We start from the raw sequence: 72,089 nt of genomic DNA, 5'->3' as shown, positions 1-72,089 counted from the left end.
GAAAGCTTTGACAGGGTTCTACATCCTCATCTCAGACCTACAGTTGGGAACCTTCAAAGAAACAACTTGGAGAGTTGTCCATTTGTCCCCTGCAGTTACGGGGATAGAGGAGTGGCGCCAAGTTGCAGCGAGGAATCTAGCATAAGGTAGAGTTGTGGAGCTAGAGCGTTTGGCTGCAATTGCAGAAGTTGCAAGCAAGGGGTGAGTATGTGTTTTCCATTGCCCACATGCGGGACACATAGGAGAGGAAGAGTGAGCATCCTGGTCACCAAAGAACCCTAGAAACAAGAAGCTGGCGATGGACTAAGGGCTGAGGTAAGGAGGTGCAAATGAACCACCTGAAATGAAGCTGCATCAATGGAGGTTGAGAACAATGCGGTTGGAGGGTCCCAGGAGGGAACTGCTGAAGAAAGTTCCCCACCAGAGGAAGAGGCCAGTCTTAATGTCTTAGGACCAAAGAGTGAGAAGCCAGATTGCCAAGGAATTGCTTCACCAAAGACTTTCTCACTTTTTTCCCATCCTTCCCTTCCCATTTCCCAGTCCCAGAGGGAATGGAACCTCAAGAAGCCAGCTTGGGGAGGCAATGATGAGAAATACGGAAGCCAATAACAGTCACCTTTCCCACAACAAGCTTCCAACCTGAAACAGACCCCAGCTGAGAGAAGATTTTGATGCTATATCAACTTTGGAATTTTGAAAGAGATTAAGGAATTCACATTCTAATTACATAATTGAGATTATGTTTATGACTTAATACTGACCAATATCTCTCTGTTATCTGTAACTAACAAGAAAATTCAACAGTCTGTAGGAGCTTTCAATAAGGGACCAGAGAAGAGGACCCCCATTTAATACCTATTAAAGAGGTAATTAGAGACAAAAATAAAGTTGCATTTTGATTAAGTCATATTTGTCCAACAACTTGTTCTACCAAGGTCAACGTGCTACTTTTTGCAGATAGTGGAGTTACGGGCAGGGCTGAAGCCTCCACTCCCTCACTCCCATTTCTCTTTGGCTCTTGAGTTGTACCCACTAACTCCATCTTGATTTTCAGAGCACAGTTTGAATGTTAGTCTTCTGGATAGCTCCACCAATCCTCTCTTTTTCACCTTATACATATGCCTTCTAGGCATATGTCAAGTCAACTGACATTAATAGGTCTGTAAGTTCCAAATATCTCTGCCGTTCTCCTAAGTGTAGAAATCTATCCAACTGCATATTGCTAATCTTCCCATGGATAAACGATCGGCATCTGAGACTCATTATCTCCTCTTGAATTCCCTATTATAATTTGTGTCACATAGGTTCCTGTGAGTCATCCTAGAATGTAGAATATACCTTTTCCCTGAACTCTTCCTACCCAATCCAATCTAGCAGTAACTCTTATACATTTTTCTTTTCTAGATGTTTATGAAATCTACTATTTCTTTTCCAGGTCCATATCCACAGTTTATATTAGGTAATAACCATTCTTTCACAAACTTAAAATACCTCCAATATACCTTCTGCCTGGCTGCCAGGATGATATGTCTAAGATAATCTCTTATTTATTATGAAATAAGAGTGTGCCCTACAAGCTCCAGTTATAAAGAACTGTTTTAAGTTCTTGTAACAGTATTTCTCCATTTTTAATGTGTGCATTGGAATTACCTAGCATCTGGTTACAATGGCAGATTTCCAAGTTGGCTCCTAGTAATTTAGTTCTCAGAAGTCTGACGTGATGTCTGAAACTCTGCATGTTTAACATGTCACAGGTGACTCTGATACAAATGGTCTGTGAACCAACTATCCAAAACAATGTTTTAGATGCATATGAGTGTGTGTGTGTGTGTGTGTGTGTGTGTGTGTGTGTAACACATCCATACTCTTTATTACGTTGCTCTCCTGCATTCCTAAATGCCTTTCCTGTGTCTAACCTTAAGACTCAAAGGTCATTTGCTTCCCAAAGATGATACTAATTCCTTCTCAATCTGCCCTAGATGAATCTACCATCAGAATATGTTGTACACGTTTTCATTATGGCATTTATCCCTTGTATTATATTATTTACTTACATACTACTTCCAGCTAGACTCTGAACTTTCTGGAGACAGTAACTCTACTTTATTCATCTAAATGTCTCTAGGACCAAGCACAGTATAAATGGTATATGAGACACTAAAAACTGTTTATTCAGTGAACAAATTAGCAAATGACCTTTTCCTTCTTAAGGTCTTTGAGAGGTTCAGGACAAGGAAATTTACCTTCAATACTGTTTCTTCTAACTGAATATTCTCTTTTAGCATTTTCCCATTCTCTAATTCTCTTGGTCATCATGTTAGAATAAAGTATGAAGGTGAGAACATTGCCTGTGTGTCAGGAGACCATGGCAAACTCTTGAGATATGAGGAGGCCCTAATAAAATCAATCACACAGGAAAGAAAGAGAATATTAAATTGAGGATGCATCTGTAACATCTAGCTCACTCACACAGAAATAAACTCTAATAAGGTAACAGGCATGAAGCATGCTTTATTTCTTTGTCCATTCTGTGTACACCTGGAGCACAATATCTATTTTTAACCATATTTGTATTCATCCTCAGAATTTTATATGAATAAGAGAATGAGTTGAGAATGCCTGAAATAAGAATCATGGAGTAAACCTAAGCATCAATTATATAGAAGAATGACTACAGTATATAGTTCCAACATCTATCTACAATTCTTACTGAAGAGCAGGTTAATGACAGGAAGTAGGCATGCTCAAGAAATTATCATTTCTGTTTACTGTGTTCTGAATTGCTCTTATTTTAGTCTTACTGATTCTTCTCTGGTCCTTCACATACTTTCTTATTTCACATGGTTTTGTGCAGGGATAATTGCTTCCTTATGTCAAGCTCTTTATTACAGAAAATCCTTATTCTCTTTGCAATTGCCTGAAGTTAAGATTTTTGGTGCATGATTTTCATTAACTGTATTTTAAAGAGTTCCTCTACTATGCTGGCTGAGTACCTGCCACCATGTACTTTTAGCTCAGTCAGGATGTCTTTTTCCATTTGCTCTGTCCTGGAACTCAACTTCTTATCTATGTGCTTCTTGTCATAAACTTTTTCATTCTTACCCACGCAATAGAGACAAGAAGTCACTTTCTTTTGTCAGGAAACTTAAATTCCAGATTTATCAGAAATATGGACATCACGATGGTTCTTGTAAAAGTCTATTAAATGAGAATGTCATGCCCATTAGATATGCAAACTACATCAGACCAAGCAGATCTACTAATGTGATGTTTGCCTTTTGAGATTAACTGGTTGACTTAATTGGTCTGACACCATAATTTGAAAGCTGTTAACCAGTAAAAGGAATGTATATATAATTCACTATAAAACAGGGCACCAGCAACAGAATTTTGGGGACACTACATGACCAGAGCTACCCCTCTTAGAAATCATATCTGGCAGGGATGTATAGGCAAATTGAAAAATGAGAACACCCTAGAGGTCAGAAGACCAGTTTTAAAGGTCTGTAGCCAGAAAGGGTGGTGATGCTATGGTATCTGGGGAGGTGGAATTTGCCAGGCCTGTGAACCTCTGCCTTCTAACACTCCTTGGATAGAACAATTTACCATGGCGTGTTGAGTTCTCATAGTAGTTATAATGGTTATGACTTACAGAATTCAGAAAGCCTAACCAAGCACAGGCTTCATTTTCTTTCTTGCCATGCTTCCATGATCTCATTTGAGGCTTTTCTTTAGAAGACCACATTTACAATAATTCCAACTCGGCAGGAAATCCACATGTAAAATAAAACTTCTAAATCTGAGATGATTTCTTTTCTAAAAGGGCAAAAAGGAAAACTCCACAGTCCTGTCAGTCCTCTGTTAATGAGCACTGAATTCACAGCTCCAGGTTCTGTAAACCTCATTTAGATGTGTCAGCGAGAGCCAGAGCTATAGTAAAGGTCTGAACAGGAACAATAATTATGAAGGCTCAATGCCAATTCCTTTTCATCTTTTAACTGCTGCTTACAGTTAGTACACAACAAATACTAAAAGGTCATCAGAACTCACTTTATAATGAGTGCATATTTATATTTCCAAACTTTTTCCTTTATAACAAAGGTAGTGACAATGGGCTGAAAAGAACTGGATTTGGCCATGGGGAACAGAACTATCCCTGGATAGAAAGAAAGTGAAAGCCCCAATGCAGGCCATACAGTACAGCCTACTGTCTGAAAATCCCTTTAGATCCCTACAAGAGGCAGTTTACACATCATTAAGAGAAAATGCTCTTAGTATCAGGAATCAGGAGATAACGTTTATATCTAACTTCAGCGATGTGTTTCTAGCTACGGAAACTTGAAAAAGGACTTATCCTCTCAGAGCCTTGGTTTTCTCATCTATAAAGTGGGAAAACGATACCTAGTAATCTTTGCCATAGGATTTACCTCCTAGGGTTATTATGTTGATTATATGAATTAACTCATTAAAGTGTTTTAAAGAGTTAGGCACTGCACTAAAGGATAACGTGTTATTCTATTATTTAACCCTGCTCATTTTCACTGTCTTTCTCATAAAAAAAGATTTTTATCTTATCATTCCTTCTTTGGTAGAGAAGAGGACTTGGGCTGATTCATCCATGCCCCTCTTGTGATGAAAGAAAAATAGCTGTGAAATCATTAACGTGGACAGAGTTACTAGTAACTAGTCACAAATACTGAGTTATTAGTACAGTTACTAACCACAAAAAACAGGAAAGTTGCATTGCTATAACCACATCACCGAAATTAATGAACAGATGTACAGGTTTTGGCTATTCTGCAATCAGAATAGTCTTCTCTGAACTGAGTCCATCCTCTTCCAACCATCTACCATTTCTCATCTGGGCTACAGCTTCATCCTTGTGCTTGACATGGCATTCCCCAGCCAGCATCCAGAGGGGTGGTTTCAAAACCGACACAGCTGTGCCTCGCTCCACTCACCATCCTCCAGTAAAGCTCTTAGAAGCCCCAGATCATCATCCCTTGTCTCACCTCATTTCCTTCAGTGCTCCTCCTTTTTCACTTGGCATCGTGCCCAGTGACCCTGCTTTTCTTCGATGTGCTAAGCAAGCCTCAACATAAAGGCCTTTTCTCTTACTGTTCCTTCTTCCTGAAATCCTCTTTCCTGATCTCAATGCAAGAGTCAGCCCCTCAGAGATGATGGTTATAATTGTGTCTAAAGTAGTGCTTGCCGCCTGCTGCTCCCATCAATTCCCCGTGTATTCCCGTCACAGAAACTATCAAAATCAGCAAGTGTTGTATATATTTATGTATTTTCTTTCTCTCACACTGGAAAGTAAGTCTCCTGAGGGCAGGCACCTTGCCCATATTATTCACTACGGTCTAGGATTATGATCCACATGTAACAGACATGTTGTAACTATTTGTTGAAAGAGTTCTCAAATGAGAAGTGGGAAATTTTTTTTAACATTTTAACACGTATATTGGTGTTAATGGGAAAATACTTACTCCCTATAAAAGGAAGATCTGAGGAAAGATTAAGAGGGCTAAGTATTATGAAGTTATATTTCTGTGTTTTATATATAGATGTCTATATAAAATAAATATAACTGATTGAAATTAAAACATTGTTAAGTTAAATGATTCCTAATTTGAATTTGGAATAAGATTCTAAATCATACAACTACAGCCACCAGTACTGTTACAACTATGTAGAAAGAGCACTAATAACAGTTCTGGCATGTATAAATGTTAGCTATTACTACATCATCACCACCATTAGTAGTATTTCTACTCCTACAAGTAAATATTTACCAAATACTTAACATGTAGAAGGCATTCATTGCAAGTTTTACAGAAAAATCCTAGGAGGTAGGTGTTTTATGGAAAGAATGTAGGTGACTTTCTTTGGTAAGTGACAGCACCTGGACTCAGGTCGGGTTGCTATTAAAGACAGTCCTCTTAACCATGCTGAGAAATTCTCTGTGTGTAGAAAAGCACCAGTGTTATGCTGTAAAACTGTCTTTGATCCTCTCCTAACATAAAATGGAGACCGGGTTTTGACTCTCTGCACATGTATACAACGTAGTGAATTATACATGTAAGTTCTCTCAGCATCTGTGAATAACGATGCCTGGAAGTGGTCCCTTTAGGTAAAGAAATGGGCAGACCACAAATAAAATCATGCTCCATGCTTCCAAAGGACAGTTTCAGTTCCCCAAATATAATGTTTCTAGGTTAAAAGTAAGTTTTCATTTCACCTTGACAACAAAAATAGTATTGAATGAAAAATGCCTCCCAACAATGTTCTTACTATAATTACTTTATTTTAGGAAGGAATTGTATGTTTCCCCTGATATAGATGTGTATTTACCTACTTTGTAGTGTAAATCTTAAGAAAACATAAAATTCTGGCTTCAAAGAAAGGTGGTAAGATTTCCCAAATGGCCCCTAAACTTCCCTTGTGGCTGTTTTACTTGGTCCTGGATACTTTTGGATTTTCTGCTTCTCCTTTCTCTATTAACATGCACATTTGGCTTCCTCCTAATATAAAAAGATCCTAAACCTTTGGAAGGCAAGTATCTTTGGCATAATAAGGACTTGCGGTACATTTCAGTTACAGAGCTGTGTCACCACTGATATATTCTCACAGCCACTGGATTCACCATTGAAGTAGATCCTGATGCAATTACAGTATTACATAAGAATTTTACAGAACCTAGATTTTTAAAAACTGTTTCACTGCAGTATAACAAACACATGGAGATGCACATATCACAAATGTACTGCTTAATGGATATTTCATAAGGTGAACATACCTCTGTAAAATAAGCATCCAGATCTAGAAACAGAACTGTATCTGCACCCCCAGATGCTGTCCTTCTGCACCCCTACAGAATTCTCTAACCCTTAAGAGTAACCACTTTTCTAACATCTTGGATTAGTTTCCCCTTGCTTTTGAACTTCATGTGTAATACATATTCTTTTGTGTTGAGCTCTCACTATTGTGTGTGTGAGATTAATCCACAAATTGTTGCATATAGCTGCAGTTCAGAATCATAGATTCTTAAAAGCTTAAACTCTAACAATGAAAAATGAGGATTCTACAGATGACTCACTTCATTGTCATAAACTCAGTTGGTTATTTTTAGTCAAGAAAAATCTATACCATTTTCCCCTTCCATTATAGATTAGTAACTTCTCCTTGCTGACCTAAAACCTGAGTATTTTTTTCAATGTATGCTAGTATTTTTGACATTGTGTCCCTTCAAAATTCATATTTTGAAATCCTAACCCCCAATTTGTTGGTATTAGGAGGTGGCCTTTTGGAGGTGATTAGATCATGTGGGTGGAGCCCTCATGAATGAGATTAGTGCCCTCATAAAAGAAATTCTAGAGCCCCTTGCCCCTTCCACCATGTGAGAATGCATCATGTACGTGGACCTCTGTAAACCAGGAAGTGAGCCCTCATCAGAACCTGACCATGCTGGAACCCTCATCTCAAACTTCCAGCCTCTAGAACTGTGAAAAATAAATTTCTGTTGTTTATTAGCCACCCAGTCTCTAGCATTCTGTTAGAGCTGCCCAAACTGGCTAAGACAATGGTAAAATATGTATTGGGGTCTATATCCTTATCTTTTGCTCTTCTAGCAAACAGGTGACAAGAAAAATCATAGACCAAATCCTGGCATTTACTAGAGATGTCATTTACGTTTCTCTATATTCAAGGGTTGCTAAAAATGGAAATGTGTGCAATTTTCCCTTAAATGTCAAAAATCTTCATGCCACAGATGGAAATATTGTATTTTCTCTGTGCCTTACTGTAAATCATTTGCTGATGTGTAAATCTAAAGTCCTCTGAGGGTATCAGAAATGTACATGATGCCCCTCAGTGACCCATTTCTACATATGGATCTCTGAGCTGAAATGTCCCAGGGATCAGGGCAAGAGAAACACACTCAACCAGAGAATGTTGTAGTGATTTCACAGCTGCAGATGCTCAAGAGCACAAATTATTCCAGTTAAGGCTGGCATTAACCTAATCTCAAAATCCTTGCTTTGGTTCAGCTTATTTACAAAAGCATCACAATTCCAAGATCTGCTTTTAGCCAATTTGCCCCACTTAGTGAAAAACCATGTCCCCTTTTGGGGGATCTGTTCCACCTAAAATTCAGAATTCATGCTTGTCTAAAGACCATCATTTTGGAATGTTCTAAGCTTATCTGCAGCTTTGCAAATATATGCAGAGGATTTGGGCAACTCTTTCACCTAGGTATAAGAGGTATTTTGGAAATAAATATAGAAGCCTTCACAAATGATCACTGTCCCTTGATACAAACAAGTGAAAAATGATTGTTCTTTGAAGTCAAGTGATATTTTGATGTAGATTTTCACTCTGACTTGTAAGAAACAGACCTTGCAATACAAAAGAGGTTGCATTTACATACTGCTTCCAGAAAATTCTTGAGAATGAAAAATCACCACAAGAATACAAAACATGCAGACCATAGACTTATCATAAGCACTGCAATCAAACTGACTGTTCAGCAATCCATACAGAAGTAATACATGCAAAATGCGTCTCAGAGAAAGATCTTTGGTCATGCTTCCAAACGGGCAAATGAACCAAACTGCTTGACATTTACCATACACATTCACTTCAATGTCTTTTCCAAAGCTTCTTTCTCTGGCTAGATTTTTTTATATCCCCTTCTGTAGGAGTCCATATCCTACTCATAATTTAAGGATGACCTCATAGTCCACACACTCCCTCTGAGTCTTACCAAATGATCACATTATTTAACAAGCTCTTCAACAATTATAACAGTAACGGTTATGGTCTGAATGTTTTTGATCCCTTAAAATTAATACATTGAAATCCTAATGCCCAATGTATTAAGAGGTGGGGGCCTTTGGGAAGTGCTTAGGTCCTGAGGGTAGAACCTTCATGAATGGGATTAGTGGTCTTATTAAAAAGACCTCACAGAGTACCCTCATACCTTCTGCCAGGTGAGGATACAAGTAGTCTGAAACCCAGAAGAGAGTCCTCACCCGACCATGCTGACATTCTGATCTCAGACTCCCAGCCTCTAGAACTATGAGAAATAGATTTCTGTTGTTTATAAGCTACCCAGTCTGTAGAATTTTGTTATAGCAGCCCAAACAGACTAGGACAATAACTAAAACAACAGCACTAACAATAGAGCTTCCTTTTTTTTTTTAAATGTCTCAGAATTTTACAATTTGCCTACAGCAATCCTCATAATCCCCTAAAACAAGAGTTTAGAATCCTCATGTTATGGGAAAGGAGAATGAAGCCATAAAAGATTAAATAACTTGACTTAGGCTACACAGCTAATGTACAGTAGAATATAGGTCTGTCTGACTCCAAAACCCATGTTCCGTTTAGGGTGCTGCATTGACTTTACTTAGCTAATTTCTGAATAAAGATGCAAAGTCCCAAGCTGTACCTGGGTAAGACCCTTCTTAACTTAGAAACACTGAGTAGATTTGCTCCTTTAATCTTATTAAACCTGTTTCTTCTTTTAAAAATGAAATATTGCAAACTGTACACACTATTACTGCATTAACAAATAGTTTAACAATATAATAATATAAGCAGATGTTTCATGTTGCCCATCAATTCTTAATCTTGCAGGATATTATTTGATCAGTGTCTCAGTACTTCTATATTTGTCTTCTTCAGTTCCTCTCCTGTCCCTTCGTGTCACATGCTTATATGTGTGAATGTATTTATGTGATCCTTTTTTTCAATGGCTTAACACCCAATAATTTTAATTTTTATCTGAGCTTTGATTTCATTGTGAAATACCTTACAGAGTTCTATTATTCCTTCCATCAGTCTCTTTTTACTGTGCTTTAATTTTTTCTCCCACATATTTTCCTCTATTCTAATGCACATTTTCCCATTCTTTTTTCTCTAGGAGAATGAAAGAGGCACTTCTGCTGCTGCTTCCACTGCTCTTGATGCCTCCAATGTAGCTTCACATACTCCTCTCCATCTTAACTTATTTGAGTTTGGCACTGGTTCAGCTGCAGCTGCCGATCATCACGTTTCCTCTGGTGACCTCTTTTCCCAGTCCTTTTTCAATCCATTAGTTGACTTGAAGGAGCAACGCTAAAACATTCCCTTGGAGTGTGCAGTGGTTCTGAGTTCACCTTTTAACCAACTCTCAAAACAATACAATTTTCCCTCCAGAAATCAAGTTATTTTAGAGAGAAAAAACCAGCTTTCTGGCAGATGACTTCTTTGACCATTCTTTCCAAAAATGAAAAAAACCCAGATTCCAATTTGTGTCCTAATTTCCTTACCCTAAGGATTATTATCCCCCGGCAATGGTTCCCACACTGTCCTTGAAATGTGTCGGTGAGTCATTTCTGAGGATGTAGCATTTGGTCTTTAACTCTTTGCTACTGAATCATGTATTATGGAAAGTTATAGCAAATGACTGAATTGGTCAAGTTAGCCAAACTTTAGGTCGGCCAAAGGCAAATTTTTCTTTTCTGAATTGTTAGGAAATTACAAAGATGCTGACCTAAGTACTAATGGATTGAATATGTCCATTTGAAATGCATTAAACATTAACCATCAATAAGCATAACCTAATTTATTATGACGTAAATAGTATTTTGAATGAAAAATTCCCTTATATCTTCAGGGACTTGAAAAATTGTGACATGATAATAAATAGAGTTAAAGAGCAAACTCAATGAAATGAAAGAATAAGTTAGACTGCTAATTCAGTCAGTAGATTTTTCAAGTACGTGCTGTTAGAATAAGCCACACACAACAAGGTTAGAGGAGATAATAGATCTTATCATCTAGATCTTGGTTAAGTGCAGAGTTTCAATTATTACGGACAGATAGGCCTTCCATGTTTCAGATGATGAAAAACAATTCTGAGGCTCAATGAACAATGTAATTCCACAAAAGGGAATATTATTTTGAATACAATAAAGGATTCAATGAATTGTTCAATGATTTTTGACAAAACATCATTTTTGATGATTAGTGGAGCATGAACTATGCATGAAAGAGAAAAAAGTTTACCTAATTCATCTAAAATATGTTTCTTAGACATTTATTGCTTTTTATCACTTTAAAGCAAAGAAACTATTATTTGGAGAATACTTGTGGTTGAAAATTGCCATTCAACTTGTTAAAATGACCATTGTTATTACTGAGAAAACAACTTTCCTGAAAACAGATTCACACTGAGAAGAAAACGATGCAGAATTTTGAAACCAGTTGTTCCACCCCAGATACGTTAGTTGAGAAATTGTCCACAGTAAAAGGAAATTTGTTTTCTCTATTTGAAAATTGTTAATTTTCTTAACAATGCTATAAGATCAACACTCTATTCTGTGCATAGCAACTTTTTAACGCAGGGCTTTGTATGGCTTGGCTTTTCTCAGCTGCACTGTTTTACACCTGAATCAACTGAATTGTGGCTGGGACATAAGAAATCAGTTGGTTTCCTCAATTAATTTCACATGTGCATGGCTTCCCAAGGAAAACTAATGCTTTTCCAGCTTATCTACATAAAGGCCAGTCAGTATTGTATACTGTGCTCAACACTGCATGCTGCGAAAAATAGAATTTGTGAGTCTTAACAAATAAGAAAACCCTATCAAACAGTTGTCTGATAGTTTCAAAGGAGTGTTCTTAAGATATTCACAAGCTCTATGACATATTCTAAGAAATCTGATGGACCCATTCACTGTGTCAACTGAACTGTGGATCCCACCTCTGCTGCTGCAATTATATGATCTATAAATTCTTCATTTAAAACTATGCTTCAGGGGGGCTTCCGGGAAGATGGGGGAAGAGTAAGACGCAGAGATCACCTTCCTTCCCACAGATACACCAGAAATACATCTACACGTGGAACAACTCCTACAGAACACCTACTGAGCGCTGGCAGAAGACCTCAGACCTCCCAAAAGGCAAGAAACCCCAACACGTACCTGGTGCGCGAGGAGAGGGGATTAAGAACGCTGCTTAAAGGAGCTCCAGAGACGGGCACGAGCCGCGGCTAAAAGCGCGCACCCCAGAGACGGGCATGAGACGCTAAGGCTGCTACTGCCGCCACCAAGAAGCCTGTGTGCGAGCACAGGTCACTATCCACACCCCGCGTCCGGGGAGCCTGTGCAGCCCGCCACCGCCAGAGTCCCGGGATGCAGGGACGACTCCCCCGGAAGAACGCACGGCCCGCCTCACGCTGGTGCAACGTCACGCCGGCCTCTGCCGCCGCAGGCCCGCCCCGCACTCCGTGCCCCGCCCTCCTCCCGGGCCTGAGAGAGCCACAGCCCCCGAATCAGCGGCTCCTTTAACCCCGTCCTGTCTGAGCGAAGAACAGACGTCCTCCGGCGACCTACACGAAGAGGCGGGGCCAAATCCAAGCTGAGCACCTGTGAGCTGCGAGAACAAAGAAGAGAAAGGGAAATCTCTCCCAGCAGCCTCAGAAGCAGCGGATTAAAGCTCCACAATCAATTTGATATGCCCTGCATCTGTGGAATACCTGAATCGACAACGAATCATCCCAAATTAAGGAGGTGGGCTTTGAGAGCAAGATTTATGATTTTTTCCCCTTTTCCTCTTTTTGTGAGTGTGTATGTGGATGCTTCTGTGTGAGATTTTGGCTGTATAGCTTTGCTTCCACCATTTATCCTAGGGCTCTATCCATCCGTTTTTTTTGTTTGTTTGTTTTTTTCTCTTAATAATTGTTTTATTTTAATAAATTTATTATATTTTATCTTACTTTATTTTTTTAATTGTTTATTTTATTTAATTATTTTTGGCTGTGTTGGGTCTTCGTTGCTGTGCGCAGGCTTTCTCTAGTTGCAGTAAGCAAGGGCTACTCTTTGTTGCGGTGCGCGGGCTTCTCACTGCGGTGGCTTCTCCTGTTGCAGATCACGGGCTCTAGGCGTGTGAGCTCAGTAGTTGTGGCTCACGGACTCTAGAGCGCAGGCTCAGTAGTTGTGGCGCACGGGCTTAGTTGCTCCGTGGCACGTGGGATCTTCCCAGACCAGGGCTCGAACCCGTGTCTCCTGCATTGGCAAGCGGACTCCCAACCACTGCGCCACCAGGGAAGCCCTATCTTACTTTATTTTACTTTATCTTCTTTCTTTCTTTTTTTCCTTCCTTCCTTCCTCCCTCCCTCCCTCCTTTCTTTCTTTCTTTTTCTTTATTTCTTCTTCTACTAATTCTTTCTTTCTACTTTTTCTCCCTTTTATTCTGAGCCGAGTGGATGAAAGGCTCTTGGTGCTGCAGCCAGGAGTCAGTGTTGTGCCTCTGAGGTGGGAGAGCCAACTTCAGGACACTGGTCCACAAGAGACCTCCCAGCTCCACATAATATCAAACGGCGAAAATCTCCCAGAGATCTCCATCTCAACACCAGCATCCAGCTTCACTCAACGACCAGCAAGCTACAGGGCTGAATATCCTATGCCAAACAAGTAGCAAGACAGGAACACAACCCCATCCATTAGCAGAGAGGCTGTCTAAAATCATAATAAGTCCACAGACACCCCAAAACACACCACCAAACGTGGACCTGCCCACCAGAAAGACAAGATCCAGCCCCATCCACCAGAACACAGGCACTAGTCCCCTCCACCAGGAAGCCTACACAACCCACTGAACCAACCTTAGCCACTGGGGACAGACACCAAAAACAACGGGAACTACGAACCTGCAGCCTGCAAAAAGGAGACCCCAAACACAGTAAGATAAGCAAAATGAGAAGACAGAAAAACACACAGCAGATTAAGGAGCAAGATAAAAACCCACCAGACCTAACAAATGAAGAGGAAATAGGCAGTCTATGTGAAAAAGAATTCAGAATAATGATAGTAAAGATGATCCAAAATCTTGGATATAGAATAGACAAAATGCAAGAAACATTTAACAAGGACCTAGAAGAACTAAAGATGAAACAAACAATGATGAACAACACAATAAATGAAGTTAAAAATACTCTAGATGGGATCAATAGCAGAATAACTGAGGCAGAAGAACGGATAAGTGACCTGGAAGATAAAATAGTGGAAATAACTACTGCAGAGCAGAATAAAAAAAAAAGAATGAAAAGAACTGAGGACAGTCTCAGAGACCTCTGGGACAACATTAAACGCACCAACATTCGAATTATAGGGGTTCCAGAAGAAGAAGAGAAAAAGAAAGGGACTGAGAAAATATTTGAAGAGATTATAGTTGAAAACTTCCCTAAGATGGGGAAGGAAATACTTAATCAAGTCCAGGAAGCACAGAGAGTCCCATACAAGATAAATCCAAGGAGAAATACGCCAAGACACATATTAATCAAACTGTCAAAAATTAAATACAAAGAAAACATATTAAAAGCAGCAAGGGAAAAACAACAAATAACACACAAGGGAATCCCCCATAAGGTTAACAGCTGATCTTTCAGCAGAAACTCTGCAAGCCAGAAGGGACTGGCAGGACATATTTAAAGTGACGAAGGAGAAAAACCTGCAACCAAGATTACTTTACCCAGCAAGGATCTCATTAAGATTTGATGGAGAAATTAAAACCTTTACAGACAAGCAAAAGCTGAGAGAGTTCAGCACCACCAAACCAGCTCTACAACAACTGCTAAATGAACTTCTCTAGGCAAGAAACACAAGAGAAGGAAAAGACCTACAATAACGACCCAAAACAATTAAGAATATGGGAATAGGAACATACATATTGATAATTACCTTAAATGTAAATGGACTAAATGCTCCCACCAAAAGACACAGATTGGCTGAATGGATACAAAAACAAGACCCATATATTTGCTGTCTACAAGAGACCCACTTCAGACCTAGAGACACATACAGACTGAAAGTAAGGGGATGGAAAAAGATATTTCATGCAAATGGAAACCAAAAGAAAGCTGGAGTAGCAATTCTCATATCAGACAAAACAGACTTTAAAATAAAGACTATTAGAAGAGACAAAGAAGGACACTACAGAATGATCAAGGGATCGATCCAAGAAGAAGACATAACAATTGTAAATATTTATGCACCCAACATAGGAACACCTCAATACATAAGGCAAATACTAACAGCCATAAAAGGGGAAATCGACAGTAACACATTCATAGTAGGGGACTTTAACACCCCACTTTCACCAATGGACATTCAAAATAAAAATAAATAAGGAAACACAAGCTTTAAATGATACATTAAACAAGATGGACTTAATTGATATTTATAGGACATTCCATCCAAAAACAACAGAATACACATTTTTCTCTAGTGCTCATGGAACATTCTCCAAGATAGATCATATCTTGGGTCACAAATCAAGCCTTGGTAAATTTAAGAAAATTGAAATTGTATCAAGTATCTTTTCCAACCACAATGCTATAAGACTAGATATCAATTACAGGGAAAGGTCTGTAAAAAATAAAACACATGGAGGCTAAACAATACACTACTTAATAACAAAGTGATCACTGAAGAAATCAAAGAGGAAATCAAAAAATACCTAGAAACAAATGACAATGGAGACACGATGACCCAAAATCTACGGGATGCAGCAAAAGCAGTTCTAAAAGGGAAGTTTACAGCAATACAATCCTACCTTAAGAAACAGGAAACATCTCGAATAAACAACCTAACCAGGCACCTAAAGCAATTAGAGAAAGAAGAACAAAAAAACCCCAAAGTTAGCAGAAGGAAAGAAATCATAAAAGTCAGATCAGAAATAAATGAAAAAGAAATGAAGGACATGATAGCAAAGATCAATAAAACTAAAAGCTGGTTCTTTGAGAAGATAAACAAAATTAATAAACCATTAGCCAGACTCATCAAGAAAAAAAGGGAAAAGACTCAAATCAATAGAATTAGACATGAAAAAGGAGAAGTAACAACTGACACTGCAGAAATACAAAAGACCATGAGAGATTACTACAAGCAACTCTATCCCAATAAAATGGACAACCTGGAAGAAATGGACAAATTCTTAGAAAAGCACAACCTGCCAAGACTGAATCAGGAAAAAATAGAAAATCTGAACAGATGAATCACAAGCACTGAAATTGAAACTGTGATTAAAAATCTTCCAAAAAACAAAAGCCCAGGACCAGATGGCTTCACAGGTGAATTCTATCAAACATTTAGAGAAGAGCTAACACCTATCCTCAAACTCTTCCAAAATATAGCAGAGGGAGGAACACTCTCAAACTCATTCTACGAGGCCACCATTACCCTGATACCAAAACCAGACAAGGATGTCACAAAGAAAGAAAACTACAGGCCAATATCTCTGATGAACATAGATGCAAAAATCCTCAACAAAATACTAGCAAACAGAATCCAACAGCACATTAAACGGATCATACACCATGATCAAGTGGAGTTTATTCCAGGAATGCAAGGATTCTTCAATATATGCAAATCAATCAACGTGATACACCATATTAACAAGTTGAAAGAGAAAAACCATATGATCATTTCAATAGATGCAGAGAAAGCTTTCGACAAAATTCAACACCCATTTATGATAAAAACCCTTCAGAAAGTAGGCATAGAGGGAACTTTCCTCAACATAATAAAGGCCATGTATGACAAACCCACAGCCAACATCGTCCTCAATGGTGAAAAACTGAAAGCATTTCCACTAAGATCAGAAACAAGACAAGGTTGCCCACTCTCACCACTCTTATTCAACATAATTTTGGAAGTTTTAGCCACAGCAATCAGAGAAGAAAAGGAAATAAAAGGAATCCAAATCGGAAAAGAAGAAATAAAGCTGTCACTCTTTGCAGATGACATGATACTATACATAAAGAATCCTAAAGATGCTACCAGAAAACTACTAGAGCTAATCAATGAATTTGGTAAAGTAGCAGGAAACAAAATTAATGCACAGAAATATCTGGCATTCCTATACACTAATGATGAAAAATCTGAAAGTGAAATCAAGAAAACACTCCCATTTACCATTGCAACAAAAAGAATAAAATATCTAGGAATAAACCTACCTAAGGAGACAAAAGACCTGTATGCAGAAAATTATAAGACACTGATGAAAGAAATTAAAGATGATACAAATAGATAGATATACCATGTTCTTGGATTGGAAGAATCAACATTGTGATAATGACTCTACTACACAAAGCAATCTACAGATTCAATGCAACCCCTATCAAACTACCTCTGGCATTTTTCACATAACTAGAACAAAAAAATTCACAATTTGTATGGAAACACAAAAGACCCCGAATAGCCAAAGCCATCTTGAGAACGAAAAACGGAGCTGGAGGAATCAGGCTCCCTGACTTCAGACTATACTACAAAGCTACAGTAATCAAGAAAGTATGGTACTGGCACAAAAGCAGAAAGATAGATCAATGGAACAGGATAGAAAGCCCAGAGTTAAACCCACGCACATATGGTCACCTTATCTTTGATAAAGGAGGCAGGAATGTACAGTGGAGAAAGGACAGCCTCTTCAATAAGTGGTGCTGGGAAAACTGGACAGGTGCATGTAAAAGTATGAGATTAGATCACTCCCTAACACCATACACAAAAATAAGCTCAAAATGGATTAAAGACCTAAATGTAAGGCCAGAAACTATCAAACGCTTAGTGGAAAACAGGCAGGACACTCTATGACATAAATCACAGCCATCTCCTTTTTAACTCACCTCCTAGAGAAATGGAAATAAAAACATAAATGAACAAATGGGACCTAATGAAACTTCAAAGCTTTTGCACAGCAAAGGAAACCATAAACAAGACCAAAAGACAACCCTCAGGATGGGAGAAAATATTTGCAAATGAAGCAGCTAACAAAGGATTAATCTCCAAAATTTACAAGCAGCTCATGCAGCTCAATAGCAAAAAAACAAACAACCCAATCCAAAAATGGGCAGAAGACCTAAACAGACGTTTCTCCAAAGAAGATTTACAGACTGCCAACAAACACATGAAAGAATGCTCAACATCATTAATCATTAGAGAAATGCAAATCAAAACTACAGTGAGATATCATCTCATACCAGTCAGAATGGCCATCATCAAAAAATCTAGAAACAATAAATGCTGGAGAGGGTGTGGAGAAAACGGAACCCTCTTGCACTGTTGGTGGGAATGTAAATTGATACAGCCACTGTGCAGAACAGTATGGAGGTTCCTTAATAAACTACAAATAGAACACCCATATGACCCAGCAATCCCACTACTGGGCATATACCCTGAGAAAACCATAATTCAGATAGAGTCATGTACCACAATGTTCACTGCAGCTCTATTTACAATAGCCCGGAGATGTAAACAACCTAAATGTCCATCACCAGATGAATGGATAAAGAAGATGTGGCACATATACACAATAGAATATTATTCAGCCATAAAAAGAAATGGAATTCAGCTATTTGTAATGAGGTGGATAGACCTAGAGTCTGTCATACAGAGTGAAGTAAGTCAGAAAGAGAGAGACAAATACCATATGCTAACACATATATATGGAATTTAAGAAAAAAAAAATGTCCTGAAGAACCTAGGGGTAAGACGGGAATAAAGACACAGACCTACTAGAGAATGGACTTGAGGATATCGGGAGAGGGAAGTGTAAGCTGGGAGAAAGTGAGAGAGTGGCATGGACATATATACACTACCAAACGTAAAATTGGTAGCTAGTGGGAAGCAGCCGCATAGCACAGGGAGATCAGCTGGGTGCTTTGTGACCACCTAGAGGGGTGGGAGGGAGGGAATGCAAGAGGGAAGAGATATGGGAACATATGTATATATATATAACTGATTCATTTTGTTGTAAAGCAGAAACTAACATACCATTGTAAAGCAATTATACTCCAATAAAGATGTTAAAAATAAATAAATAAATAAATAAATAAAACTATGCTTCATATTTTAAAAACCCAAAGGTATAGGATAAATTTAAAATTAAAGAGCTATATATTCACAGAAATGAGAACGTTTCCAGTTTTTAAACAAACATCAGGAGGATTTGCTGAAATAAGGCAACATTTTAAATACCTGGGAGGATGTAATTAATAACTTTAAATGTGATTAACCAAAATCTCCCGCATTTATAAACATCAGATGCTACTGTGGAAGTTAGCTACTCTCTAACAGGAAAACTACTGTTATATTTATATCAAAGAGAAAAGCTTTAAATAAATTTTCTCAGTGAAATTACTTGGATTTCAACTTCATTGTCATTTTCTCTGTACATTAAAAAACAAAACTAACACGTTGCCAATGCTTAGATTCCCTTTACCAAAGGTATTTTGCAATAAAAGAAAAGTATTTTACAGTAACATTATTTACTGAGATAAATTATTCTCTTCCTTTAACAATAACTATTCTGTGCAATCCACATATCTCAGTAGTTTTACAAGGTAAACAAGTAAGCCGAAACTGTTTGGAGAAAAAAAAAAAAGAGAAAATTTAAGCTTATCTAAAATCTATTTTTCCATGAACAGATACCATTTTTTGTTTTTTTTTAGAAAATTTGTCAGAAGTTAACATATTCTCTTTGTAACACATTATGTATGTAACACCCTGTTCAGTTGGTAGTTATTTCAGTGCCCTTATCTTTATAATAACATAGTATCATTGAATGATACTAGTGGTCTTTTCTAATATTCTCTTATCTTTGTAAAACTCTAAAAGATTTTCAAATACAGTAACCATATCTTGTTGAAAATATAGCAGTAATATGTAGTTTGGTATAAACAAACAGATTTTATCATCTTCCCTTTTGAAATCACAAATAAGAGAAATAGAAAACAACTATTCGTTTTCAGTGTCAAAGTTCATAAAATTGTTGTCTGAATTAAATGAAATGTTTTAAAGCACTTAGCATAGCCCTAGAAATACAATGAATATTCCAGATACTACAGTTTCCCTCATTCTTCTTCTCTATATGGGCAGAAATCATGTCCCTTTGTATGACCGTACATTCTAGTACTTCATACAGTTCATAACGCGTAAAATGTACTGAACAAATATCTGTTCAGTCATCACCAAGTATCAAGCACAATCTAAAGTTTTAGGGATAGAGACAGGAAAGAAAAATGGTGTCTGCTTTTAATAAACCTTGCTTCTTGCCTTAATTTGGGTGTGGATACCATTCAATGATGCCATAAATCTAAGAGGCAAAGTATTAACGGATCACATTAGAGTTAGAATCCAACCTCCATCAGTATTCAGATTTTTTAAAAATGGACTAAAATAATATACATATAGGTTAATCTCAGTCTGACTAATCAATAAGAGTGATTAGGAAGAAAATGGGGAAAATACAGCTACCTAAGGAAATAGTACAATAGCAGGTGGCCCTGACAAAATGCTTGTAACTTATTACAATTATTTAAAGTTATTGGTCAATATTGCATTGAAAATTATCCTTAGTTCTTTAGGATTTTTCATACAACTCTCAAAAGACTTTATTCAATTTAGAAATGCATCTTTAAGGTGTTCACTCCTTGAATTCATCAAATCTTAAAAGTTCCAGCAGTGTATTAGAGTTCTACGGAGAAAAAGAACCAACAGGATGTGTGTGTGTGTGTGTGTGTGTGTGTGTGTGTGTGTGTTTGGAGACAGACGACAGACAGAGAGAGAGAGAGGAAGAGAGAGAAAGAGAGAGAGATTTATTATAAGGAATTGGCTCACATCATTACAGAAGCTAAGATGTTCCAAGATGTTTAGTCAGCAAGCTGGATACCCAGGAGAGCCAATGATGTCAAGAACCAAGAAGAGCTGATGTTTCAGTTCCAAGTCTGAAGGCAGGAGAAAACTGTTTTCCCAGCTGGAAGGCAGTGAGGCAGAAGGAGTTCCCTGTTACTCATGGGAGGAGGGTCAGCCTTTTTGTTCTATTTAGGCCTTCAGTTGATTGGATGAGGCCACCCATGTTAAGGAGGTTAATTTGCTTTACTCAGTTTACTAATCCAAAGGTTAATCTCATCCAGAAACACCCACCAGATACACTCAGAGTAATCTATGACCAAATGTCTGGGCATTCCTTGGCCTAGTCAAGTTGATACATAAAATTAACCATTACAAGCAATCTCTAATTCTATTTCTCAAGTCCCATTCTTTAGCTTCCCCCTACACTCTCACTCCTAATAATAAATCAGCTCATTGAACTTCAAGGATGGAGTCTCCAGAATTCCTATTTGTCTCTATTTGGGGTCTGAAGCTAGTAGAGTTTTCACTGTATCTAGCTGAATGACTGGAGATATTTGGGATGGGTCTTTAAATGTCATTTTTAGTCTTTGAAATAATTTCATATGAAATGTATTAAAATAATTGCCCTCAGATACCAAACACTGGACTAAAATATGTTGATAATATATTTACAAAGGCCTCCAAGTTTCAACACAAGAGTTTCATCAATGGATGAGAAAAAGGTTGAGCAAGTTCTCAAGGAAGTTCTGGTAGTTGTGCCCACCCAGCCCTAATTCATTCTCTTGGATCTGGCCTTCACACACACCACCACTGAAGAGGTAAATTTCATAGCTGTTTATATTCCACATGAATATTTGTAATTCATCCTTTCCCCTGTACTTATACAGTCACATCTGATTGAATCAATGAGATTTAATCCATTGACTTGTCAGTAGCCAATCATATTCTTTCTTGAGAATTTTAACTAAGAGTAGAAAGCTGTGGTTTTTGAAAGGAAAGATCTTGAAGAATAGAAACTAAGTGGTTTTTCATGATCAATAGCAAAGAAATGGCATTTTGCCCCCAGGAAGAAGCTAAACTTCTTGGCTTGCAGGGCTCTCTAAGGTCTGGTCTCTGTCAGACTAGTCCTGGTAATCCCAGACTAGTATTAGTACCCTTGCTATGTGCTTATCTAGCGTATGCCACCTATAAACATGTATAACCTCTTTAGTGAATTATTTAATGTTGTTATTCTTTCTTGTTCATGACTTAATTTCCATCTAGCACTAAACTGAAAGCAATAGTGATGGTCTACAAATATTTGATAGATGGATGAGTAAGTGAATAAATAACAAACAAATAATAGGTTGATTGACAAACATGAAAAAAATCAGAAACGAGATACAACCTGGACCCTTAAGTATTGGCCTTGATCCTTGAGTTTACTGGTTCCCTGGGCACCAGTTTCTAATAAGCCTAGTGCATTTCATCTGATTGAGGTATTGTTCTATATTCATTAAATTAAAAATAAGACTTCTCCACTAGTTTGTGTTTCTTTCTGTGCCTTAAGCCAATATTCCACGGCCAAGATGGAAGGTTATCAGGAGGCAGGATGGCCAATTATTACAGATCTCTCATTTTTCCTCTACAAGAAAAAAATAAGCAGTTGGAAAGGACCAAATTTCAGCCTTTCCTCTAGGAAAATCGGAGATGTGTCAAAGATAACTGAATTTTTTTCACTCTCAAAGAAGAATACTATCTGGATTCTTTATACAAATAAAAAAAGAAATGAACCTCTGAACATTTATTATCATCTAGTTACATGGTTGCAGGCAGCCATAACACTCTTTCTCAATGAGAAGTCACTAGGGTCAAGACACAGTGAAGAATTATTTTAGAAAAATTTATGCCAGAAATATTCTTTCTTAGATGTAGATTTACCAAAAGTGGTCATTTATACAAGTAAACTTTTCCTCTTTTATTATGCAGTACATGTTTGGGGAGTCAGAGCTCACAAATATGAAAGGAAGCACATTGGCATGGGACTGGGACAACTATTAATCTTCACAAATGTAGGAAAACGGGGTTAATTTCAGAATAGTTGGAAGAGGCAGCAAGGAAAAAGAAACCCCTCTGTATTCTGCTTCTATATATAGACCTTTAAAACGTGATTAACAAGAGTGGAAATATTTGACAATATATCTTCCTGGAGGTGAATTAAAAATTCTCCAAGACTACTCAAATTCAACAGAACCTAAGAAAATCAGTATTCCATTGAGAAAATCAGTTTTAATCCAATTTTCAAGTAATTTTATTTAGTAGGATTTTCCGTATTTTTTACTTTCAAACAAGGACAAATATATTTTCTGTTACATATGAATAACCTTTTTAAGCAATAAATTAATTTATTCTTAGAGATGTCTAGAAGGAACAAACTATAAAAAGCCTATTCAAAGTATATCTACTCTCATATTGAAGCAAAGATAACAATATTTTCAAAGATAGACTATATTTTTCCAGAGTATAATCCTAAAAATGTTACACAAGTGTATCACTTATGCATGTTTTTGTGCCCTATTAGTCTGCATTATGTTGCCTTATACCTAAGCATCTTAAAAGCCCATTATAGAAGGGCCTTAATGAAATATCTAAATGCATCAAGCCCATTATAATTATTTTCAAACTTAAATTACAACAAATAAGCATATATGTTTTGTAGATTATTTAGGTTAGCCTTAACATAGTTCCATTAAAATCAGTTCCCCAAAAAACATAGTAAATTGAATTTCGAAGGCTGTTAGGAAAATATCCATAGATACTAGAGATTATTTAGTAATTAGTAGTAGTAGATTATTTTTTTCCTTTAGCATTATCCTATGCACAGTTAAGAAGAAGAGATATTAGAATTGCTACTACATCACAGTATATTAGGTTTAAGTATTACAATGAAAGATCTGAGGTCTAACATACTCTGGGAAATCCATAAATCCTGCCCTAAAAGTAAGGTGGTACATTAGGGAACTATAAATGCATGATATGTGGAATATTCAAATGAGAAATATATCAAGCTTATATAGGTCCATCCTTAAGAGAAGCTCAGCACTCATAAAAAATATTTGGAGGCATATTCTCCCAGCGTGTAAGATATCCACTAATGACCATTAAGACTTTATAAACTGCCTTATCTGTGTGGTAACATGAGGATGGCACTCAGTACCCCACAGCCTTAATATTCCAAGGGGGTACTCTAGTGTACTGAAACAATTAATGTACCTTCCAAATGTGTTTTTATTTTGTTTTAGTTTGTTTTGTTTTAAACAAAAAGATACTTTATAAAGCAGCAGAATCTGATCAACTCCTTATCTAAATAACTTTTATATTATCCAAAGCCTCTTCTAGAGTGGTATTAATAACTAAAACAATTTTCTTGTCTCATGTTCTCTATTTAATTTAAATTCATTAACTTTTTTTTCAATTTTACTTTAATTTTATAATCATTTTCAGACTATCATGGTGGATTTTCAACTATTTAAATACATAGTCTCTATTTTTCTTTGTCTCTAAAGTTGATGCCAAGACTGAGGCTACATTTTCAAAGCTGTATCATTAACTATTATGTTCCTAGTGCACGAACCTATAAGTTTCTTATTGCAAAAATCATACTTAACAGAGTCAGTTCTGTAGAATGAGCATTTTCTTTAACATATATATAGTTTATTTGCCTACAATGATATAGGCTAAAGTAAAGTAAAAAAGCTAGGCCTAACCCACAATGTGACTGAAGGTGAACCAGAAAAGGTTGAAAACTAATTAAACTAATCAAAATTCTTAAGCTACATAAAGAATAAGCCTTAGAGGTCAGCTGAGGGCTGGGGAGGAGGTGCACCAACCCGGAATGACAGGCGGAGCCCCGACGACATTGGAACAGCCCTGGGGCTGAGTGGAGGTGAGAAACAGCAACAAGGAGACTTGGGCTATGCCAGGGTTCCACAACCAGCAAGTGACTGAGGCATCACTTCAACCAGTTCTTCTGAATTTAAACGTTTCTGCTCTCTCAAGGGTCGGGTGCCTGCCACAGCCATGTGGCTGACAGGGTATTGGTGCTCCAGCTGGGTGTCAGGCCTGAACCTCTGAGGAGGGACAGCCGAGTTCAGGACATTGGTCCACCAGAGACCTCCCATCACCTCTTAATATCAATCAATGAGAGCTCTCCCAGAGATCTCCACCTCAACGCTAAGACCCAGCTCAACTCAACGATCACCAGGCTCCAGTGCTGCATACCCCATGCCAAACAACTAGCAAGACAGGAACACAACCCCACCCATTAGCAGAGAGGCTGCCTAAAATCATAATAAGTTCACAAACACCCCAAAACACACCACCAGATGCAGTCCTGCCCACCAGAAAGACAAGATCCAGCCTCATTCACCAGAACACAGGCACCAGGCCCCTCCACTAGGAAGCCTACACAAAACACTGAACCAACCATAGCCACTGGGGGCAGACACCAAAAACAACGGGAACTATGAACGTGCAGCCAGTGAAAAGGAGACCCCAAACGCATTAAGTTAAGCAAAATGAGAAGACAGAGAAATCCACTGCAGATGAAGGAGCAAGGTAAAAAACCCACCAGATTAAACAAATGAAGAGGAAATAGGCAGTCTACCACAAAAAGAATTCAGAGCAATGATAGTAAAGATGATCCAAAATCATGGAAATAGAATGGAGAAAATGCAAGAAATGTTTAACAAGGACCTAGAAGAACTAAAGAGCAAACAAACAGTGATGAACAACAAAATAAATGAAATTAAAAATTCTCTAGACGGAATAAGTAGCAGAATAACTGAGGCAGAAGAACGGATATGCCTGGAAAATAAAATAGTGGAAATAAGTACCACAGAGCAGAATAAAGAAAAAGGAATGAAAAGAATTGAAGACAGTCTCAGAGACCTCTGGCAAAACATTAAACGCACCAACATTTGAATTATAGGGGTCCCAGAAGAAGAAGAGAAAAAGAAAGGGACTGAGAAAACATTTGAAGAGATTATAGTTGAAAACTTCCCTAATATGGGAAAGGAAATAGTCAATCAAGTCCACAATGCACAGAGAGTCCCATACAGGATAAATCCAAGGAGAAACATGTCAAGACACATATTAATCAAATGATCAAAAATTAAATACAAAGAAAAATTATTAAAAGCAGCAAGGGAAAAATAACATGCAAGGGAATCCCCATAAGGTTAAGAGCTAATCTTTCAGCAGAAACTCTGCAAACCAGAAGGGAGTGGCAGGGCATATTTAAAGTGATGAAAGGGAAAAACATACAGCCAAGATTACTCTACCCAGCAAGGATCTCAATCAGATTCGATGGGGAAATTAAAACTGTTACACACAAGCAAAAGCTAAGAGAATTCAGCACCACCAAACCAGCTTTACAACAAATGCTAAAGAAACTTCTTTAGGCACAAAACACAAGAGCAGGAAAAGATTTACAAAAACAAACCCAAAACAATTAAGAAAATGGTAATAGGAACATATATATCAACAATTACCTTAAATGTAAATGGATTAAATGCTCCAACCAAAAGACACAGACTGGCTGAATGGATACAAAAACAAGACCCACATATATGCTGTCTACAAGAAACCCACTTCAGACCTAGGGAAACATACAGACTGAAAGTGAGGGGATGGAAAAAGATATTCCATGCAATTGGAAATCAAAAGAAAGCTAGAGTAGTAATTCTCATATCAGACAAAATAGACGTTAAAATAAAGACTGTTTGTTACAAGAGACAAAGAAGGACACCACATAATGATCAAGGGATCGATCCAAGAAGAAAATATAACAATTGTAAATATTTATTAGGAGCACCTCAATATATAAGGCAAATGCTAACAGCCATAACAGGGGAAATTGACAATAATGCAATAATAGTAGGGAACTTTAAAACCCCACTTACACCAATGGACACATCATCCAAAATAAAAATAAATAAGGAAACACAAGCTTTAAATGACACATTATACAAGATGGACCTAATTGATATTTATAGGACATTCCATCCAAAAACAACAAAATACACATTCTTCTCAAGCGCTCATGGAACATTCTCCAGGTTACATCATATCTCAGGTCACAAATCAAGCCTTGGTAAATTTAAGAAAATTGAAATCACATCAAGTATCTTTTCCGACCACAACACTATAATATTAGATATCAATTACAGGAAAAAAACTGTAAAAAATACAAACACATGGAGGCTAAACAGTACACTACTAAATAACCAAGAGATCTCTGAAGATATCAAAGAGGAAGTCAGAAAATACCTAGAAACAAATGATAGTGAAAACATGATGACCAAAAGCCTATGGGATGCAGCAAAAGCAGTTCTAAGAGGAAGTGTATAGCAATACAATCTTACCTCAAGAAACAAGAAACATCTCAAATAAACAACCTAATCTTACACCTAAAGCAATTAGAGAAAAACAAAAAACCCAAAAGTTAGCAGAAGGAAAGAAATCATAAAGATCGGATCAGAAATAAATGAAAAATAAATGAAGGAAACAATAGCAAAGATCAATAAAACTAAAAGCTGGTTCTGTAAGAAGATAAACAAAACTGATAAACCATTAGCCAGACTCATCAAGAAAAAAAGGGAGAAGACTCAAATCAACAGAATTAGATATGAAAAAAGAGAAGTAACAACTGACACTGTAGAATTATAAAGGATCATGAGAGATTACTACAAGCAACTCTATGCCAATAAAATGGACAAAATGGAAGAAATGGACAAATTCTTAGAAAAGCACAACCTTCCAAAACTGAACCAGGAAGAAATAGAAAATATAAACAGACCAATCACAAGCACTGAAATTGAAAACTGTGATTAAAAATCTCCCAACAAACAGAAGCCCAGGACCAGATGGCTTCACAGGTGAATTCTATCAAACATTTAGAGAAGAGCTAACACAGATCCTTCTCAAACTCTTACAAAATATAGCAGAGGGAGGAACACTCCCAAAACTCATTCTACAAGGCCAGCATTACCCTGATACCAAAACCAGACAAAGATGTCACAAAAAAAGAAAACTGCAGGCCAATATCACTGATGAACATAGATGCAAAAATCCTCAACAAAATACTAGCGAACAGAATCCAACAGCACATTAAAAGGATCATACACCATGATCAAGTGGGGTTTATCCCAGGAATGCAAGGATCTTCAATATATGCAAATCAATGTGATACACCATATTAATAAATTGAAGGATAAAAACCATATGATAATCTGAAAAGATTCAGAAAAAGCTTTCAACAAAATTCAACACCCAATTATGATAACAACTCTCCAGGAAGTAGGCATAGAGAGAAGTTAACTCAACATAATAAAGGCCATATATGACAAAACCACAGCCAACATCATCCTCAATGGTGAAAAACTGAAACCATTTCCACTAAGACCAAGAACAAGACAAGGTTGCCCAATCTCACCACTATTATTCAACACAGTTTTGGAAGTTTTAGCCACAGCAATCAGAGAAGAAAAAGAAATAAAAGGAATCCAAATTGAAAATAAGTAAAACTGTCACTGTTTGCAGATGACATGATACTACACATAGAAAGTCCTAAAGATGCTACCAGAAAACTGCTGGAGCTAATCAATGAATCTGGTAAAGTAGCAGGATACAAAATTAATGCACAGAAATATCTGGCATTCCTATACACTAATGATGAAAAATCTGAAAGAGAAATTAAGGAAACCCTCCCATTTACCACTGCAACAAAAAGAATAAAATACCTAGGAATAAACCTACCTAAGAAGACAAAAGACCTAAATGCAGAAAACTATAAGACACTGATGAAAGAAATTAAAGATGATACAAACAGATGGAGAGATATATCATGTTCTTGGATTGGAAGACTCAACATTGTGAAGATGACTATACTACCCAAAGCAATCTACAGATTCAATGCAACCCCTATCAAACTACCAATGACATTTTTCACATAACTAGAACAAAAAATTTCACAATTTGTATGGAAACACAAAAGACCCCAAATAGCCAAAGCAATCTTGAGAAAGGAAAACGGAGCTGGAGGAATCAGGCCCCCTCACTTCAGACTGTACTACAAAGCCACAGTAATCAAGACAGTATGGTACTAGCACAAAAACAGTAATGCAGATCAATGGAACAGGATAGAAAGCTCAGAGATAAAGCCACACAAATATGGTCACCTTACCTCTGATAAAGGGGGCAAGAATATACAATGGAGAAAAGACAGCCTCTTCAATAAGTGGTGCTGGGAAAACAGGACAGCTATATGTAAAAGAATGAAGTTAGAACACTTCCTAACACCATACACAGAAATAAACTCAAAATGGATTAAAGACCTAAATGTAAGGCCAGACACCATCAAACTCTTAGAGGAAAACATAGGCAGAACACTCCATGACATAAATCATAGCAAGATCCTTTTTGACCCACCTCCTAGAGAAATGGAAGTAAAAACAAAAATAAACAAATGGGACTTAATGAAACTTAAAAGCTTTTGCACAGAAAAGGAAACCATAAACAAGATGAAAAGACAACCCTCATAGTGGGAGTAAATATTTGCAAGCGAAGCAAATGACAAAGGATTAATCTCCAAACTATTCAAGCAGGTCATGGAGCTCAATAGCAAAAAAACAAACAACCCAATCCAAAAATGGGCAGACGACCTGAATAGACATCTCTCCAAAGAAGATATACAGATTGCCAACAAACACATGAAAGGATGCTCAACATCACTAATCATTAGAGAAATGTGAATCAAAACTACAATGAGGTATCACCTTACACTGGTCAGAATGGCCATCATCAAAAAATCTACAAACAATAACTGCTGGAGAGGATGTGGAGAAAAGGAAACCCTCTTGCACTGTTGGTGGGAATATAAATTGATACAGCCACTATGGAGAACAGTATGGAGGTTCCTTAATAAACTACAAATAGAGCTACCATATGACTCAGCAATCTCACTACTGGGCATATACCCTGAGAAAACCGTAATTCAAAAAGATTAATGTACCACATTATTCACTGCAGCACTATTTACAATAGCCAGGACACAGAAGCAACATAAGTGTCCATCAACAGATGAACGGACAAAGAAGATGTGGCATATATATACAATGAAATATTACTCCGTTATAAAAAGAAACGAAATTGAGTTATTTGTAGTGAGGTGGATGGACCTAGAGCCTGTCATACAGAGCAAAATAAGTCAGAAAGAGAAAAACAAATACCGTATGCTAACACATGTATATGGAATCTTAAAAAAAAAAATGGTTCTCATAAACGTAGGGGCAGGACAGGAATAAAGACGCAGACATATAGAACGGACTTAAGGACTCAGGAGGGGAAAGGGAAGCTGGGACGAAGCGAGAGAGTAGCATTGACATATATACACTACCAAATGTAAAATAGACAGGTAGTGGGAAGCAGCTACCTCGCATGGGGAGATCAGCTCGGTGCTTTGTGACCACCTAAAGGGGTGGGAGGGAGACGCAAGAGGGAGGGGAATATAGGGATATATGTATACATATAGCTGATTCACATCGTTATACAGCAGAAACTAACATTACATATTAACACTGTAACATTAAATTGTAAGGCAGAGTAAGTGTCCAGTATGAGTCTGTGATAGGAAAAAAGAAAAACTCAACCTACTCTGGTAAAAAACAGAAAGAAAATATAGGCTTATATATTTAGGAAACAAAATGAGTACAGGACCCAATAAATCAAATCATGTCATTCATTTCTTGGCATTTCTTTCCTCTATGGGGACTTCATTCTTAAAAGAAGCACCTCTTTACGTTGTAGCAGAGATGCCTACATGGCTACCGGCAATTCCAAATATATATCCTGTTCTCTACAAACTGCAATTGCAGTTCACTCCCTATTCTGGCCTTGGGAAGTCCTACCCTGGCATAGCCTTTGGGCCAGAGCCCACACCCCCACACCTGGCTGGGCCACTGGGACAAGGTACTACCACATTCTGACTCTGAGGTGAAGGGGTGGGGCAAGATGCCCACAAGGACTGGGGTTTGCTTGATAGGTGACATGAGTAAGACTCCTTACTGACAAGTCTGGGATGAGGGGGTCTCTGGCACCTGAGGCTCCCAGGTGTTTCTCATCCCATGCCTCCTCTGCCAGGCCTCACAGAATTCCTGAGATCCCACAAGATTGGTCGCAGCAACAGAGCTTTGAGCCTGATTCTGCCAATTCTCTGAGCCATCTCTAAACCTAATGCTCAGCAAATCCCAGCCCATCCTTTCCCTGCCCCTCCATCAGGACCAACACTTACTCCCCCCCACATACCCACACAGCCCACCCTGCAGGCTCCAACTGCACCCTGACTGCCTTGCTGCGAGACCCCACACTCCATCCACCAGGCCCAGGCCCCACTGGTGTGCCCCATGGTGTTCAAGACGAGAGAACATTTCCTGATGGAGGGACGTGGGTGAAGGAGTCAGCTATCCCATCACAGGGCTGTGGCAGGGCCAGCAAGAGGGAGAAGAAACAAACAGCCAAATGAACTCTAGATAAAAAGAGATTTTTTTCTGTAATACCTCCTACAGACAAATCTCAGGGAAGAATTTGATTGGTCTAGTTTGCAAAACAATAATTGTATTATGGGAGAGAGGACCCCAAGGAAGATTTAGATTAACCAAGACTGGGTCATGTGTCTACTCTGAGGTGGGAGATGGGTGGGGACAGAATGGATAACCATTAGGGAAAGGAATTTTTTATCAGAAAAATGGGAAAATGATTTGGGGCAAGCAAAGAATGGCATGTGTACAAAATATCTACATGTTAACATGCACATACACATTAGTACACACATTTTATTATTTTTATCTTGTGTGTGTATGCACATACGAGAGTGTGTTATGTATTTGATTTTATCTTGTTTTTCTAGTTGTTTCAGTGTTATATATTTGGTTTTAGGCAGTTACCCAGAGTTAGCCAAACTGCAAGGTCAAAGGAAATACTCCCCACAAGACTGCCTTCACTCTGACACTAATTCCAAGTTTGGAGATTGCTAAAAACCATCTTCAAGTTTAGTAATTCACTGGAATAACTCATAAAAGTCACTGAAATCTGTAATACTCTTAGTTACAGTTTATTACAGGGAAAAGATACTAGTTAAAATCAGCCAAGGCAGAGTCCTGGAGGGGTACACATACAGAACTTCCAGTTGTCCTCTTCCTGTGGGGTCATGGACAACATTACTTCCTCCCGGCTATGATGTGTGACAACACACTTGGATACTGCCAACCAAGGAAGCACACCCCAGCCTTCGGTATCCAGAGGGTCTTGATCACATACTGCCTGAGTGGATGACCACTGGTCTCCAGCCTTCCCAGAGTTCAGGCTAATACCTTTAGGCTCCTGACTAAATACCTGAACTCCAAAGGAACTGATATGGTGTGGCCCAAAGCCCCCATCATAAATCATTGTTTGTCTGTCCAGTGACCAAAGCCTCCAGGCAAACAAAGATACTCCTACCATGCAGGACATTCCAGGAACCTCGAGGTCACCTCTCAGCAGCCAGAACTCTCTCTGGGTAAGGTCAATTGTTCACAGCACGACAGTATTTTAAGTGCCAAGTCCAGGCAATGCCAATTCACTTTACTGAAATAGCAATTTCATTTATTCTCCTAAATTATTAATGAAAAATAGTATTTTACCCACTTCTGTACCCACAATCCCGGTTGTTATACAATGAATATTTTTTGCTTTACTTCAGTTTTACTGGTGTGTAAAGAATTAATGAGGCACAGCTCACAGATTGATGTTCCTATTTATTAGTTTTTGTTCTTTTGCTAAACATGCCCCGTGTAATCTTTGATAATCGCTCAAGTTATTGAAAAAGAGTTTGCACAGCCTTAATATTATTTGCTTATTAATCTGTGACAAACCATAAAACTTGATGTTTTCACCATGACTACCTCATGAAATTGGCTCACTTTTTCTCTGATTAAAGTAGCAGCATACTGACAATGCCAACAACTTTTAGAAGTGTTTTTGGGAGAGCTATGTGAATATCACCTTTGTTTTCATTTGAAATATCCAAAAGAAACTGAAAGTGTTCTTCCACAACATAATCACATACCTGTCTGTACTCTGGCTACTCTGAATTTGGCCAAATGAGGGTCAGGACTGCAACACACCCTTGACCCATAGAATGAATCATTCAAATATCAATCAAATCCTCTTCTCTGATCTACCCTGAATGCTTATCTTCAATTTCTACAGTGCTTTCCTAGAAAACAACACAAACCTCCTGTCCTAGAGTTGTTCTGGTTCTTAACCACTTTGGGGTCACAGACTCTTTACGACAAACCCACAGAACAAATTCTAGAATAATGAGTAAACAGCAACACGATAGAAAAAACAACAAAATTTAATATAGTTTCAGGGGGATTCATGGGTCATGGTTTAAACATCCTGCTCTAGAATTTTCTGGCCATTGAACATTGCTATGTTAGTCTCAGATGACATACTTGTGCCTAAGTACATTAGGGAGAAAAATATGGACTTTCTAGGTATTTAGAGACCTTCTCCCCCCTTACACTGTAGTTATTACATTGCTCTCCCCTTCTTCCCAGGTCTTCTATACATCCTTTTAAGTTGAATCTAGTAACATCTATTTCCCTCAACAAAAATCCAAGGCCAGATCTGCTAAGGTTACTGTCATCTGTACAAATATCACATTGCTCAGGAAGTAGAACCCAAAGGGAAAAGAGGAGAAAGGAAGGGGAAAAAAATCCCAACAGGTGCTATCCGAAGAAACCTACTCCAATGCCAGAACATTCAAGAAATGATAAGAATTAAGAACCACTATCATCCAAGCCTCCCTTATTTTGACCCACCTTATTTTTTGCTTGTAATAGTAGCAGGTCTGTTTATTTAAAATAACAAGAATCAAATAGATTCATACTGTTCATATGAATAACACACTGCATTGAAAGGCAAACGCCCACAGGATCTCTGTGTTTCATTTTTGTTTTTAAAATCTTAGGTTGCAACAAGTCCATATTGAGAAAAATATACTGGAACTCTGTTATTTTTCTTTTATACGTGGAAAGTAACTGAAGTCTGGTTATAGTTATCAACCAGATAACTATTTAAAGCTCTAATGCTGAAGTTTGGTTTCCTTTAATCAGGCATTGAATGTAATGTACAGTCGGGTCTTAAAACTTCACTTTAAGAGGAACGTTTGCAATTTTGAAAGGAGCTTCTAAAGGGAAAGATATATCTATGTAAAAACTCCCAGTCCAGTTGCCCCACATACTTTAAAAATGAGAGATTAAATTACTAGATCTTTATTGAATAGGAAAATGCATTTTTCCTTCTTTGTCTTCTCTTACTAAAAACAGGATTTCTCTAAGCAATGGTTATCATAATATGGGTGAACGCATCTGTGCTTCACAGCTTATGACACCCCAGGGTATGTTTATCTCCACTCTGCTTTTATGGCTCACAGCACTCCAGGGTGCAACAAGCTCCTAATGGCTCTAGAAAACATTGCCAGTAATTTTTTTACCACTTAAGACAGTACTATCCCAGACGATGATTACGAGTTGGATGGTATTCAGTTCTTCCTCTACATGGCTTACCCCAGCTTGTTTAATAATTGTATGTAGTATCACAGTCCTGAGAGATGTACTTTCTGACCAGAAAGATGACAATTTTCATATAAGTGTATATACCTAAATGTTCACATTTCATACTCAAATTTCATAATTCACTCAAGGTAGGTCAAGTGCCAAGATCTAAAGACGAAAGGTAATGAAAAGCAATACTTCTCTCAAGATCTCAGTGGAAATAACAATAAAGCTTAAAGTGTAACAATTAAAAAAAATAGCCTTCTTAGGATAGAAAGGAAGCATCTGCTCAAATTAGTGTTTGAGATTGACAGCATGACCAACTATTTATTTTGTGCTTTAATTTTATTGTATAATTCTATGGGACAACTTCTATGGACGACCCCATGAGATCTGTCATATAAAATTATATTTTATATATGTATGTATATATGTTATATATATATGTATGTATAGATATATGTATATATATATGTTATACATGTAAGCAGGTATAATTATTGTTTTCTACGTGGTAGTTCTAACTTAACAATAATAGAGGAGTAATAAATTATAAGGAATCTTATACAATTGAAAGAATTATTTAGCACACTGAATTAGGTTGTTTCACCAAATTCATTTCAGTCAAAATGGTGCATCCAATGCCCTGGAGATAACTAATGTTAAACCTTAAACCTCAGTGATTCGGGCTTTAAGGTATTAAAAACATTTTTTTTTTAATTTATAACAACAAAAAAAGATGTCCAACTTTTCCAAAATCTCTATCTTCTCTTCTGGGGTAACTGAATTAACAATTTCTTAAACTTCACATTATTTAAGCTAAAACAATTATCCATTTTAACAAATGCCCCATCTGCATCTTTACTGTCATTTATAAGTACACATTGATGACCAGTAAATGTAAATTATATGCTAATGGGCATATTTCTTAATCCTCATAGTGCATACTTTAGGAATGTGAATAGGTCTTATGGTTGTGAATTTCCAGTTTAACACTCAGGATTTGCAGAGAATCAACTCTGTGGCCAGATTAGAGTCAAATATGGTAATGTGCCCATTAAAAACCAGAACAATGTTAGACTTTTCTGAAATTCATTACATCACCTAGTATTGGACATGTATTAATAGTAAACATGTAATTTTTTATCTGATTGGTTGAGGGATTAGTTGAATAATGGAAATTGACTGTGGTTGAGAAAGGTTAGCAAATAAATGAAAACCAACAAACGAAGAGTGAATTTGACTGTTTCAAACCATTACATTAGGATGGCTGAAAAGACAAGTGTCCTTGGAATCTATAATATCTCTAGTGGCTTGTAGGCCAAAGAAGCAAAAGTAGCTAAAGAAGAGAATAGTACATGGCTAAAGAGTGACCAAAGGACATTATTAACTCATGTTTTGAAAAAATTTCGTGTTGGGATTCCAGAATAATAATATCCAATATCTTGCTCACCAAAGTATAATACATTCTTTATCTAATACAGGGATTAAATAAGAATTAAGAAACTGGACATGTTTCCAAAAAGAAAAAATAAAATAAAAAAGTTTACCTGCCTATCTCATTGTTGGCAGCCAACTACAGTAGAAGAGTTTTGGCAGCTTTCAGATACTTTAGAATTTGAAGCAATGTTGAGATGATCTATTTAAATCCAGTATATAGGTGACCATTTCTCAGATTTAATTTATATATCGTTCTTGTTATCTATTTCCACGAGCTTTGACTCTCTTTCTCTCTCTTCTATCCTTTTTATTCTTCTTTCCTGAACATAAATCTTGATGCTCCCCTATTTGACATATACCAAATTTCCAAAAAAAAAAAAAGGAAAAAGTAAATCAGCAGGAAAGGAAGAAACAAGTGAACCCGACAACTGTACAACACTTGAACTCACAGACTATTCCTATACGGAAAAAGTGAATAGTTGGTGCTAGAAAGAAAAAGTTGAAAATTGGGTCAGACGATTGATAGGACTGATATGTTTTCCACTTTGCTGACATATAATCGTACTGGTGGTCACACTGACCTGCTGCTGGGACCCGGTGGGGTCTGAGCCCAAGCATGAGCGGGGTCGTGCTGCCGGGGCTTCACGTAGGGCTCCATGTGCTACAATAGCACGGGCAGACTGAGACCCAAGCAAAGCTTTATCCTTTCCCAGGGGTTTAATATCCCTGGGCAAACAGCCAAGTGGCTCTCTGAAAGTGATGTAAGAATGGGTAAAGTTCTCATTAAGGATTTGTCTGAACTGGTTTTTCCCAAAAGGGTGCACAAGAGAGTTTCTCAATAGTACCAAGCCCTATACGTGTTACGTATCAATCCAACCCAAGTCGCTTAGTGGCTCTTTTGCTAGAGCACTTCTCCTTTATGATCAATAATCTCAAAGAACTGGGTATTTTTACTTAGGGGACTTTTCCCAGTGAGAGAAATTCTATTCTTACCACTTCCTTTTATGTATGTACATAAAGAGGATGTTTGTGAGTCTGTAAAAAGTACCCTTGATCTTATTTGATAGACTGTGTCCTCCTCAGAGTGAACAGGCTGTCAAGTGGTGACTCTGCATTTGCAAATGAATGACAATATGTGTGCCAAATTCCCTCCCCAGCCACAAAAGTAACAGGATGAGAATTTTATTTCTGGAAGAGGATTTCAAAACAGGTCAGCTCTCATTTACTCCTCAGCGGGTGCTGCTAAAAACTAGAAAAAGTAAGATGTGGCCATTAAACACAGCAGACAAAACAATACGTACATCAATCAGTGCCTAGAAACAGACTTTGAAATGCTATTTATTACCTGTTTTCATCAAATATGCATTACTCTAACGATCGGCATATTATGAAGACAGGCATTTTAGAGACAAATTATAAGATGGGCTAAAAAAGGTGGCTATCATTTGGCAAAGAAAGGCAGTTTAATTTTAAAAAATCATATAATTGTTATGGAAAGTATCTGTATAAATCAAACATTTCAGAGAGACAAGATATTGATCAGTCATGGCAATCCTCTCCAACTTTCCATACAAAACTATATAAAGGTACATAATAAAGTTAAATTTTAGACTGTTACAGTCAAAAGCATGCTTTGTTACCGAAGTTTTGCTCTATTTATTTGGATGATATTGGTATGAACAGATTAAAAGAACAAATATGAAAGAGACTCTCAATCCTGTTTTCAAAAGTATTTATAGGTTGGCACCTGGAGGGTTGCAGTAGTTCGTGAAAAGTCAATACAGAAATCTAGAGCGTGTTCTTCTTCTCTTCCTTCATTAGAGAAATGGACAGCTGAGAGGAGCCCTTTGGTTGTCCGACACCAGTACAGCCATGTTAACAAATAGTTCTTGGCGAGGCAGCCACAGACAGCGTAGCCTGAAATTCTCATCGCCACATATAAGTGATGCTGTACTGCTGCCACTCCTCTGTCTATTTATATTGCTAATTAAATCGCACAACTTGTTCAGCGTCTTCTGTTCTACATCCACTTTTGTGCTCGACATTTTGTACACCAAATTACATCCTTTTGCATGGGCCAAGTACATGATCCTATTCAGAATCCTAATGCTGTTGTTCATTTTGTTCCATCAGCTAACGGTTAGAACTAATTGTTGAGAATTAACAGATATTGTGCCTTGAATCTGGATCTTTACACTCTTGCTCAGTCATGGAGTTTCTGACCTCTGAGTGAGCAGACAGTACCCAGATGAAGGAGAGGAAGATTCTTAAGACAGGAATACAAGGGAACAGCCATCAGGAGTTCCAATGGGGCACTTTTACTGGAGGAGGGAAGCAGATGCTGAGAGAAATTTCAGAATTGGACTAAAATAAAGAAAAGTAATAAAGAGAATTAGCACTGGAACATCCAGGGACCAAAGGACATGTGACAAAGGAACCAGAAAAGGAGAGTACGAGAAAAATAACTAAGGGGCTCAGTCAGAAGGTGTTAGGCTTCAAAAAGTGTCACACTGTGCGTATGTGAAATAAAGAAGAGCAGGACGTTTAGCAAAAATAGAGTCAGCAGTTTTCCTTTGTTGCTATTATTATTTAGTAGACGTGCTTTATTTTGTAATTCAAGGTATTTTGAGTCTCTGTATCTTGAGGATCCTAGTAAGGATCACTTGTTGATGAACGATCTGTAGATGAGTCTAAAACCCATTTCCTCATTTCTTCTGGTGTCCTCTGGGTTATATTTTCATCATAATTTTCTTTTACTTAATTAAGTCTTCCATGAAGCCCAAAGTATTTAAATTGTAAGGATTGCTGAAATTGGGTCATTAAGGTAACTTCTAAGTAGAGGCAGTCTGCCAGAATTGTTTAAAAAAAATCTAAGATAAAAATAAAAAGGAGGGAATTGATGCTAGGTGTTTTGGGAAAAAAGAGAGTACACGTTCCCTAAGAGGAAAAAGAGATAACTAACAGAGGTAAAGTAAAAAATATCTAACTACTTAGAAGGCTGAGGGAGGATTAATATAAAATGAACCAAAATAAATAAGTAAATAAACAAGTACATAAATAATAAAGTCAACAGAACCTAGTCATAAATAAGCCATGGAGCTCAGAGGGTTCAAAGCAATTATATTAAAATACATAGCCAGATTACAAGCACCCCTATGACACAGGATAATTGAGCATGAACATAGTTATATTTACAGTAAAGTAATTAATGAATGACATACACAGCAATTAGAGTAGTCAGGACTCTTATCTTACTCCCCATCCCATAAAGTCAAATGCAAAGGACGAACAGCCAGCATTATTTCCCCAGTAAAATGCTCAAAGGCTATTCTCTGAAGGAAGTAAAATCAGTGTTGGGCAAAAGTCAGATTCTCATGGCAAGCATCCTTTCCCCCTTCCCTCTCCCACTGAATAAAATGCTATTGATGTTGACCTTGGCTTGGGGAATGCCGTCTATGGCCTGTCCCCTGGATCACGTAGCTCTACCTACCAAAGCAGCCCTACACAGAGCTCCTTAGAGAAAATATCTAGAAAAGCATCTTACCTTCCTGGCAGCATATGGAACTTACAGCCTTCTTAAATGTGAATGGAGAAACAGGGAATGCCAGGTATGTGAAGAAAACAAGCAGGTTATAAGAGAAAGAAAAAAAAAAAATTTTAATGGTTTTATGGGAGGTTGAGGAAATAGAAAAGGACTTTGAGAACGCTGAATGTGTTCAGAGTGATCAGAGAAAGTACTGTATTTATAAAACAAAACTATAAAGCTCTGAACAAAGAACAATCAGAGAAGATAAAAAAAGTTCTCAGAGATTAAACATACTATGGTAAAATTGAAGAGTGACTGGAAAATAAGGTTGACGATACCTCCTGGAATACAGAGCACAAAAGGATAGTCAGAAAATATGAATGAGGAAATGAGGAAAAGAAGGCCCATCAGGGCTGTACATTGTCCTGACAGAAGGAACTCTGGAAAGAGAGGGCAAGAAAATGGAAAGGGGTGGGCTTCCCTGGTGGCGCAGTGGTTGGGGGGTCCGCCTGCCAATGCAGGGGACACGGGTTCGTGCCCCGGTCCGGGAAGATCCCACATGCCGCGGAGCAGCTGGGCCCGTGAGCCATGGCCGCTGAGCCTGCGCGTCCGGTGCCTGTGCTCCACAGTGGGAGAGGCCGCGGCAGTAAGAGGCCCGCATACCGCAAAAAAAAAAAAAAGAAAAAGAAAAAGAAAAAAAAAGAAAATGTAAAGGGGTGAACGTCAAAATTATAGTAGAAAAGAAATTCCCAGAGCTGGAGGAGGATACATCTTCAGAGTGAAGACACACAGAAACAAGAGTCATCAAACAAACACAAAAAACCCTGGCCTGGTACATGAAATTGCAAAATGGTACAAATAAAAAGAAGGTCCCCAAAGCTTCTTTCTAGAATAAACTAATTGCCTTCAAAGGAAAATGAGGTAATCTGGCATCAAATGTCTCACCAGCTGACTGGATACAAGATAACATTGGAGCAGCAATGCCCGGAAAACAGTATGCAGATTCCTCAAAAAATCAAAAACAGATTTGTCATATAATTCAGCAATCTGGGTATAGAGACATATGCACTCCCATGTTTATTGCAGCATTACTGACAATAGCGAAGATATGAAAACAACCTAAGTGTCCATCAACACATGAATGAATAGATATATATGGTGTACATATACAATTGAATATTATTCAGCCATGAGAAAGAAGGAAATCTTTCAATTTATGACAACATGATGGACCTTTAGGACATTATGCTAAGTGACATAAGCCAGACAGAGAAACATAAATACTGCATGCTATCACTTATATGTGGAATCTGAAAAGCCAAACTTGCAAAAACAGTAAAATGTTGATTATCAGGGGGTGTGGAGGTACGGGAACAAGAGAGATGTTGTTTAAGGGTACAAACTTACCACTAGTAGTAATTAAGTCCTAGAGATCTAATGCAAAGTATAGTGAATATAGATAGCAATATCGTATCATAATATTCAAACTTGCTAAGAGACTAGGTCTTACTTATTCCAACTACAAAAAATAATTACATGATGTGATAGAAGTGCTAACTATCTCTACAATGGCAATCTTATCACAATATATAAATGTATAGACCAACAGGTTATACACCTTAAATTAACACAATGTTATATGTCAAATATATTTCAAAAAAAAGAAAGAAAAAGAGTTCAAAAGATGTGAATATGGTTCAGCAAACAAAAATATAAAAGGGCCCTTAAAATATGAAAGGATGCAACTTCATTCATATATATAGTAACAGAAATGCAAATTATAACTAAAATTGGATGCCATTTTTCACCTTTTAATTTGGCAAAATTCTAAAATTAGAGCAAAAAGTGTTATCAAAGCTGGGAGAAATAGAAACCTTCATACAAAATGGTACAAGCCTTAAAAGAAAAATTGGCAATGTTATCAAAATTACATTTCTGGAAATATATTCTAAAGACAGCACTTCTTGTATTGGATTTATATTTGTGAAAATGCCAATATTCCATTATTTTTATCCAAAACTAATAATTTCATATATTATAACCTTACAATAGCAAAAGATTGGAAGTAATGTAAATGTTTATATATAGGGCACTTATTATAAAATAACTGTTCGAAAGAATACTATGCAGTTGTAATTAAGAATCAGGATGCTCACAAAGATATGAGTGAAAAAATTAAAAAATAATATAAAATAGGACGCAAATTAAATGTGGTAAAATTTTAAACATTTGAGTGTAGAAAAAATAGAATTAATTTCATGTTGAGATGTAACATGAATGGGGAAGAAAGGGAGAAAAGGTAATATTTTCATATTGCATAAGATGATACTTCTAAAACTTGATACAACAAAAAATACAGATTTAAGTTCTTATTTTAAGTCACAAAAATAATAGAAAACTAAAAATGGTATAAATCTGAAACTCTAAGAAAAGGGAAAAAAGACAAAGGTACAAATGATTTACATCTTCACCTGTCATATTAGAGGTTATTAGATATTGTCTAGTATTTCTAAATGAAGGAAAGAGAAAACCAAGCATGTTTTCTTGAACCACAGCATCAAGCACCAGAAGAGGCTGCTTCTGAAGAATGGGTCTGGGAATGAGAAGGGAAGTAGAACTAGTATTTCTATATTGCTTGATTTGTTACCAAATTCAAGAATTGCTCTGATAAAAAATATTTTTGACCAAAGTTAATGGAAATAGGCAAAAATTCATATAACACTTGGTGTAAAAGATTCAAGAGGCAGAAACTATATATGATTTGTTCACCACAAAATTTCAATCACCCAGTGTCTGACATGTAGTAGATCTTAGTAAATAAGACATAAAGAGCTCTTCCAAATCAATAAGATAAGAACATCATCCAAATAGAAAAATTGGTAAAATACATAAATATATAGTTCAGAAAATAATTACACATGGCCAATAAACATACTTAAATGTTCAATCTCAGTAGTAACGCAAGTTAAACCTACAGTGAGTTATCACTTTTCCCTTGTCAAATTGGAAATATTTTATAATAATGCCTGCATGTATAGAAGTTGTGAATCAAAATTCTCATGTGCAACCAATTTAGGTATAAATTGATTTTTTTTAAAAATCAAGGAAGAGAAAGAATTCTTAAATATTTATAGTTTGACATAGCACCCTTATTTCTGGAAATCAATCCTAATGAAATAACACAACGTGCTATAAAAGATTAATGTATAAGGTATGTTTCCCAGTCCTATTTAACAGAGTGAAAATTAGCATCAATCCAAGTAGTCAACAATAATGGTTAAATAAATGTACATCCACATGAGAGCATATTATTTAATAATTAAAATGTCATTACAAAATATATGTAATCAAATGGAAATATTCGTGATATGATAAATGAAGAAATCAGCATACAAAGTAGCATATATACACCAATTTTGTGTGTGTGAGTGCATGGGTGTGAAAAAATTGCAGAGGGAAAACTTTAGTATTTCAAAATGTTAGTAATGGTTATTTCTGGATAATAGTGATACAATTTATTAGTTTTTTTTGTATTTTCCACATTTTCTACAAGAAAGACTTATTTTTAGAAATGAAAACAAGAGAGTGCAGTGGGGTGGCAAGGGAAGGTGGGAGAAGACCACACTGGGTTGCCGCCACTGCTGCCACCATTGTGCCAGCTCTTCGGGTCTCAACGAGGCGGGGTGGCGCCCCAGAATGGGAGACAAGCCAGTTTGGGAGCAAACTGGGTCCAGCTTCATTCAACATTACTACCAGTTATTTGATAACGACAGAACCCAACCACACATATTGACGCGACAAGTTATATTGAAGCGACATGTCTTACTTGGGAAGGACAGCAATTCCAGGAGAAACCTGCCACCGTGGAGAAATTGTCTAGCCTTCCGTTCCAGAAAATCCAGGACAGCATCACAGCACAGGACCATCAGCCCAGGCCAGATAGCTGCATCATCAGCATGGTTGTGGACCAGCTCAAGGCCGATGAAGACCCTGTCATGGGGTTCCACCAGATGTTCCCATTAAAGAACATCAATGATGCTTGGGTTTGCACCAATGACATGTTCAGGCTTGCCCTGCACAATTTCGGCTGACCTCCTCCCTCCTCTTCCTGATACTATTCACACTCCTCCAGATGCTCCAAATATCATACACAAATGAGCAGGGCCACGGTGGGAGTGGGCAGGTGCGCTGCTGCTACTGAGGCATTGCACATGATGTTTGAACGCTTAGACTGGTTGCATCTGACAGGAGAAGTTTGTGTTGTACCAGCCCACGCCTTGGAAAGACTTAAGTAATGCAAAAGGTTGTCTTCTTTTTTTTTTAATCTACTGACAAGTTGCTCTAGTAACCCAAAGAAGTGAAGGAGAAAGCAGCTGCCTCACAGCCCAGATATTGATTTGTTCAGGTGTTTCATTGCCTCATGATACAATAAAACCACGAAAATTTTCTTAACAACAAATGGTACATCATTAAAAGTTAATGGAGGGCTTCCCTGGTGGCGCAGTGGTTGAGAATCCGCCTGCTGATACAGGGCACACGGGTTCGTGCCCCGGTCCGGGAAGATCCCACATGCCGCGGAGCGGCTGGGCTCGCGAGCCATGGCCGCTGAGCCTGCGCATCCAGAGCCTGTGCTCCGCAACGGGAGAGGCCATGACAGTGAGAGGCCCGTGTACCGCAAAAAAAAAAAAAAAGAAAAAGAAAAAGTTAATGGAATTTTACTTCTGGTGATGGCAGAGTAGCTGATATTGGATGAAAACTCCTGCAGATAAAATCATAAACACTGGAAAAAATGAGAGAAAACAAGTCCAGAAACAGCAAGAAACTGGAAGAGAGTTACCTTTAAAACAGAAAAATTAACTTGGTAACTTTGCATTTATTCAACTTTTCATGTGAGGGAAGTCCTCATTCTGCACAGTGTGGGATGTCTGGACCTTAGGCAGAAGCATGGGTCTTACTGGCCTGGTTTTAGGACTGTCATAGTACCTAGAATCTATTAAAGGAAACCCTGGAAAAGAGAGAGCCACAGCATGAGGAAGTCCAAAGTTCTGCATTTAAAATCTGCCCAAAGCCTTGGTTGACCCCTGATCTATGAAGAGCTGAGACCCCTTAGTGTCTTACAGAAAGTGGCAGATTGTTACAGCTTTTAGCTGCCGCCATCTGTAAGGAGCTAGCTTTTAGAGTTTGAGTCCAAGCAGATTAATTCCTGATAAAACAATTACAAACATTCTCCAGGGGAAGATAACAATTTAGTCTCTAGAATGTTTCATACACAATTTTCTGTTTAAAAACAAAAGTTCCTAGATAAAACAAAACATAGAAAATTATGATTCATGCTGAAATGAGATATCAGCCATCAGGAACCAAATGAAATACACAGGGAGGTCAGAATATAAAGGAGCTATTTTGTTATAAATATGTTCAAGGACTCAGAGGAAAATATAGAGCAAAAAAATAGAGAATTTCATCAGAGAAATAAAAACCACAAAAAATGGAGACCCAGTAGTACAGTATGTGAAATTTTAAAAATTAGTGGATGAGGACAGCCACATGCAAAAGAAATGAAACTAGACCACTATCTTACACCATACGTAAAAATTAACTCAAAATGGATTGAATACATGAATATAAGACCTGAAACCATAACACTCCTGGAAGAAAACATAGGCAGTTAGCTCCTTGACATAGGTCTTGGCAATGATTTTTTGAATTTGATACCAAAAGCAAAGGCAACAAAAACAAAAATAAACATATGGGACTACCACAAACTAGAAGTTTCTGCATAGCAAAAGAAACCATCAACAAAATGTAAAGGCAACTTACTGAATGGGAGAAAATATTTCCAAATCATATTTATGATAAGGGATTAATGTCCAAAATACACAAAGAATTCATACAACTCAATAGCAAAAACAAACAATCCAATTAAAAAATGGACAGAGCATCTGAATAGACATTTTTCCAAAGAAAACATACAGATGGCCAACAGGCACATGAAAAGATGCTCAACATCACTAATTATCAGGGAAATGCAAATCAAAATCACAATGAGATATCACCTCACACTTGTTAGAATGGCTATTCTCAAAAAAGACAAGAAATAACAAGTGTTGGCAAGAAATAACAGGTGTTGGCAAGAACACTTGTGCACTGTTGGTGAGAATGTAAATTGGTGTAGGCACTACGAAAAACAGTATGGAGGTTCCTCAAAAAATTAAAAAATAGAACTACCATATGGTCTAGCAATTACACATCTGGGTATTTATCTGAAAAAAACACAAACATTAATTTAAAAAGATATATGCACACCTGTGTTCATCACAGCATTATTTACAATAGCCAACATATGGAAGCAACCCAAGCACCTCTCAGTAGATGAACAGATAATGAAGATGCGGCATATATAAAAAATAGAATATTAGCCATTAAAAAGGAAATCTTGCCATCTGTGAAAATATGGATGGACCTTGAGGGTATTACACTAAGTGAAATAAATCAAACAGAGGAAGACAAATACCATGTGATTTCACTTATACATACAATCTAAAAAAAAAAAATGAACAAACAAAACAAAACTCATAGATACAGAGAACAGATTGGTGGTTGCCAGAAGGGAAGGGGATAGGGGGTAGGAGAAATACATAGGTCAAGAGGTACAACCTTCTAGTTATAAAATAAATAAGTCATGGGGATGTATGTAAGCATGGAAATTATAGTCAATACTATTGTATTGCTTATTTAAAAGTTGCCAAGAGAATAAACCCTGAAAGTTCTCCTCACAAGCAAAAAAAAATAAAATAAAATTGTATCTTTGTATGTTGACTGATGGTAACTAGACAGACTTATTGTGGGGATCCCTTCACAGTGTATACAAGTACTGAATGATCATGTTGTACACCTGAAACTAATGTTATGTTATATGTCAATTTTACCTCAGTAATAATAAATAAAATCAGTAGATGAGATTAGCAGAATATTGGATCTGGAAGACATAGGATCAGTGAACCTGAAGACAGATCAGTAGAAACCATCTAATCTGAAAAGGAGAGAAAAAGGATAGATCCTCAATGACATGAGGAACAATACCAAGCAGTCTAAAATATGAGTAATTAGTCACAGAAAAAGAGAAAAGAGAGAATGGGACAGAAAAATATTTGAGGAAATAGTGGCAGAAAAGTTCTCAGATTTGCTGAAACATAAACTTACAGTTTGAAGAAGATCAGCAAAGCACAAGCATTATGAATACAAAGAAAACCACACTCAAACTTATCATAGTCAAACTGCAAGCAGCCAGGAAAAAAAAAGGATGCACTACACACAGGGGAACAATGATATGAATGACAGATTTACTTCAGAAAGAACAAGAGGTATTGGTACATTCATCAAAACTTATTGAATTGTACATTTGAGAGGTGTGCATTTCATTCTATGTACATTTAACCTAAAACATTGTAAATAGCTATTGAATTCCAGTTTGTAGGTTTGCTTTTTTTTTCACAGTGGTATGAGTTAGGAATTTAAAAACTGTATTCCATATACTCTAGTTTGAACAAAAGTGTAACTGTATTGAGGATAATGAAAGCTAGGTTTCTCATTGTTGGAGAAGGAGTTACAAATATGGAAAAAGGGATGACTAGAATGCACTCTGCAGTGCTGGACTGGAACTAGAGATATTAGTATAAAACTATAAACATATACACACACAAAGAGAGAAATAAATACAAATCTATAATATGTATTATGTGTGCACACATGTACATGTGTGTTTATATAGATACGGATGTCTATGTATCTGATATGTCTATATATGTGTGAGTGTGTGTGCACGTGTACCCCTACACACATATATTTCCTAGCTCTCTGATGAAGGGATTTAGAAGCAGTGATCCATCAGTAGCACTGAACATACCTAGCACCCAAATCTTGGTTTCTCGGGACCATTCTCCACTAAAAGAAAGCAGGGATATTTTTAAGAAAAGCCTAAACATCTTGCTGCACCATAAAGTAAGGAAGCGCTGAAGGAATGCTGGAGGTATATTGAAAGAATACAGGCCAGTTTGAAAGGGATCCCACTGGACAAATTTTGGACAACTTGAATGTTAAAATAAATATTGATTGAAATGGCTTACATCCCTTTGAATAAAATAAAAATTCATACCTTCATTTAGATATAAATAAATTAGAGTACATAAATAGATGGGGAAGTTCTTCCTTAGTGTAGAACCAATAAATATACAAGGATGCTTAAACTAGTGGGTAAAAGTTTGAGAAACAGGATATTTGTATAGTCTCCAAGTAACTTCCTCTCCATTAATTGCTTATTAATTTAAAAGGGAAAATAGTAGAAAAACCTGGCAGACACCACCTTACCCTAGGGACAAACCACGATAGCATGTACCTCTGATATGATGCATTGAGATGATTACAGCACACTTCTGTGACAGTTCTACTAAAATGTATTACGCCAATCTCATTATGAAGAAACACTAGAGAAGCCCAAATAGAGGAACATTCTACAAAATAACTGTTTAAAATATCAACGCCAAATAAAAAGAAACTGTTCTAAACTAAAGGAGATGAGAGACGTGAAAATTAAAGGAAATGCATAATCCTGCATTGAATTCTAGACCTGGGGGGAACAGAAAATATCTATAAAGGACATTACTGGGGCAGTTGATACAATATGAATATGGAATATAGATTGTATTTTATCACTATTAAATTTTCTGAATGGGTAAATAGATACATCTCCAATTTACTCTCATATGGTTCAGAAAAAGATATGAACACATAAATATATGGGTCAAATATATATGCGGGTAATCCTCATTATTCACAGAATCCGATTTTGTGAATCTGCCTACTCTTTATATTTATTTGTAACCCAAAAATCAATACGCACAGTACGTTACCAATCATTCATAGGCACGGGCAGAACAGCAAAAAACTTGAGTCTCCTGACTTGCATGTTCCCGGTTGAGGCAGAACAAGGACACACTTGGCCTTCTTGTTTCAGCCCTCAAGTTGTAAATACACGTCCTTTTCGAGGTCTATTTAGTGCCACTTTTTCTGCATTTTTCTGCTTTTTGGTGGTGATTTTGATGTTTAAAATGACCCCCAATTGCAGTGCAGAAGTGGTGGTCTAGTGATCCTAAGTTCAAGAAGGCGATAATGTGCCTCACAGAGAAAATATGTGCATTAAGTAATCTTCTCTCAGACATGAGTTATAGTGCTCTTGATCAAACGTTCAATGTTAATGAATCGACATTATTGATTATATTGATTATACTGTTAATAAATCAATAAATATTTTAAGTAATAATATTTATTATAGTTATATATTAAATAAGGTGTCTTTAAACAGAAACACACAAAACAAAGTTATGTATTGATCACTTGATTAAAACTGGTTGTGACCAGAGATTCAGAGGAATATAATCCTGTATTTCTTCTAAGAGCAAAGATTCAGTATTCACTAATTCAGTGTTCAAGGAAGATTTATAGAACATAACTACTACAAACAACAAGACTCCACTATAGGTCGATAAATGATAGATACATATGTGCATACACACATACATATAGAAATAGATGCCTAATCGACTATATAGATATGTAAATACACACACAGCAAACAGAACAAAAAGTAAACAACTGCTGCTGAATCTGGGGAAAAGGTATATAGGAATTCCTCTTACTATTCTTGCAACTTCTGTGCAAGTGAAAAATGGTATCAAAATAAAAAGTTGCCAAAATACATAATGAATAACAAATTATCACAAGATAATTTGTGATAATTATCTCTTGCTCTTGCTTACAAGAGACACAAATTGGTATCTTTCCCCTAGAAATCTGAAATCCTATAGGGATGCAGCCATCTGTGTAGTATTCTATGGACAACTAGAGGGAGAGAGAGATGCTGGTTTAATAAAGTCCAGGCACTGGGAGAAAGAGGCCCATTCATGCAGTAAAGATGAAGTAACCAAAAGACACAAAAGAGAAACAATATTTTTAGGTAGCTATTGGAGGTTAGGAAATACACAGCCTGACCAAGACACAGTAAGCAACAGGGTAGAATATGACACTGGCCCTCAAGAAGCTATATTTTTGTTGGGGACCTACTAGAGAAAGGGAGACGCGGTCACAGGAAAAAGGTCCGCATTCTCAGAAATGGGATTCTCTTTACAGTACACGTAAAGTTAGCTTTGCCCTATTGAAGTCAACTGGCTTAGACTGGAGAAGTTCTATTGTGCAGAAAGGGCTCTCTTCACTTGTTCCTCCTCCCATTCCTGGGTGGCAACCATTAAAGCACTGATCACAAATAAGCTATGGATTTTACTTTCAATTAAAATATGTTCCTTATATTATGGAGCCATTAGTTCCTGACATGAGATTCTACCACTTGTTTCTAATATTAATGGATCTGGGCTCTTAGCGCTTTTAGCTATAATTTTAACATTAAGGCCCATATTTTTAAATATGGAATACCTATCCTTATAAAAACTTACTTTTATAGTTACACTCACATATATATAGTTCCTATGATGTCAAACATCTGACTTAAAAAAAGAAACCTATTACTGCTATTGTTTTCAATGTTTTTATTCATTGTTTTCATTTTTATTATTTTAATTGATATAGCTCAGATAATCACATATTGATTTTCCCATCAAATTCTTGGAGAAAAAAATAAGAAAGTAAAATAATAAAAATTAATAAAGTAAGTCATTCAACTTATCTATTTAAATAAAAAAATAATTTTATTGAGACTACAGTATTAATATAACTGAAGGAAAGACATAGACTTAGGACTTAATTCAACAAACGTTTATTGACACTTACTGTGTACTGGAAGGTTCCTGTCTTCAAGGAGCTCACACAAGATACACACTTATACACACAATCACACATAGGTGACAGAGGTTGTAGTGAATATTGGGAAGAAAACTAATATTTATTGATCACTGAAAATATGCTTACCACTATGCTAGCTCATTCCATCTTTACAAAAACCTCCTGGTTCCATATTTTACAGATATACTTTGAGGCTCAGAGAAGCTAAATCATCTGCTTATGGTAAGTGGCAGAGCTAAGATTCAAACTCCTATCTATTTCCAATGACTGTTTATAGCTTTGTTTTAATTTCTTTTTAATATGCTATAAAAATACAGATGATGGAGTAACTAATTCTACTCAGGGCTTAAAGAAGGCTTTTGAAAAGAAGTGGCATGGAGGCTGTCTTTAAAAATTACTGTAATGGGGTTTCCCTGGTGGCACAGTGGTTGAGAATCTGCCTGCCAATGCAGGGGACACGGGTTCAAGCCCTGGTCTGGGAAGATCCCACATGCCACGGAGCAACTAGGCCTGTGAGCCACAACTACTGAGCCTGAACGTCTGGAGCCTGTGCTCCACAACAAGAGAGGCCACGACAGTGAGAGGCCCGCGCACCGTGATGAAGAGTGGCCCCCGCTTGCCGCAACTAGAGAAAGCCCTCGCACAGAAACGAAGACCCAACACAGCCAAAAATAAATAAATAAATTTAAAAAGAATAATGTTCTCTATGAGAAAAAAGTACTTTAAAAAAAAATTACTGTAATGATCAAGATCTTGGTAAGTTCAGCGGCTATGGTGATATCAGATATGTATTCCCAAGGTAGGATCAACTTGCCAGTGTGGATCTGGTAGACTATGGGTAATTCTGAATTGATTCTGAGGTTTCTAGCTCCAGTGATATCATTTATTAAAGTAGGAACCAAAAAATGAAAGCAGGTTTGTGGAGCTAGATAACTCACTGAAATGACTGATTCACAACCAATTATTATATCAAGACATTATTTTTACGCGACTTTAATGGTAAAGGAGAAGATAACTAGGCACAAGAGGAAAAGAAGGAAATTATGCTTTTGTAGGCTGAAATATGTGTAAACCCTTGGGAATATTTGAAAACTCTATAATGAAATGCTTTATACCTAAAGGTGAAAAAAGTATTTTTCAACAACACAATTGTTTAGCCAAAATTGTTTTGGTTTTTGTTTGTTCATTTCTTCCCACTGCATGCTGGTAAAACTGTCAGCTATTAATTAATATGTTTTGAAGTTTCAGTCTTTACAAACTGCAAGAAAACATAGTAGGAAACATTTTGAACCAAATAACATATTAATGTGCCCCTAGATTTCAAACTCATGATTGTCTAAAATGCCTGTAGTTGTCCCACTGGGGTGTTTAAATTTTTGTAGATGCTCTCAAAACAATCCCTCCTGACCCTGAGTTAACTGTCAATCTTCCGAGGCTGGCTCTTGACAAGGATGGGAAAAGAGGCTTCCATCTGGGGTTATACACCAGAGTCTGTTACGCTGGGATCCAATGTGTTTAGAGGTGTCCTCCCACCTCCTGCTGTTCTGAGAGCCACCGTTTGATTAGAGTGTAAGCAAGGGAGAGAAACTTTTTTAAAAATGGAAAATAAAACTTACTAAGGCAAAAATAATATAAAATTACTATTCTAAACCAGTCTAATATTTTATTCAAACTGTCATTCTTTAACCTAACAAGTAGTATGTAGGACAGGGGAAATACACTGATTTCCTCCTCCCCCCAAAAATAATCTTATATGGTTAGGTTGGGCTTCTAGAAGCCTCTACAGCTTCTTGAGGCAATAAATTCCGTGGGTTTCCTGCCCACTATGTAAAGCAGTACTTTCTTGTCTTTCTTTAAAATTCACTCTTCTAGGTTTCAAGAGATGCCTCTTAGATTAATATTCCAGGAACTATCAAAACCTGAATTCACCTGACACTTGGACTTCAGTTATAGGACCATATGAACTTTTCAACCTACATCTGTTCAGGATTCACTCTTAATTATTTTGCTTTCAGGAATGACTCGACCATTTACCAGGTATGTGACCTTAGGCTAGCTGCAATAATTTCTCTTTATCTCAGTTCCTTCATCTTTAAATACATTTCAATAGTATCTATCTCAGAGGATTATTTTAAAAATTAAAGCATTCAATGTGTAGAAAGACTTTAGAGTACTGCCTGATTTCTATGGTAAGCATTCAATAATTCTTAAATATTATTTTCATCATATACACAGACAATGTCTAGATTTTAACACACTGAACAATGCTATATTTATAGCACATACCATTTACCACTCACTGATTAAAGAATTTTACATATATTAAATCATTTGGTTCTGAAACTCTATAAGGAATATACTGCTATTGTCATCACCTTTTTATATATGAAGAAACTGAAGTTGAGGCAACTTAAATAAATTGCCCAACATCACACAGATAGAAGTGGCAGAGCTGGGATTATCCTAGAAGGTCTGCAGATAGATTATACACCCTTAACTATTATGTTATATTGTATCTCATAATGGTTGCTGGAAGATGTTAGTTATTATTTAATTAGTCTTATTATAAATGTTGCTGCTTCTGTTGTTATTGACCCTCATCCTTTTAGAAAAATCCAGCTGAGGAGAACAACAGCTGAGAAAATGAAGTAGAATGTATCTTTCAACAGCATCATAAGAATTGAGAAGGCAGGAAACCAGGTCTTCTCACTCAATAACATCACTGAAAATTGGAAGGATTGGATATGGACAGGAAGTCGAACTAAGTTTGGCTCTGATTTTTATTGAATGCATATTCACATGCTCAGTGGCAAAATAGTCATGAGAATCCAAACTTTTCAATAAACTGCTCTGAACCCTCAGGTAAAACTACAGAGAAATAAGATGTGGGTGGAGGAGAAAATACAAAGGATAAGCAGACCAGGGCAGCAGAGTGGTTGAATGGGAAACATCAATGGGGAAAAAAATGGCACTTTCATGGACCCCTCCCCCCAAAATCTACACTATTTTAAGGTAGTGTATGAAAAGTACCACTTAAGTTGGATAAAGAGGTGGTATAGTACAGGGGTTGACAAACTATGGTCCGTAAGCCAAATATAGTATGACACCTATTTTTGTATAGTCCCAGGAGCCAAGAATGATCTTTACTTTTTTGAATTTTTTTAAAAAGACTGTAAGATTATATTTTGGAACACATGAAAAATATATAAAATGCAAATTTCAGTTTCCATAAATAATATTGTATCAGAACACAACCAACCCATTTGGTGATGTGTTGTCATGTCTGTTTTCTCACTACAACGGCAGAGTCGAATAATCCCCAGAGACCAGATGGCCCCCAAAATCTAAATGTTTCCTATCTGGCCCTTTACAGAAAAAGTTTGTCAACCTCTGGCATAGTGCAATGGAAATAACTTAGTTTCTGCCAAAAAATATTAATTAGTGTCACATGGATAAAAATTGCTGCATTTCTGTTGCCTTCGGTTTCCTCACCTGTAAAATGAGAGAGTTGGCATCGGTCACAGTGGTTGTCACACTAACCCTTAGAAATGCTGCAGTTGGCTAGGAGGGGTCACTGAAGGGCAAATGAAAGAAGCCAACAGGGAAGACCTTTGTCCTTCCTGCAATCCCCCTTCTACAACCAGAACCATGACTCTTGCATATGATTTGTCTAAAGAACATTTCTGAAGAATGGACTGCAGTTTCCAAAATAAAAACCATATCTGACCACCACTGAAAGGGCCTCTATGACTGTGAGTAGGCCTCGTTCTGCCTTCCCACTTTCCTATCTTGCCCCCATTCCCATGGTAGATGCACTCTCTGGATTTTTATTTGTCAAGGCCTGTCCTAGATCAGAGTAGGCAGGTTCACTTTCTCCACTGTAAAATCTACATGTTCATCAGTGAAAAATTTTACGCCCTATCATTCAAAGCTCTGGGTCTATACACTAATGATAGAAGCTTTTTCCTTGAAAATACTGAAAATAAGCCCTTGTCCAGGTTACCCTTGGCTTTAAAATATCTAAATGCATCAGTAAGAAACAGTGGCTAGTTTCTTGGATAAAAGGAAAGAAAAGAAGAGAGGACTAAAAAACTGAATTAGCTGCTGAATTTCAATCCTTTTATGTAAAATATATATGCCACCTCAAAACTGAAAGATTTCATCAACAAAATTAGATGGGGAAGAGAAATGTATGCATGATACTGAATAGCAATTTCACCCTCCCCCCTTTTTTGTAACTTTATATTGATCTTCTGACAGAACCATCAGGTGACTGGTTGTTTGCTTCAATGCTATGATGATAGCCTTCCACAAATTCCATCTGTCTCCGGAGATTATTAAAGAATGGAGCGCCCTTTGGTTCTTTGTAGATGGGTATCATCTTCTTGGATGACAAAAAATTTTGCAATACATTTTTTTTCCCTCTTAGTGATTTTGTATTTGGGAACTCTATGTTATTTTTACAGACTGATTTCCACTTAGAGATGGCAAAAATACAACTTTATGGTTCAAAGAGAAACGCTTAACATGGCTTATAAAAAATGTATAGAACTTCTCCAACATGAAATAACTCTTGGAATACTACAGTCTGGTAGGCTAAGTGTAAATGAAATGAAAACACACTCAAAACATACTTGAATTTAAAAATTAAAAGAGAAAAAGACTCCAGGCAAAATGTATCATGATCTTGATAAGCCCAACTTATTTAAAAAGTTATTAGAAATATTTCGCTAAACACACCATAACTAGGATTTCTTTAGAATTACCCCTTTGGAATTGTTCAGTGGGGGAAAAAAGGTGTGAATGTGGAGATAACACACAATATTCTTGATGCCATGGTTTCAAATTGAAATAGTCTACTATGCTTCCTTTCTGATGCTCCCATGTGCTCTTGCTCTGAGCTGTTAAACACTGGCCATGACAGAAGCAGCTGCCTTGCACTGGGGTGTGAAATTATCCTTAAGCATATTTGGTGGAGGAGCTAAGTTTATTCATTGTCATCACAAAAGTAATTGCAAGGACAGTGTAGCAACTGAACAGACCTGGTGTCATTTGGACAAAATAAGAATTCTTGGTTTCACTCTTTGTAAATATATATTCTGCAGTAGTATTTAAAATAAAGCTTTTTTATTAAAAAGTTTTATCAGAGATATAGAGTATTAAAAGAATTTAGAATATACATTCAATTTCACCTCCTCTCTTACCCCATTTCCCATCTCTTACCTCTGAAAATCGACTATGATGCTCCCACCTCACAGGGCTATCTGGGGATGTCTCTTTTAAGCATTCTTAGGAGAATGACATTACAATCATTAGGACTGTGGCATAATTTAAAAGCAATGGAAGTCAGCAGCACAGATATTAACAAATGCTTATGAAACTACTACCATCATAATTCCACCAAGTGGAAGAGTTCAGTGGTCCACTGATGACGCAACTGTGGGGTTGACCTGGAGTTCAATATGGAAATCAGAACAATGGATTAGCCCCTTGAATGAAAATTATCCTTACCTACAAAGCAAAATAGCTACAGAGAAATAAACTGATTCTTTTCAGAGTTGGAAAGCCTTTTTTTGCCCCTTACTGAGAGTTTCTTCCCAATAGCATGCTTGAAAAGCATAAGTAGGAGGAAGCCAAGACTGACAAAACACACCTTCATCCTGACCCAGTCTTAATTTCCTGGTTTTCTTTTCTTACCTTCTTACCTACGATAATTATAACTGCCCTGGTCCTCTTGATTCTGAAGTGTTTAACCTGCTCTTATTTTGTGTTACATTTTTCTCTTGACTCCTTTATTTAAATGTATGTAAATATATGCAAAGTGACTATCCCAAGGCTCAGTGCAGTAACTTGATGCTCCTGACACCCCTATGTACACAGCACAACAGTTCCGAGTTAGAAACATTATTAGTCCCATTTTGGAGGAAAGAGGCCCTGCAAGGTTAAACAACTTCTTAAGTGGCCTGACCGGTGTCGAAACCAGGTCTGACTTCAAAGCCTGTACTACAGGTTCTCCTAAAACAGAATGTTACGCAAACCCTGAGCCTATACTGAGAGACTTCCAAGTTCTCCATGATATTTTAAAATGTTTTATAATACATATGTGGTAGAAAACTTGTATTCTCCCTACACACCTGATAAATGTATGTATGTTTGAATTTTGATGATTATCTTAAAAGTTAATATGAGCACATTGGTATGTTGTGCATCACTTGGATGAAAAAGCTAAAATGAAGTGTTGTCACGGTTTTAAGGTCCATGTCTACATTCCAATCTTCCCCCTTTACAGCTCATTCTCCATGGAGTAGACAGATTCTTTGTCAAATAATGTTAAGTCCCCTAAACAAAATCTTCCAATGAATTTTTTCAAAGAAAATCTACACTCTTTACTCACTTTATGAGAACACATGGTCTACTTCTCCAGTCTGGTCTTTTACTTCTTCCACCCCCCACTGGGCCCCCACTCCCGGAGGGCAGGTTCCTCACAGGGATTTTTTTCTCCCATATTTATAACAGTGCCTCAAAGAAGAAAAAGAAAGAGGAGTCACTCACAAAACAAATACAAATACTTTTGTATAAATGGATGCTTACTTTGGCACTAGATAATACTATTCTAATTGTTGAGAGATTAGGGAAAGAAAAAAAAACAGGCAGACCTAATAAGTAAACGATGTAATAAATGAAGGGAAGGCCAAATCATGGCATGTTACACTGGCTGAATGAGTATTTCTCAGAAGTTAAAATTAAAAAGGTGGAAAATGTGGGTCTCCCCACACACTCACAGTGGTATGAGATATGCTGAAGAAAGATCCTGCCATAGTTACAATGCAAATATTGCTTTAATTTCCTCAAAATAGCATCACTAGCCGCGTTAGGGTTGCTAATTTGAACTTTTTTTTTTTTTTTTTTTTGCGGTACGCGGGCCTCTCACTGTTGTGGCCTCTCCCATTGTGGAGTATCCGGACGCGCAGGCTCAGCGGCCATGGCTCACGGGCCCAGCCGCTCAGCGGCATGTGGGATCTTCCCGGACCGGGGCACGAACCCGTGTCCCCTGCATCGGCAGGTGGACTCTCAACCACTGCGCCACCAGGAAAGCCCTGAACTTTTTTATACTTTTGTTTGAATTCAACTCAATTCAAATTATATTAAAATATAATTTTATATTATTATGTACATTTATGCTTATTTATAGAATTTATTATTCAATTGTATATATATTTATATTTTTAATATTATATATAAATATATAGATTTATAGCATAATGAGCTTCCACCCAGTTTCTTTCAATACAAACTAGCATTATTATACGAATAACTTAAATGGATTCATACATTTCTTAAGTCTGGGAAACACTACTTTATTCTATGCTGTCTCCTACTTCACACCTCTAAAATATCCTTTGAAGTCGATCAGATTTTAGTGAAATATCAAATATGAATTGTGATTAAAATACATCCTATAAATTATTGAGGACTATTGTGTCTCTCAAAGACTTAAGCATATCAGCCTACAAGTAATTTGTAATAAACACCCCAGGAAGCAGAAAGTTTGCACAATGGATTAAATCAGTGGTTCTCAAAGGGTGGTCACAAGACTAGCATCAGCAACTCCCCGGAACTTACCAGAAATGCACATTCTTCGGCTCCATCCCAGCCCCACCACACCCCGAAATCTAAGAGTGAGAACCAGCTAGCTGTGTCCTAACAACCCTCTCCCAACCCCAGTTGATACTATGACCCCTAACTTTGAAGTCACTGGAGGGGACAATGACTCAGAGAATACTAAGAATTTAGCCAAATAATACAGAAATAGTTGCCTTTACAGTGGGTTTTTTACTTTAATTAAAAAAAAAAAATGTGTTTCCCTTTGATGTGCATCATGTCTTTCTAGCTGTCTTTCTTTCTTTCGTTTTTTTTCTTCTTCTTTTCTTTACGCTACAAATGTCAATGCCAGTCAAGCAGTTAAAATACCTTTTGGATAAACAGGCTGTGTTTACAAGATCCCAAATCAAGCAATTAACTTGATCATCTAATTCAATTAAACATGAAAGTGAAAAGTGAAGCCATTCATTACCCCTGTTTGCCTCTGCCTGCAGCGTGAGGCGAGGGTAAGCCTGACACATAATTCCATATCAGGTAGTTCCAATCTGCAAAGCCATCTCTAAAATGAGGTCTAAGAGTCCTAGAAGCCACTGTGTGGCTTTGGAATCTGCATCTGAGTCTCATACTCTAGCCACCACACTGCCATCATTGTTACTGCTCATGCCCTCTAGAGCCCCGAAGTCTGTAGTTCTTGCAGAACAGGCAGCATTGAAGCCAGGAAGCTTCCAAAGGGCATGAGTTGCGTTCAAGTTGCAAATTCATTTATCTTGAATTAGTCTGTGGGAGAAATGGAAATGCAGTTTCCTCAAGAAAGATCAGAAAAAGACCAGTTATCCCTCTTAAAAACACAGCTAGGACTCCGAATCAGCCTCTCCAAGGAAGCTGCTTTTCTTGGGAAGTCACTGCAGAAGGGGGAGGAAATTGAAGAGAAGAAAAGAAAATTAGATCCGAAGGAAAATGCACCCTGTCTTTGAGAGACGTGCTCATCTTGTGTGATATGCGTCCCTTTGCTGGGTGTGATCTGTTTAACTATAAAAAGCCCCATGTCCTCGAATTCCAAGGGGGATTTATGAATATGAATACTGAAAAGCAGCCCTCTGACTAATCTTTTCTGAGATGGCAGCAGTTGGAAGACTCAGTGCTTATTTGTTGAAACGGTGGTTAATGTGCTTATCTGTGCTCGGATCACTCTCTCCTTTTTCCAGCTCTAGGACAGGTTATTCAAGAACCATAAATTCATTTCAGGATTCATGAATTCAAAACCTATTATAAGTTCAAAAGGTTTTCTTTGAACCGAAATCTATAACAGGTTCAATAATGGTAGGAAACCTATATTCTTTTCTAAGGAAAAAGTTGTAATACACAAGATAATTGCTGGCTGTGTTTGTAGGGGGTAAGATACAGTTCAAGTCTGCCATACGAGAAACAAAAACAAAAAAGCCAACCATGGCCTTGCCTTATGCGGATGCTTTGACTCTTAAAGAGTCAAAATATTTAACACAAACTTTCAAAAATAATCTGATAACTCTGCCTTTTTATGGTTTAAATGTAAAGTCAGGAAAGAATGTTTTCTAAGAACCCTAAAAGCTGAAAATCTGTTTTTGGTAATTATTTTAAGGTGATCAACTCAGAGCCCTCCTCCAAAAGTAAGAGCAGCATCATTCACGCATGACTCACAGGAAAAAGCATAGGTTTGGGGCACAGGTAGTTCAGAATTGAAATCCAAACTCATAACCGCTTTGTTGTCCGTGTTTGGGTAAGCAACAATATATTTCAAGCTCTATCTGACTGATTCAACTGACATTTATTTATTTGGTGCTTACTATGTGCCATTTCTAGGTTTCTTAGCCAACAGAAAAAAGCAGCAAGGAGGCCAGTATATTGTATGTGAATGAGTGAGGGGAGAAACGATCAGAGAGCTAAGGCAGGGCCAGGCCATGTAGTAGCCTGAAGCCATCACAGTCTTCAGCTTTTATCCTTCCTAAGAGAAGAGCCCTTGGAGAGATTCCATCAAAGCAGAGAGATGATGCTCTGCTATATGTTTCTCCAGGACTGCTCTGCAGAGGGTCAGGAAAACCAGTTAGGAGGCTGTTGCCATCACCTGGTGAGTGATAATGTTGTCATGAACAAGGGCAAGGGGTCACTGGATATACTTTGAAGATAGAGCCAGTATAATTTGCTGATGGATTCAATAATGAGTATGAGAGAAAAAGAGAAGGCAAAGATAACTCCAAGATTTTTGGCCTGAGTAAGTAGAAAAATAAGGTAGTCATTAACAGATACTGTGGAAGGAACAGGTTAGGGTCAGAAAAAAAAGGTGAAATAGCAAAAGTCCAGCTTTGACAGATTAAATTTAAAATGTCTGTTAGATGTCCAAGTGGATATGGTACCTAAAGACACAGGAAAGAGATGCCAAAGGACTAAGTCTAGAGCAATTCCATCATTAGAGAGCAGGATAAGGAGAAAATAGAAAAAAAAAAAAAAAGACAGGGAAGGAACAACTGAAGGATATGAGAAAAATTAGGAGAGTGTAATTTTGGGGAAATCAAGTGAAAAATAAGTTTCAAGAAGAGAGTAATGCACTGTGCTAAATGCTTCTGAGATCAAGTCAGATAGAGACTGAGATTCCATCGCTGGATTTAGCAATGTGAAGACCATCCAACAGTGATCTTCAAGGATCAACTTTTGATAAGAGTGATTTCAATGAGGTGGTAGAAGGATGGCCTGATTGGAATGGTTTCAAGAAAGAAGGAAAAGAGAGACACTGGAGTCAGCAAGTGTAGAAATCCCATTCAAGGAGTTCTTCCATGAAAGTAAAGAATGAAATGGGGTAAGGAGCAAAAGACGAAAGTGGAGTTGAGGGAAGATTTAAAATTTTTTTAAGATTGGAGAGATAACTGTATGTTACAGGCTGGTGGAAGTTATTCAACAGAGAGGGGAAGAATTACTGCTGCAGGAGAAAGAAATGAGAATTGCTGGAGGGATATCTTTGAGTAGATAAGGGAGGATGATACTTAGTACACAAGAAGAAGGGCAAGGCTTAGCTGGGACCACGATCAGTTATCTCATAGCACTGGCAAAAAAAGTAGAGTGTATATACATTGTTACAGAGTGAAAATGAGAGGAAACAGGACAAGATATGAATATAGTCATCCAGCAGAGTTAAGAATGAATGAAGTAGGGAAATACAGCATAATACTGCCAGACAGCATTCAGGGCCCACCAAGGTAGCTGGTTATGAACATGGTGTGTGATTTTCTCCAGCAATGCTTGACTCCTTGTGTGCTAGAACATAACAGGGGAAGAGTTAGGGTTAGCCAAGGGAGTTGACCAAACAGGTGCAACAAGGTGAGTGTAGGGCAAGGGAGATAAGAGTGTATGCAAGAGAGTGATTACAATGATTGAGGATAGGATTTAAGCTAGGTAAAGAAGGACAGGAAGACATGAGGTAGGTGAAGGATTGTGAAAAAGGGGGCAGGATCGATGGATTGAAGACAGGAGTAGATGCATTAAGGAGGGATAATGTATAGATAAGAAATTCAATTCTGCATGTTTTTAGGGAGGACAAACACGTGGTCTGGGAATGTCAACGGGAATCAAGGACAACACCTACCTCACCTTCATATCTACTGGGGTGTAGTATTTGGGAAAGAAAACAGCTACCCCTTGAGAGGACTTCATGGTAAAGCACAGGGAAGAGCCAAGTTTCCATTAAAACAGGAAGGTGAAGGAAAGAATCAGAGCAGACGCTGAGATACTGGAGATTTTCAGAAAGCAATTATGAAAGGGCTTCAGAAGGTAAAGATAGATGGGACACAGGGTCTAGGAAGCTGGTGCTCAGAGTCATGTGGATATTAGATAATGGGATGAGAAATGACCTCAGGTGCCTGGGCTTCAGTGAATGTGAACGAGGCATAATGAGGTCTGTCCACCTGGCCCCCAGCCCTTCCCTCTGCCTGCGGAGGATGTAAGTCTCGGGAAACATGGGAGGGAGAGGAATATTGCCAAGAGCAGAACAAGTTATGGGGCCTGCCTGATTCTAGAGAGGTGAGTTTACCCCTAATGGGGATTTGACATGCTAATTACAAACTTAGTTCTTAGTTACTGTCTGCACTTGCATGTAATAAAACACCATGTATTAAAACTATCCTAAAAATCAAATTTGCCTGTACTATGTGAACTATCATTAGTTTAAACTACTTTTGGCTCCAATTAGTTTAGATATACCTCTTTCACAAAAAGAATATTCCATTTATTACATAATCCTTTACCCCTATATCTTGCATTTTATGAATTTATTCTTTTCATAGCATGGTCAAAATTATCTGCTTGATTGACTATTAGCAGTTTATTAAAGGGAGACGTAAGTGTATTCAGGAAGAGGTTTGTGCCACGTTGGCCAAAAGGATGAAGTTTCCTTTGGTTTCCTCACATCTCATTTTTGATGCTCTTTCTCACTCACTTCCTCGCCCCCTGGTGTCCCATGCTTCCCCTTTGCTGTCTATTCCTGCAGTTCCCTCCCTTCTGTCTGTTCAGTCCCCCAAACTCTCTTGCTCCTCAATAGAATAATCTCAGTTAGGTGTCAGGAGGAATTATTCACATTAGAGTAATGTGACTACATCAGCAATGACTGATTTGAAGGTAAAAATGGGTACTTTTATAAAAAGAGAGAAGGATAGCTTGTTAACTCAAATACACTTTTACTAGATAAAAATATGCGCCTTTAATGAGGAGGCTGCGAGGAAGGGCTGTTTACTAGTGGCCTTCATCTGCTCTTAACTAGAACCGTTTCTGTTTGCATAACCCACCGTCACGTGTCCATCACAGCACACACACATACCACACAGACAGGAGTCATGACACGCCAACAAACACCCCAGATCAGGAATTATGATAGGCCATTCCACTTCTAAAATACTGTTTCCTGTACTAAAACAACCATCCACTGTTCGTTTTTCTTTTTCACAGCTGCTTTTTATTAGTGGGAAGAACACTTTTTCTTTTTTTAAGAAAGTGCTGTCAAACATTTGGCCATATTAATCTCCCATCTGTAAAACACACTTTACTTGGATTCTCAGCAGGGTATGCGTCCTCTCTGAATTTGTTTTCTGGGGAATAGGAATTTATTCAAGTAAATTAATTTGCAAACAGACACAGCTATTGCTGGATGAATGGGTTTTCTCTTGGCACTTTGAGGTGTAGCTCTGCGGGTATCTGGGCTATTGGCACTGGTTGAAGTCCGTGGCTTGTCTGCCAGACCCATTCCTATAATGCTGTGAGAAAAATATACGTGACAGTTCTGCAGCTCAGAACACAGCTTGGCCATCTAGCTTCCAGCTCTACTACGGAGTATTTAAGTGGATTCTAGTAAACTCGTAGATGAGACCACACAGCTGCTTTTCTTTTTTTTTTTTTGCTTGTGAATATAACATTTTCACTATTTCCATTCTTTGCTTTAAATTTTCTGAGGGTTCTATCACATGAAAATAAAACCCCTAGAAGTTCAGCAATACACAACGACCCACTTAGAGCTGGCTAATTCTGGAAATTCTTCAAATTAGAGAGATTCAGAAAATACTTCACTCTCATATCCTATTGTTCTGGATACAATCAAACAGTGTCAGCAGATAGGCTTCTCCCAGGCAAGCAAATGGCTAGGTAGGACCTCGATCTATCAGTTTAAAAAAATGAATATAAGGCTTAATGGCAGTAATTTGCCTTGTTTTGTTTGTTTTTAATTGTATCCTTAGTGCTTAATGTAGAAACAAAATTCAACCAAAGGGAACCGTGGTGATATTAACAAATGCATATTCATCAATCTGGATAGAGAAATCTGGTAGAAAATGAGATGTCCCAGAAAGTCTCCCACTATGAAGGTGTAAAATTCTCTTTTGCAAAATTTTCCATGCAATCCACAATATTATGATTCCTTGAGCATCGACTATCCCAGAAGACTCAGATAGGGCATAACATCAATCATGGTGAGTCTCCGTAGAGATGTGATGATAAAGACCCAGTAAGAACAGTCCTCAATTTACACAATAAAGACTGAAAATAAGGAATTATGGTGCCTATTTTCTGAAACTGATTTCACAAGCGTTCCTTTTTTGTATTTGGCCTTAGGTCCTTAACTGCTCTGGGTCTCAGTTTCACCATCTGTAGGAAAAGGTTAGAAACAAATGAACTTGATGTTCTAATTTTATGTTCAGAGCTTGTCTCTAATATTTAATTTTTATTTTAACCCCTTGTGAGGTGTTCTCTTAAAAACCCTAAATTAAAATGTAAACATGAGAGCCGATCCACCAACTGTTTTATTTTCCCAAAGTAAATGTACATGTGTCTCAATCGAATATCAAAGGCCTACGAAAAGTATATTTTACCAAAACAATGCTATTTCAGTGGGTCTTTCATAGTTCAGGAAGAGGTCATCTTTATGCAAAGAGTTCCGGTGGGGAAGAAAAGAGACAGACACACCTGAGTAATCAGAAGAAGCGGAAAGAACTTGACAGCCAAGTTGAATACAGAAAGGCCCACTCACAGCAGAAGGCAAATTTGCTTTCTCCATTAGCTGAAAAACCTGTTAGAGATTTTTCAGGCAGGAGGGAAAAGAATCGGAAGGAAAGGAAATTGTTTTTCCTGGTTTTCCATTTGCCGGACTCCTGTTCACAGGGAAGAAAAATCATTATTGGGAGGAGAACGCTAGGCTCTAAATAGAAGTAGCATTGACTCTGCTCTTGCCCTTTCCCTATGTGTAATTTTCCTGTACTGTTTAAGAATATGTGTATTCTTGCCTCTTTTTATAGCTTATAAAAAAAAAAAAAAACTCCAGGGAACTTAGAATTAGAACTGCGCTGCTAGTTTGCCTCTCACGAGGCCAAGTCTCAGGTGCCTATAAAATAGCTGAGTGGCAGCGATGACCATTCACTATTCCCTTCTTACTAGTTGGTGCTAACGTAATATATTTCAAATGGCCCCTCGTGGGGGAAAAGAAGCTGAAGGAGGGTGTAAATCAATACGACCAGCAACTCTTTAATAGTCAGAGCTTCTGCAACACTTAATGCTCCCATCCTCATGGGAGAGCAGCTATTCAGACTCTTGTTAAAAGGAAAAGCTACAATACTCTCCAGTCAATAAAAAGATGATTTGTCTGTGTTTACCTTGGCCATGTTATATTTCTTCCCCAATTACGAGTTATTCTTAGGATTCTAAATGATTATTCTTTAATTATTAATTTTTTTAAAATGGTAATTTTTTTGTTAGCCTATAAACTATGTGTGGGGTGTGTGCATAAGTTAATCTACCAACTTTTATTTTATTAAAAAAAAAACACTTCATTTGTGTTTTCTTGCCTTAAGTCTTAACACACTTTGTAAAATGGCTGTTCAAGTTGACCTTGTATAATGTGTACATACCCAGAAATAAATAAGCCTCGATAAGATGTTGTATATGTACGTTACCTGTTTTTTCCCCATTTTGAGCAGCAGACTGTTGACTCTAAGGGGCAGGTAAACTCTATACCTATGCTGTCCAATTCAGTAGCCACTAGCCAAATGAGACTATTTTGATTTAAATTAATAAAAATCAAATCAAATAAAAAATTTAGTTCTACAGTTGCTCTAGTTACATTTTAATTATTCAGGAGCCACATGTGGTTACTGGCTATCATACTGCACAGCACAGATATAGAAAGTTTCCATCACTGTAGAAAGTTCTATTGAACAGTGCTGGTCTGCACAATTTCAGTTCCTATGTATAGAAATGCCTAGAGAGATTTTTTTTAATTAATTAATTTGTTTGTTTGTTTATCTATTTATTTATTTTTGGTTGCCTTAGGTCTTTGTTGTTGCGCGGGCTTCCTCTAGTTGCAGTGAGCAGGGGCTACTCTTCATTGCGGTGCACGGGGCTTCTCATCGCGGTGGCTTCTCTTGTTGCAGAGCACAGGCTCTAGGCTCAGGGGCTTCAGTAGTTGTGGTACGTGGGCTCAGTAGTTGTGGCTCGCGGGCTCTAGAGCGCAGGCTCAGTAGTTGTGGCACACAGGCTTAGCTGCTCCGCGGTACGTGGGATCTTCCCGGACCAGGGCTCGAACCCCTGTCCCCTGCATTGGCAGGTGGATTCTTTACCACTGCGCCACCAGGGAAGTCCCCTAGAGAGGTTTTTAACCAAGACTTCCAGAAAGTTATAAAATATTTTGAAGAAAATTACCGATTCTACTCTCTGCAATATGATTAATATATGATTTATTTTAGAGGTAGTTCTTGTTTTTTGAGAAAAACCACAGTTGATACCTTATACAATGATATCCTTTAATTGCCTTTCATGGGTTGAATTTTTATGTCTGCTGTCTAGTGAGTATTCACTTAGCCTTCCTACCAGTCAACAATTTAGGTTACCCTCTGTCTCGACAGTGGTTTGAACAATAATTTTAAAATTCTACCAGTTTTTACTCCAATATTTTATTTAAAATAATGGGAAAATGAAAGTGGTGATAGTCATCTATAGATGTGCATGTTTCATAGTTGTAATACAAGTAGGACAACAAGGAAGTTAGATGTACCTAAAGTGATAAACCCTTAGATTTAATTGTATATTTTATTCAGGATAGAATGATGTAATTACGTATGCTCAAAGTAGCGACTATTTAGCTTCAGTTGGATGGTATATGAGCCCAGATAGGACAAGCTCAGTGGCATAACGCAGTAAAGGCTAACCTGGTGTCCTGGCTGTAACTGCCTGACTCAGCTCCTTCCATCTCGCAACACCACTAAGCACTGTGGCCGCACAAGAAAAGCTAGAGGGTGTCTTGGCTCACATCCCTTTGAAGCACATTCCATTATCCAGAACTCAGTCCCATGGTCCCAAACTATGTGCAAGGACACTTGGGAATCTAGTTTTTCTCCTTGCCTATGAAGAAGAAATGTGTGTGACGACATTTCACATTGTTTCTGACACAGTCTGCCCATAGGTAAAACCCCCAGACATTTTCATTTGATTTCTTACTTACAGAACTCACCCCTTCCCCAAGGGAGGAAACCCATCTAGTCACTTAGGATCCAGGATCTCAGAACAATGTGTATTAGCCTCCATAAGGTCTAGATGTGGCTCTGATGGACCTGGTAATCTTCCGGTTAGAAATGGAAGGTTTAAGCTCCCTGCATATTCTATGTATAAAATCTTGAGACAAGGGCAAAATTCATCCAAAGGAGAAGAATGAGGAGCCAAGCAGTCATTGCTTCACAGCAGTTTTTAGATCACTCCGGCAGAAGCTGTGAAAGCTCTGCTCCCCAACCAGGGGACAGGAGAGCTTTCTAATACAGGCCCTGTTTCTGCTTTCTAGGAGGAACATCCTGGGCCATTGTTCTTAGTGGCTTCTGGCTCATGTTCCGGGAGGCTCCTCCTTATTCATCATCCTCCTTGGCAGCATCTGAAGAAGGGGAGATGAGGGGAGGAAACACGCTCTACTTGAGGGCTATTCACAGTCTTTGAAGTCTGTCTCCTGGTCATGGAAGGCTGGAGGCCCAACTTGTTTTACATGTTGAACAAAGGTCTTATCAGTAAAGGCTCATGGATTCTCTGTCAACATAATTCGCTCAATAACTTAGTAGGTTTCTAACCATTTTGCCTTCAGCTAATTCTATGTGCTAGCAACTACAACCAAAATTCTTTCTAAACACAGTTCTTAATGGAATGGTGACTACCCTAAGGTTGTAGGAAACATGAGAGAAAGAGCCACATTTTTACTTTGACCTTCTCCCTGAGTCACTTGATTCGGGTGAGAAGTTTTGCTAGACATTTGTCACTCAAAGCCTTTTAAAAAATCTCTAGAAGCAGTAAGTTTTTCCAAAATTCAAGGCCCTGAATCTCTGGATGTTTTCTATCTTTTTGTGTCAGCTTGCAGACAGTATAATTATTTCCTGACTACACTCCCAGTTCAGCTAACACACAACTGTACAATCTGTACACTGTTGCAAGTACACACTTACTACAGTTCTGTTTTGCAGACTTTTCCCCTAGAGCTATAAGCCAAGAAGGTACAAAGTCTACCTTTTGATATACAGTAGATGATAAAGTATTATTCAAATATTTTGCACAACAGGTGCCACTGTCTTTTCAGCCTTCCATATCAGTTCTTTTACTGCTCGTTGCCCAACTGCTAAGCAATTGCTAAATATTTCAGGTCATCATTACAACAGCACCTCACCTGTAGCATCAAATACTTTATCAGTCAGGATTTGATCAACTTCACAGAAACCACTGTAGTAATTTCAGGTGGGAGGAGTTTTATTAAAGCACTGGAAAGCTGGGGAAATGAAGGTCAGGAGCCCACCTCTAGCAAATCCTTAAGACACCTGGGAAGGGGCTACCACCTGTGAATACTGTCTTGCCAGGCCTCAGCTAGAACCTAATCCCAGGATCCACTTTGCCCTTATCCCACGCAATCTGCTCTATGACAGGACATCCATCCCTTGTTTTGATGCCCATATTGATGATTACAGACGAATTTTAGTCATTTCTCATTAGTTTGGGACAGGACTGCTTAATGCTGCAGCTCTGTCTCTTTAACCAGATTTCCCAGCTACATTTACTCCACATTCAGCGTTCCTCTGAACTGGTGGTTTCCCCTGCTCCTGAGAAGTGACGCCCATTTGAGCAATGGAATGCCTTTTAGGCTATAGTAATAGGGCACATGACTAATGGTCAATATTCTATGGGTTATAATTTCAGAAATGGGTAGAGGAGAAAAGTCCCTTTGTTGATGATACTTAAATAAAAAATTGTGAGTTCAGCAAACTGAACTATTTTCTTCAAATTCAAAATGACTTCTGCAGCAGCAATACAATCTCTGGAAAGTCTAGCACTTTCTAGGGATGAGGGACTTATTAATAGAATATATGGAGAGCTGGTGATCCAGTCTTTCTTCTACTCAGTCCCCTTCTGCGTTTTACAGAGAACTGAGCGAGAGTAAACTATAATAAGGGTCTTCTTAGAGAAATTATTTTTTAAGGCTACAATAGTGTACCACCAAGGGACCTCGTACAGTTTCCTTCCCCTTATCCTGGGAAAGTAACAAAACACCCAGTCTTTTGTTCTACCGTAATGGAGGCTTTAGATGCTGTGGTTGAAATTCAAGTGTGTTTCAGTGACAAGTCTTTGTTGGCCACCTTTCTCTGTACAGAGCAATAGACCTTTCTACTTGTTTGCAAACAAACAAAAAACGGAGCATCATATTCATTCTACAAGCAGCCAGAATTTTACTAGGGAAATAAAAGACATGGAATGAACAGTGAAACATGACCGAAGACCCCTAATGGTATTTGACACCCTGCCAGAAGACAGAAGAGACATTGTCGGAGACAGAATTAAAAACCAGCAAACAGGCATGCTGATCCACCACAATAATTATTGAAGCCTCCCAGAAATAAACCTGAATTAACACACAATTGTTGGGTCTGGGGTTAGTTTTTTCCAACAGTAAATATGGAAAAGGCTGTTGTTACAATATTTCTACTTTTAAAAAGCACACTAATAATTAGCCCCCCTCAAAATGCAAACCAACACATTTTTAAGCATGAAAATAAGAAAAGGAAGGAAACTATATAAGGGATTCCAATGAAGGGCACAGTGAAAAAGAATGAGTTTTCCGGGACTTCCCTGGTAGCACAGTGGTTAAGAATCTGCCTGCCAATGCAGGGGACACGGGTTCGAGCCCTGGTCCAGGAAGATCCCACATGTCGCAGAGCAGCTGGGCCCGTGTGCCCCAACTACTGAGCCTGCACTCTAGTGCCCGTGTGCCACAACTACTGAAGCCCGTGTGCCTAGAGCCCGTGCTCTGCAATGAGAAGCCACCACAATGAGAAACCCATGCGTCGCAACGCAGAGCAGCCCCCGCTCGTCGCAACTAGAGAAAGCCCGCACGCAGCAACGAAGACCCAACGCAGCCCCCCCCAAAATAGAGACAGAATGAGTTTTCCCCTTTCACTCTCTTCTCTGATACAAGAGCAGAGAGCCACCCAATAAAGTTAGCAGGCAGTAAATTTAGATCTAATAACAACTTCATTAGTCGGGTATATGGAATTCTCTGCAGCAAGAGGTCAGGAGATGAGTACAGTGGCTGGATTTTTAAAAGGACTGGATCATCTTATGTTCATTAATAACTTCCTGAGTTTGGCAAGCAAAGGTAATGAGAAAGGTAATCTGGTCACTTGTAACAGGGTACAAAACAGTTGCTTCAGTAGGCTTTAGAAGGAACTGCTTCCCTCTTTTATAAGACACCATACAATTAAATGAGTGTGTCATGTTTCTATATATCTTCCTCTGAACCACAGGATTTTAAGTCATTCCTGGAGAGAAGATTTTAGGCCCACTGAATCATGTTCAAATGCTTAGAGCATATTATAGTAGTCCACAAACTTAGGACTAATTCTGAAATGATGTAAAATATGCATTTATTAAACTGTCTACTGTCAATGAGAGTCTTCTTTTCATTCATCATCTGCCTGCCACAGTTGTGAACACAGCAATGGAGTCATAGCTGGAAATTCTGCACAAGGCACTCAGGTAAAACCTCAAAGATAAATCTCCTTTATGTGCATCAGCATTACTATGAAGAAACAGGAGACAACCGTTGCTTCTTCTGAAAATTGTATATAAATGCAAATCAGACCGGCAGTGCCTATGTGCTGGGCACTGTTCATGGATGGAAGAGTTACAGTGCAACAGAGGCAGAACAAGCCGTCTTCAGGGAGCACACAGCACAAGGCAGAAGGCAGATACTGACTTTTCAGATGCCCCAAATGCAGTGCTTCCTTTATTCTAGTCTTAGAGAAGGGAATGACTAATTCAGATATTGCCAGCTCAGTCCTCTCCGTAACAACTGGGCGGGATCATTGTTCTTATCACCCTGTCTCTTTTGGAAACTGAGTTCATCACATTAAACATCAATGAATTATAACACTGAGAACAGCATTATTTTATGGCTATACAGGAAATCCTTTCACCTAGCAAGCCAGGTACTTCAAAATGCTCCCAAAAGTAGCAAACTTGTTACATGTATTGACAATTATATACTATCTTGTCACACCACATATGCAGAAAACAGTAGAATAATTTATGGGGCTAGATCCTAAGTCCATTATTTTGTTTACTCATTAAATAAACAAATACTTATAATGAAGTAGAGTAAGGACCAGGGCAGGAGATAAAGCGAGAAATGGAGCCAAGTTGCAAAACAGTAACAGGAATGAATACATTGTTTTTTAAAAAATATATATTTATTAATTTATTTATCTGGCTGAACTGCCTGGTCTTTGTTGCAGCATGCAGGATCTTTTTTAGTTGCGGCACGTGGGATCTTTGGTTGCAGCATGCGAACTCTTAGTTGAGGCATGTGGGACCTAGTTCCCTGACCAGGATCGAACCTGGGCCCCCTGCATTGGGAGCACAGAGTCCCAGCCACTGGACCACCAGGGAACTCCTAATTACATTGTTAAAGGCTTTATATGCCCAGCCATAGAGTTTGGAATTTATCCTACAGGTAACAGGTACCACTGAAGATGTTGAGCTGGGTAATGCCATCATTACATTTGAGTTCTCAAAATATCACTCTGGTGGGAGTATAGCTCTATTCAAGAAGGGAGGCAGAAAGTTTTCTTACAAAGCTCTTTCAGTATCTAGGGAAAATAAGTATCTGAAATAGAATACTGTCAAAGAAAGAACAAACAGAAGATGATGTCTTCAAGTCACTTAAGAAATGGCATCTTCAGAATATTGGGACTAATTGAGTACGGGGAGAAGGTTAAAAAGAAATTATTACAGTAATTCCAAAGGATACGATAATGCCATGATTTGAGCCATTAATTCTAACCTATCTATATGTCAAAATCACCTGTGGACTTTTATAAAAATACAGATGCCCCATATTACGAAAGAGTAGGACTGGAATAAAGCCAGGCACTTGCATTTTTCACAGCTCTCACAGGTGAGGTTGATGTGCAGCCAGGACGGAGAAACACTAGGACAGGGCATACAGGAAACCTGCAGACTGGGCGTGAAGGGGAAAGATAACTTTCCTTTTGAACAGAATGTAATGTAGGTACTTTCGGAAATGAAAGACCCTAAGGGGAGCTGGATCTCCTCTATGTCATGTGCCTAGCCCCGTGCCTGCTACACAGGGGCATTTCATAAGTGTTTATTTAATTGAAGGAAAATATCAGTGGACAATCAAAAACATGGGAGTAGAATTTTAAGTAGAGGATACACTGAGACACACCGTGTCACAATGGAAAGAAAACAGGCTTTGCAAACAGAAGGAGATGGTCCCAAATTCCAGCTCTGCCACTCACTGGCTGTGGGGCTTTGAAC

At 37.8% G+C, this 72,089-nt stretch overlaps 1 pseudogene; it reads left to right on the top strand.

Moving 5' to 3' along the window:
- Positions 1 to 42,908: 42,908 nt before the first annotated feature.
- On the top strand, positions 42,909 to 43,372 carry LOC137204090 (nuclear transport factor 2 pseudogene; annotated as a pseudogene).
- Positions 43,373 to 72,089: the final 28,717 nt, after the last annotated feature.

Source organism: Pseudorca crassidens, chromosome 12 (genome assembly GCF_039906515.1).
Source record: "Pseudorca crassidens isolate mPseCra1 chromosome 12, mPseCra1.hap1, whole genome shotgun sequence".
Taxonomy (NCBI): domain Eukaryota; kingdom Metazoa; phylum Chordata; class Mammalia; order Artiodactyla; family Delphinidae; genus Pseudorca; species Pseudorca crassidens.
The sequence above is the reverse complement of the archived record's forward strand: the minus strand, read 5'-3'. Positions and strand labels throughout refer to the sequence as shown.